This window comes from Etheostoma cragini, chromosome 1, assembly GCF_013103735.1.
Source record: "Etheostoma cragini isolate CJK2018 chromosome 1, CSU_Ecrag_1.0, whole genome shotgun sequence".
NCBI lineage: Eukaryota > Metazoa > Chordata > Actinopteri > Perciformes > Percidae > Etheostoma > Etheostoma cragini.
This window is the reverse complement of record NC_048407.1, coordinates 16,840,224-16,902,941: the sequence shown is the minus strand read 5'-3', so window position 1 is coordinate 16,902,941 and position 62,718 is coordinate 16,840,224. Positions and strand designations below refer to the sequence as shown.

Below are 62,718 nucleotides of genomic sequence, written 5' to 3'. Positions count from 1 at the left end.
ACAAGTGAGCTTACCAGACCTCTGTAGACTGCTCCCAATCTCTGCTGGGGGCTAGCAACGGTAGGAAGTAAAAACACAGTACCTCTTACTCTGCTGCATCAATTATTCAATTTTTCAAACTGTCCAATGTCATACAGTAATTTGTTCACATGCAGGGCATCTGATTTGATCTAATTTGAGAAGTAAAACAGAGGGGGAAATAAAAAGATGACTTAGTAATATCTTTAGAAATACACAAAGAGATCCATTGGATGTTATCATGACAAAGGATCTTATTACTGTAAAAAGACAATAAAAAAGCAAAGACATTTTCAGGCTGGAGTGATGAAATTTTTGACAAACAAACATCTCAGTGAGGTTGGACTCAGATCCCTCTGAGAAGAAAGCAATAAAATCAATAAAATTATTCAAATCCAAAACATTATTCTTGTGTTTTAAACCTTTTTCAATGTTGAAAGGTGTAGGTGATATTTGTGTGCCTCGGTATCTGTGTGTAAGCTGTGTGTGCATGTTCCATTGATTAATGTGTGTCTAATTGTATTACTTGTGTATGTCCTTGCCTGTTTTTCTTCTTTTTTCCCCATGTCTTTTGTTCATGTTTCTAATACTGAGATCGGTTGCTATGGAAACTGGAATACTTGTGTAAAAAGGAAGAGGCAAAAGAGAGAAATGTGGTTGTCAGAAGACATTCTGGGACCACGAGGTCAGGCGTGTCGCACTCACGTAAGTTACAGGTGTTGCAACACCCGCACTTTCACAGAAGCATGATTCCACCCCCTGACTCTTTTGACAAGGTTGATGCTAAAATACTGAGCCTGTGCAGTGTGTGTGTGTGTGTGTGTGTGTGTGTGTGTGTGTGTGTGTGTGTGTGTGTGTGTGTGTGTGTGAACTCAAGGTTTAGGTTTCTCCACAGTGAAGTACAATCATGTTTCTTTTTCCATTCATTATGTTATACAAACCCACAAAGATGTAGACACAAAGACAGACATCCACCCATCCACTTTTCTTCTCTCTGTATTTTCAAATTAATGAAAATGTTAACCCACAATAATGCTCATATTCACTGATAAACCTTTGTTCGTCATCAGACAGGGAGTGAGGGTGTGATCCTTGACATGTTGACAGGGGTTAACCGACTGGCCAGTGATAATACAGCAGTTTCAGGCACTCCATCACTTGATAATTACATTACGCTGGTACTCCATTGCTTCCACTCGCTCCCAGTAATCTTGTTAAAATCCCAGTGATTGGAATCGCAGTGACAGAGAGACGAATGACAGCCGCCTGGAGCCAAGCCCTCTCCACGTCTGACTGAGGATTTTTTAAGTGCATTAAGCTTTTGTCTGGTAACCATGGAACTGCATAGGCATACAGGTACTAAAAATGCACTTTTAATGCAGATGTTCCCTTTTTGGTTCCCATCAAAGATCTGTCCATTTGCTGTTTGCAGTTTTAGGTTGATTGAAGGCCCTGCACAATGTTGGATCAATTTTTCATTTTATTTTTATTTTTTTAAACTTAAATGCAGATGCATGAAAACACAGTGGTTCCGCCTCACTCTAAAGATGGCTTCCCTTTTTCCTTTTTCAGTCCGGCATCAAGGGCGTTTGAACAGAATAAGTTGCTATGCTACCCTCTGGTGGCCATTTTATAACACTCCCAAGAAACACATTTCCTGTATCAATACTGTATATTGCATGTTGATTTGTTTTATATAGAGAACTGCAAAAACATGCCAAACATTTGCATAAACATACTGTTTTCATGTGTCTTTATTCCCACATTCCTGCTATGGACTCAAAGGTAAAGTGCAGTCATTCCCCTGGAGTCCTGGAGTCCAGACTGGCTCCACATTTAGACGTCTTAGTGTGACAGGTAGTTTAATTAAAGTAAAGGTGTGCCCTGCAGCTACTGACCCCCTGGCCTGCCAGCCTGAGCCGAGGTATCCAGCATTCATTTGTCATGTGCATGACTGGCTGACATATTATTTATTAGTCTATTATATGAATGCCTCTAAGCCATCCAGCCAACGACAGGCAGTGACAGTAAAACAGGATTTTAATGCTTTGTAGGGATAATAAGTGGTAATTAAGACAATGCCAGGACATAATATAAATCACAATAAATTCCTTTGAGATGAAAAAGGCAGAGTGGACCATTTTCCTACAATATATAGAATGGTGATGAGAGCACATTTTGTGAGATGCAAAGTACAGAGATAAATAATAACAATTTTGTTTAAAAAGTTAATGTGGTTTGTGGTGTAGTTCCAGACTCCTTAATTGCCACCCACATTTCTAATTTGTTCAGCAATTCAAATAGAAGTGGTGTTTAAATAATCGAGTGAATAAAGGGTTAAAAAATGGCAAATGTCTGATTATCAACTAATGTAAAACTGGCTGTTGTCTTACGTTCAGTATTGCGCTTTAAAGGTGGTGTATTCCAAAGAAACATGTCTAAAAAGGAAATGACGAAACTTGATGCAGCAAAAGGCAAGATATCCTGAATCTTGGTCCCTTAGCTCATTATACATCATATCCTACATTTCCCATAATGCAACTGACACAACCAATCACAGCATTTTGTTACACCCTCCCTGCATAATAAATGCTCACATCGTTTAAACTCAATGCCCTTTGTTTGTAACACAGCCACTCTATTTTAAATGAGCCTGTGCTGGAGACAATTCCTCTACAATAGTTTCATACAACTGTTTTCACAGGTTGAATAGTTCTCCGTGACAAATAACCTGATCTTTTTTCCATTGTTACGTTGGGTTGAAATGTGTAGTGTTTACATGTGGGAAAATAAAAAGGCCAATTTTGCACTAAAACGTTCTGAGTCCACATGAAGAACTCTTAATGTGTGAAACTCGACATGTGCTTGGGGTTTTCACAGGGGACATTTTTTCTAAAAGGCAATAAAAAGTATTTGAAACCTGAACAAAAAATTGAAATGCATGCACATATCTGGCTAACAGTAGCACATGTGCACAAATAATCAATTACATGAACCCAGCTCATTCCACCTGCTTTTATCTGACAGAATGATAAAACACTTGTGAGTCTCTAATAAGTGTGTCCCCATCTGATGGGCCTCAGGTCCTTTTGACCCAAGGGACCAATTTGAGTGGTACACAGCACATGGTGCCCTGTGCTGAATTATCGACCCCCACATCCACCACTGCAGTGCTGAAATGGAAGGCGGATTAGGGTTCAGTTGTCTTGGCAACCTGCAATGCCATCTGTCATGTGTGTGCTGATCCACATCGTGTAGCTGAGACATTGTTTTAATTCAATCATTTTCTTACTGCCTGACAGACCTCCGGTTAAGATACAAGAACTCATCTTAGCATGTCAGGCCCGAGTTATAAGCATACAACCACACAACTCAAAGACTATAATTGGATCCTCAAACCAAAGAATTGACGTTAACTTGAGTTAGGTAAGACGTTTGACACTGTCATGACTGTATGTTCAATATAAGACTACATCCAGTAGCTAATTAGCTCAGCCTAGTGTAAATTACTGGAAACAGGGAGAAGCTAGTTTTTATACTGATAAAACAATCTATTTTACCTTCAGACTGAGCAGGCAAGCTGTTTCCCCATGTTTCCAGTACCCTGTGGTACTCTGCCTAAAGCCTACTAGATGTAAATCTTTTTAGCAAATGCTACTTAAACAAGAGTAACTAGACCATCTTGTGATGGGATCACACCAGCCGCGACTCCACATTGGGCTAGTTGGGTAATGTTGGGGGGCTGATGGCCCCTCCATGCTCAATATCTCCCTACTTTCGGCGCCCTTGCTCAGATTGCACCAATCTTTAAACTCTGCCTTTATTTTGATCTCAACTACACATCTGTAAATTTCGAGACTGCATTTTGCTCGGTTGTGGCGCTATCACAGTGACAAAATCTATCCGGCTTTGTCTGCACAAAAAAGACTTGTTAGGAGGATCAATTCATTGTTGGTTATGTTCTATGTGTGATATTTATTGACAATAAGAAAACAAATAAGAAAAAACTAAACATAGGCTATACAACTGAACATCAACACCTTGTGAAAAGAAAATGAATAAACTGTGTACCTGACTGTGTTGTCTGGCTTTCCTTTACAATCCAGGCTCCAGATGCTGAGGGACTATTTATTAACTCTGTGGGTGCTTCTGAGTCATAAATTGGTTTAACAGGTCTTTAAAACATCATCAGTATGTCCGCTATACCCTACCTGCTCAAAGGCACATTTTTGCCTCTACAACAGAGACTGATCCACACTCAGTTTAGCACTCACTGTTTCAGAAGCTTCTCTTAAGCAACAATTCACTCAAATGGTTCTGTGTGTTTGGTATTTTAGGGGGGTTGGGTGCAAAAATGAGAAAACATTTTGATGATATTTAATCTTAAATGCATGCAGCATGAAGTGAAACACACACACACACACACACACACAGACACACACATTAATATTCACAATAGCATCAGATGAATGCTAAGCAGTGCAAATGAGCAGGAGGGCAGCAGTGAAGTGTACCGATGGAGGAAGAGGGGCTTGTGTCTGATAGACGTTGTGACATGAGGGACTCTTCCCCTGGGAGAGGGCTGCAAATGAACCAGCAGCCACACCTGGGACCACACCAGACACACACACATACACACACAAACACATACACACACACACGCACACACACACATGCACAAACGCACACACACAAGAAATGATTGATGCTGCTTTCTGCTGCTACTAAAAAGCAGAAAAGACAACTTATCCTTTTGAGAAAGTGTAATTTAAGCCCACACCATCCTGGCAGCAGTAATCAAAATGCAAGGACTAGCACACAAGATATTTGTCGATCTGAACAATGTTGTAACTATAACATTTTTCCCTAATAAGTTAGAAATTTGCCTGGACACCCATTGCCTATAGGACCATCTAAAGTTCAACTTCATGTTAAGTTAAAGCTTTAATGCATAACTTTTCTATATTAACAAACGTTTGTCCCATACCAGGCATACCATAGTTGCCAGATGAGTTGATACAAAGCTAATTAAGACTTTTAGCTCCACAAAACTCCCTCTGTATTTCTCAGTATGGCTATCTTCAGAAACTGGTGTCAACCGGCCACTTTCCCCCACAGAAAATCAAGTTGAGATAATTGCCTCTTCTGTTTTTTCTCTCATATTTATTTTATCCTCCAGCAGCTATGTGGAGGAGGGGTAGTTGTGGTGCGCAATCATGCAAGGCTTGTATCGTGTGGACAGTTTTGTTGTCATTACTTAGAATTCCTCATGATGGAGACAGAAACTATGCCCTATATCTTTAAACACGCAAAGAAACAATATATATGAAACATTAGGCTACTTATCACTACCAAAGAAATAATTTGATCATACAGGCTAAAAATGTAATATCCTTTGTCCGTTGACAGTATGATTTTCAGAACAATGTATCAAATTTATATGTTCCACTTTAACAGAAATGAAAACAATGTGGAGTAACATAGTCATTTTACAGCGTACATGTAGCACACCTCACGGACAGTTTCACTCAGGGAAAAGAGCTAATATATTTCAATCTGTGTGAAAGCCATTGATCACTAATACATTGTCCAGACCTCATCAGTCCCCTGATCCGGGTCTAAATCATACTGCAACAATAAATTTAGACAAACATTTAAATCAACTATACCAAACTAAAACCTAGATAACATAAATGCACAACCAAAACATTTACAGAACATTATTAAAACACACTTAACCAGGACAGAGACCATGTTCCCATGAGCCTTTGCATCGCTTCAGCACAGATCAGTTCAAAAGACCCCACCCCTCCCATACAGAAATTTAACATCCTTAAATATCTTTGATTGATCGGATCTGTCCACTGCTTACAAACCACTTAAAGGTGTCCTTCTGTATGAAGCACGCAGTTCAAACTGGCAACAGGTAACGAAGATCCAAACAAAATCAACACACTAGGAGCAATGAAAACTAAGAAAAGCAAACACCACAAGAAAGCCACTGCACGAAGAGACGACAATCCAACATCAGAGAAAGAAAGAACACTGTCGGTACAAAATCCGTCCCTCCTGCACGATCCGTTCTGCGCATGTGCAATATGTTCGCGCATGCGCAGATGATATCATGATGAGCGCTGATTTGCGACACTGCACAATCTGTTCCCATAGACAGTTAAAGAAAGTCTGTTCGCCTCTGCCGGAAAGCTAACGTTAATTTAGCTAACAGCTAATTCGGCTAACCACTAGCTGAGACAGCATGTAAAAGACCCTCAAAACTTAAAATAACCGTTCAAATATATGACAGCTGTTGTGTCAGTTCTACTTTACTTGTGCTCATTTAAAATACAATCACTCAATACTTGTCTTTCTTATTACTTTAAAGTCTTAATTTAGCTGTAGCCTGCTTTTCCCACTGTTTCGTTTAAGTAAAGTTATTTTAGACTGAATCAAGCTGTCAGCTAGCGGTTAGCCAAATTAGCTGTTAGCTAAACTAACGTTGATTATCATCTACGTGTGTGTGAACATATATTGAAGAAATTAGGAATTATTTAGACTAAAATTAAAAGAAAGTATGTTTATGGATATTCACAGACCGGAATATGTCTACTTTTACTCTTTACTAATTCAAAACCACTTCACTTGTTTTTTGCAAATGAAAATAAATGAAAGTAGAGATTTGTACTAATGTACCTGTATATACCAAGGACAACATGAGGGTTGAGGGACAAGTAATATTAAACCAAAAGTTCAAAGGCCACTGGTCATAGAGCAGGACCGTGACACTATGTTCACTTATATTTTATATATTTGCTATTGATTTAAAAGTGATATGGCCGTGTCCCTTTTTTGAAGATAAGACAGCCAGGTGCACATCATTAAGAGTGCTTGTATTGTCTAAACATTGAATCTCTGTTATATTAAGCTTTTTTCCTCTTTTATGTCACTGCTCCATTCATAAAAAAATTAGCCGATCCGCAGTTGGTGGAAATTAGGTGTTAGATCTAGCAAACATTCAGACTTCAGTGCGTCCTCGCTGCCACTGAGGCCTCTGGTCAGCAGGTGTCACGGATTGATATCATGGAAATATGGCTCTTAGGTCAGAGTTTGCCTGGGGGTGGGTGTACTGTAGGTGGCTAACTTTATAGGATTAAAGTAACAATTTCAAGGATTTTCATTAATGAAAATATTTGTTAAGTCACTACTACGAAAGCCCTTGTAATTGCACTATAAGGAACTGGGTGTGTGTTGCAACATTCCTGGTGAAAATGACAGCCGGCGCGCAGTCAGTGATGAGTTTTCCATCACACAGCCGTGGTTGGTCTGCCAGAGCTGGTGCTAACACAACTTAATCGCTCTTCAACTTTTGTGTGTGAAGCAGCTTACTGTACTGGCCCATTTACCAAATGCAAACTGACTGACAACACTGTTTCGATCTTTGGGAAGTGAGATCCAAAAATCACACCTACATTTAGAGGCAGCAGAGCTCCGTCAGGGCTCCGTGGTATTACCGGTAGCTGGTAGATGTGTTTACTTACAGACAGGTGACTCTGAGTCGGGTACAGATGAGGGCCCTTTCAGGGGTAATGTAGTGGAGTTCAGACAAAAGAAAGTGAGCGACATGCGGCCACGATAGTTAAGTTTAGGAAGTATTTTGTTTTTGCCCGGTGGTGAACTCCGCTTCAGGGCTTGAAAACATTCTGTGTTTTATGTTGATATCCCGTTGTGCATTGCGTTTTGAGATTATATTCGATTTAATATTGAAGTTCATAACTGTTTGGTGTTTAGGCATGCCTTGCCAAATGGCACTTTCCATGGTATTAAAATGGGGATTTATGTATTGCATATTTTTTTGTTTTGTTGTGCATGATCAAAACCCCCCCCCTCAGTTTTGTTTTCACAAACCGCCCCCTGTTTATCTTTGTAAAACTGGCCCATGGTTGTACAGGTCAGTACAGAATTCATTGAGTAGGCTAGAGAACATGTTTGATAAATGGTCACCTCAAATTACAAATCATTTCTGAAATTAATTTCTGAAAGTAAATGTGTGTATTTTGTAAACATATTCAAACACATTTACAACAGCTATAGGTACATGCAATCAGAACAAAACAAAAAAATCAAATAAAAAAAGCTAAATATTGCTTTCATGTCTTCATACTCCGTTTCATTGGAACTGTGTTTCTATGGAAACCAAATTTACTTCCTGTTAGCTGTCGAGATCAGCAAAAATCAACCAGACACCACACCAATAAATTCAGCCTGCGCCGAATTTGAATGCTTTTATTAGAAACTGACACATAGTTTGCTTACACAATGTCGAATAAAGTTTTCTAATAAAGTTTTCTAATAAAACTTTTCTCGCGTAGTTAAATCGTGTCAAAGAAAGCAAAACAAACTATGTGTTCACTAGCTAGCTAACATGTTGTAAGTTGACACCACATGTTTGCAGGCGTGGACAGGAGAGACCTTTTTAAAAGTGAGGGCAGCCTCCAGCCTCCTTGTTACAGTGTAGTTTACATTTGGCCAACCTGAGGGCGATGAACATCTGGCTCAGAGTGACGTGCGCATGTCTGTGAGAGGAAAACTGCGGGCGAGAAGATACTGAGAGGAAACTTTGATGAAAAGGGAAATCTGCTGTTTCTGTTAGCGTTAAGTAAGTGTATTTTTGCATGATAATGCTACTGTGTATTTTTAATATTGATAAAAGTTAAGACTGTAATGTTGCTCATGTTGACGATTAGGATGTTGATGATAAGACCAACTGTAATTATGAAATTATATCTCTTATTTCACTGTTTCTACACACGTTTCTTCGTAATGTCGCCAGTGTTTGTATCACTCGTTAACTTTAACTTATTGTTTTTGTTTATGACATGGATAACGCAGAAGTTTTGAATTTAAACATAATTCTAATTGGTTTAAAACTATTTAAAAAAATGATGACTGAAGTGAGTTGTCACATGCATTTTGAATGTGTGTTTTTCCACAATTTAACATCAGAACTATACAATTTAAAGCGTAATGAACGTTTTAATTTTTCTTTGTTTTTAAAAGTTTTTTGTTCAGTTAATATTTTCCAGAAAAAGCTGTTAAATGGCCTTGTAGTCAGAAGACAACAATACTGTATGTTTGAATGTGAGTTCTGAAAATGAGTTTAACTTAAGGTTAAAGTTTAAGTTTAAGCACTCAGTATACCAACACAGAAATAAATCCTCCACCATGTTCATGATGTCTGACCATTGCCTGGGTAGGAAAAAGAGAAAGTTGAGTTAGAACTCCCTCAATGAACAGACTGTTCAGGGGGGCTCACTGTTTATTTAAGATTACCTCACACTAAAACAATCAATCAAAAGTATATATGTGGCCTGTATTTTAAACTCTTGGTGCCAAAATTGTATTTTTTTGTGTTTTACTGGAGCACGAGCACAGTAAGTTTCCACTGTTCAGGGTGCAGCAGGCAACAGACCTTTCCATCCTGCGTTGATATGAGGTTTATTTAGTCTAGAAGCAGCGTAAGGAAAGCCACTGGGTGAGAGCATTGCTGAAACCTATACCTTAACCATGCTGTTCATTTAATGCCTTTTATTCATTCACTTCTTTTACATTATCTCTTTTAAACTGTGACATTTACACCTGAGGCACCAGATCATTGACTCAAAACTGACAGAGATAGCTTTAGCTGCCAGCAGTGCTGTTGGACATCCACTTGAAGTTATTACCGTAATGATGTATTATGAATTGTTTTTTTCAAACAGTTGCCACAGAGAGTGAATATTGGACAGGATTTGAAAGACAAAAGCAGAATGCATAAGCCTGCAGGTGATACAGTAACAGTAACAGCATTTTTACTGAAATTACTTTGTAGAAACATCGACACATGTTCCTGAATAAAGAGAGGATTCTTTCAGTGACAGATTAGCTATTTCCTTTCCTAAGTAACATGAGAGTGGTGCCTGTCATGTAAGGAAACACAATTGCGTAATCTAGTTGTGAAGTTAGTTGTTTACCAGGCATATGCTTTTGGTTTCCTTCTCCAAAGACCCCAGTGTCTAGTGCCCCAGTGCCACTTTGACTGTAAAGATGTTTGCTCTTATTACAAAAACACAATTAAAGGTTGTGAAATATCACTGAAGGAAATCTTTCTGAAAGTTATGTAAAGTTAATGAGGTGGAATAGAAACACTGATACGTGCATGGGCCTGTGTGTGTGTGTGTGTGTGTGTGTGTGTGTGTGTGCGTGCATGTATGTATGTGTGTAGTGTGTTTACAGACATGGACCCTCAGCTCTCCAGGAATATAAAGGCTGCTAGTGTCTGAGAGCTAGGCCAGTAGCTGACCTTTGCCTTCCCTTTCCCACCGAGCCATCCTGTAGCTGAGGTGTGAATATTGCACCTGGATGTTTTGTTAGAGACAGACGCTCTCATGCCCTGCTGATCAACCTGTAAACCAGCGTCAAACTTGGCAGGCAGCCCCCTCTACCTTATACCTTGTCTCTGTCCCACGTCTGCATGTTTACAAAAGACCCTTTTCACTATGTCCAGTAAGAACCGTGTGTCTACAACATCCTCACATTTATCTCACACAAGCTCTGCTCAGAATTCACTTACATACATTGCTGCATGTACATCTTTGCCCTTTCCTCTGTGATCACGTGCAAGGGATTTGTCATCTCCCTTTTGCTGGTATACTGTACGGCAACTTTACAACAAACTACATTTGAACTTGTAATAAGGATCAACAACAGTGAGTTACAGGTGCTTCAATGCAAAAACACACAGGTGGTGTAGAACTAAATGAGCTCAAAATGCCAGCTATGATGCTGCCTTTCTGAGTCTTAAACATCTGCCCTCCAGGTGTGGCTCTATTTGAAGATTCTGCTAAGGAATAAAGTCTTTGTTAGAGATCAGATTTATATCAGACATTAGGTGCTGTAGTGATGGCAGCCAATCTATCCACCTCTTTGGTCAGACTTAAATATTTCAACGTTTGAATTAACTGCCATGACATTTTTAATAAGATACTCTTGTTCCCTTTAGGATGAATTGTCATCTCTATGATTTTTTCACTTTCCATTTACTGTCATCAAAATTTCAATATGTCTAATACTTTGATTTATGACCAATTACCTGCAGAAGTGATTGCATTAGCCTAGGCTGTACATCTAAGTTAGTACTAATTAGTACAGTTAGCATTCTTACACATTAACTAAACTACAATGTGGACATTGGCATGTTAGCATTGTTACTCATCTTGGCATTTAGCTCAAAGCACTTGGGCTTTTGGCATCTGAGAAGCCTTACAATTCACAAATCTTTGTATATACTCAAACTGGACTTCCCAGATCGTATTCCATGTCTCACCAATACATTACGTAAACAACACAGCAACCATCATCGCAGCCCCTTGTTTAAATGCCGGGGATGTTCTCAGTCTGAATGTTTGCTTAGTTTTGTTACTTTACAGTGAAACTTTAAAGTCAGTCATCTGGAACAAATCAAGCTTATCCCAAGTCTCTACTGTAGATTATTTAGCAGACCCAGTGACCCACTGAATGTGTTGTTGCCTTGAATCTAGCTGATTAGAGTAAGTGTTACTGGCAGTTTCAGCATGTCTCTGCATGGGGCTGAGCTTTATGATGGAGGCTGCTCTGGGAACAGGACAAATGAGCCATATAGCCGCACCAGGAGACTGGCTCTGGGCTGCAGCTGTACATATTATTAAACCTTTAGTCAGTCAGTTTAATCCCTTTGATTAATGACTGTGTGTTGTGTGGTTGTGAGTGTAAGGTCTGTACAGGGACGCCAGTGTATGTGTTGTTTCAACATGTATTGTTGCTTTTTTTATTTGTGTGGACAAAATGTCACATTGATATATCCCAAAAATTATTTAATTGCAATGCTATTTGGATTTAAAACATGGAATTGTAGTTTTATTGTGATAACAGTGGTTAAATTCTTAATTTGAAACCAAATCTAAAACCACACGTTTCAAATTGTGACAAAAACTTTGGTAAATTAGACTATACTGAGTTTAGGCAAAATGTCCTAATAAAACCTAAGAGCCTTAACAAGCATCTAACATTTGGTCCACCAGGGTCTGTCAAAGACGGATCTTAGCTGAAGCATGGACAGCGAAGTGGAAGCGATGAACACCAGTCATGACGGTCCTCTGAGCCCGAGGCTTCTGACCGGGTTGGGGATGAACTGTCTTCTTGACCAAAAGTACCGACATTCTGGGCCCGGCCTCGCCAGTCCTCAGGAGTACAACCAGTGGCTGCCTTATCGCCATGATGCCAGCCTGCTGCCCATGAAAGAAGACCTGGCCTTCTGGTTCAACACACTAATGGGTGAGACGGTTTTCCTCCATTGATCCTCATGCCAAACTTATTTTCACTTGGGGTTTTAAAATGTATCATTGCATTGATGCATCGCGACCTGCAGACCTGGACAATTCTGCATTGATGCAGTGACAGACTATAATCGATTATTGCCTACTTATGTTGCATGTTGATTTTTCGCTCGCTACTTTATTGTTTTTGCCTTTTGTCTGTGGTCTGCTGTGTTCAGACTCCGCTACATTCAGGAAGTGTCTTTTTTTAGGGCAGATACAAACAATTTATTGATGAAAACCATGTGTAGCAATGTACAATAATAATTAGGAGGTGATGCATTGTGATGGATCGTGATATCAAATTGATTTGAATAGTTGACAGGATAATCACAATCAAATCAAATTGTGAGACCAGTGAAGATTCACACCCCTAACGTTCACAACGCTGTCTGGACATCAGTTACAGTAAAAAAAATAGCTAGAGATTAAAAACTCTTGAAAGTTTAGAACCTGGATTTTTATTTTGAAGAACATTTGTAAAAGTTGCACTAGCATTAAACACACAGGCAAATTAACCTACTTATTATCCCAAATCCTTGAAATACCTCTTCATAAGGCCGTGACTCCAGGGTAAGAGATGATCCTTCACACTTTACTACATTGTGAGGTGAAACATAAAGGATCTGCACATGCCGCAACCTGTTGGAAGGTGTTTGGAAAGTAACAAGACTCCAACAGGATACATTGTTGATTTACAGTATGCAACTACAGAAGGTACAAAATAGCTTGTGAGCCAAAACGTTATATTTGGAATCAGAATAGAGCTTTTGAAACCTGATTTCCTCCTTGTTTACAACCTCACATCTTTTCTTAGACAAAACATTTCTGTGGCTACAGTTGGTATTTGGTAAATCCATAAATCAGAAAAATAGTTAAACAGATGTCTTCCCCTTTAGGTTTTCTATGCAACAGGATATTGTAACGCATATGTGAGTACTGCAAAATGCATGTACAGTAGAGTGTACCATGTGTATTTGTAAGAGAGAAACAAAAATGTAGGTTTACCAGCTTATCAATCACGATCAGAACATTTCTGGGAATTTTCTTTTTCATATTGAAATTCCGCAGATAACTCAAACACCTGGGTTAAGATTCATTTTCACCTTCACTTAACGAATAACGGAGACACCCGGCAGCATAATCAGCTAATCCTTTGCATTTTACCTTGTTTTCTTTGCATTTCTTCAACATTGTTCTGCCATTATGTCAGCTTTAGAAGACCCAGCTGACAAAAAAATTGTAGTCGACACTTTTATCTGTTGCTGCAAAAAATACATCAAACCTTTTTGAGCTGTATGTTATTATGATGAGATTTGTATCATTTTGCATTGGAAAAGACTATATTGTTTAAACTCCTCTTTTGGAAAGATCTCAGTATTTGTATGTGATAATTGGCAAAAAACAAGATGACGAGCCTAAGTATTAACTATGAATGTCTGAACATAATTCAGTGTTCGTGTGTGTATCCTCAGGTGTGGACCTCGAAGCAGACAGTCTGATGGAGAAGTTGGATAACGGCGTTATCCTCTGTGAGCTTGCACAGCTGCTCCAGGACAAGATGATGCGCACCAACAATGGCAAGGTGCTGCAATGACAAAGTAACGCACACATTCACACACAGTCACACACATACACATATATGTACAGAAGGGAAGACTCAAGCAAATCACAGAAACACAAAACCAGTTCTCAGAAATTAGATATACACTCTAAAAAGCTTGAAAATTTGTCATGGAAAACATTCACACTATGTCTGAGGATGTACGGCATGTCAGGATCTGGTGGTGCATTCAGTAATCACTTAGCCTCACCTTGCTATGTAGATTATGTTTTGATAAGATTGTGTTCCTGATTGGTCCGCCACACACAAATACAATATGAATTGATTTTTTTCGGAGAACATGTTTCCACTTCCTGTGTGTGTGTGTGTGTGTGTGTGTGTGTGTGTGTGTGTTGAAAACAATCACAGCCTTTAATCAGAAGAGTGATCCACTGGCGAGCTGATGCAACTTCTGGATCATTCTTCGCCCGAGACAACACTGCCAACTTCCTCTACTGGTGTCGAAAGATAGGCGTCGATGAGGCTTACCTTTTTGAGTCAGAGGATTTGGGTGAGTTAAGACCAGAGATTGTACCTAACATTATGGACTTGAGCAGCTCTAAAGGGAATCATGTCTTGCAACACTTGTAGTATTAATTAAACTAAAATCTTTAGACGTTAAGTTTCATCTCACTGAGGCAGAATTACACAACAAATCACAAGAGCTGTTTCTAGACGTTTTTTTGTGTATTTGTGTTCGTCTCTCTACTGTAGTCCATTTGTTTGGTGAGAACATCATGTCCTTTATATTTCTCCTTAAATATTTCCATTTCATCCTCAATCCCTCAGGTGCTGTTTAATTAGTGTGTTTAGTGACAAATCTTTTTCCCACCTCCGAGCCTTTGTCTGAATACATTTGAATGACTCAGCATAATGTGTCTTATTTGTCAAAAGATATCACATTGCACATAATTTGTTGCTTGAACAGAATAACATGCATGCTTGAAAAATAAATGCATTCATTTTTACTTGTTTGTTTGTGAGAATGATAATGTGCAGGTTAATCCCCACCAATAATAGATCCCCCCCCCCTCCCCTGCAGGCAGACTATCCTACTTCACTTGAGTAATTGAGTGACGGCGAGAATAAACTTACTGTACTTTGACAGGCTTCAGTTTACTGCCTCAGAGACACAAAGAACAGATGATTACTCTTCTTCTTTTCTCTCATCTTCATTTCTTGCTGCAGCCATGATGATGGTAATGGTGGATGTCAAACACAGGTGAATGAAAATAAAATACCAGTGAAAGTGACATATTTTCTGTTCATTACAATTGTATTTTGTTATTGTATTGTACAAAGTTTCATGCATGCTCAATCAAATCATCCTAACAGATTAACTAACTGGGACTTTTTCTGGTCCAAACTGAGTGCACAGAGCCATGTACAGGTAGTGGATTGGATGCAGGAGAGGCTGACTTGTCTATGGAGCTTTCATGCCCTCATGCCCTCAGCTGCACATCCACAGGATTTCCTGCACAGCTTCAAAGATGGAGATGCACAATAGAGACAGATTACCTGCTGAAATGGGCCCTCTCTGTTCAGACTGCAGCTGCTGTTTTCTTTTGACACAGACAAAAGTTTATCACCGGAGACATCTTTTCTTTCAGATGAATGACTTTTTTTTATTTCTACCCCTCCAACCCCTTTGTTTGTACTTCCTGCGCGGGCTGTGTGAAGTGCTCCACAAGCAACCTAGGGAGGTGTGCCTGTGCCTGATGGAGCTGGGACGGATTGCAGCCAGGTAACTGCCCTACCTGTGTTACAGCTCAAGTTGATCACAACTGAATCACACTGAGCAGAAAACATCAACTCTCTGGGTTGACATTTTCTTAATGTCAAAGAAAGTGTCCTTCATCTGCTGACAAAGTGTAAATGCTAAAAGATGCAACATGCTTAAACAATGCTAGGCATTTCATCAATTTATCCTTTACTCTTAATTTCTTTTTTTGGTCATCTGGTTAACTGGTCATCTAACACTTTTACCTGTTTTACCATGTTTATCCATTTCTGTTATCTAACACTTTAAGCATTTTATTTGCAAAAGTTTTGCTCACACTTGCAACAAGTTACAGATGAATCAATATGTGATTATAGTTTTTAAATTAAATTAGTTTAAATTAGTCGAGCTACTCCATTTTCAGTCTTTCTACATCCCCTGGTGACGGCAGAAGAATCCCCTCGGGTTCAAGTGTTCACTGGTGGTGAATCCTCTCCTGTGTGTTGATTTATCCTCAAGATTGCTGAAATAGATTTGTTAAAACTCTCTCTTAGGTACGGAGTGGAGCCTCCGGGGCTGGTGAAGTTGGAGAGAGAGATTGAGAGGGAGGAGGCGGGGTGCTTATCTCCATCATCCCCTCTGCCCCTCTCCTTTTTTCCTGCATCATTGTATTCACCGTCACATTCATCCCTACCCCCAGCCCCCTCTCCTGCTCCTGCGCCCCTCACTCCAAGCACAACCTGTCTGTCTGAACCCTTCGCTGCCTCCCTTGCCTCTGATCTTCCATCAGCCACAACAAACCCAGTGCCTACATATTTATCCCCTCCTCAGCCCTCCCTCTCAGCCTCTAACCCTTATACAACCACAGCCTCAACACAAACACCTTTGTTCTCTTCATCCTGCACCACTAACACATCTGCTTCAGCTTCACTGTCAGCACCCTCGCCAGGCCGAACACTGGTATCCACTCCCAAAGTCTCCTCTACCTCAATAACCAGACACACTCCCACAGCTACAGCGCCCATCACCTCCCCACCTGCAGCTCCTCGTTCCTCTAGCACATCCAAAAGCAGGAGGAGCACAGGCACCAACAACATTTTGGATGAAATTGTAAGTCATTTTAATTCCAGTGAAAGTTATCTTATTTGAGCTTACAGATACTTACAGATACATATCTTGTATGATTTGCCCTCTCTTTTTCTAACCTTTTCTAGGTGAGAAACATCATCGAAAACCCCCCCTGCCGCTGTCCTACCACGTTTCTTGTTGAGAAGCAACCTAAAGGCTGCTACCGTGTTGGGGATAAAGTTCTATATATACGGGTAAATATGTTCACGCTAATCCTGTCTCCAAGATATTATGTTTATATTCGAGAGACACATTATAAAAACTTAAAAAAAAAAAAAAAGAAATCTTTGAGTATATCATCTGTTTCATTCTTAGCAACTAAAGCAGGATTAAACCTTCTTATGGTTATGTTTTGGCACTTGCAGTAGGTTAAAGTTAGGGAAATATGGTGGTTTTGACCTCTTCTCAATACCTTGAATGCAGTGCAAACAATTTGGCACTTTCTACAACTGAGGAAAGATTGACACTTAACATAATTACTTCTGCAATTATGTTTCACATCAAAACACAACAGTTAAAACAATTTAGTTGTAAATGAATTTATTTTAGAAGACAAGGTTTGTTGACGCACACCTTTTCCACTAGATTGACAATAGTGCTATGTTGTTTTATAAGCTATTAAGGAAGTAACATGAATACATTATGTGAAATTAGAGACATTCATGTAAAATCTGTTGTGTGGAATAATAACTTGTTAAATGCAAACCAAATCTAATGGTTGGCCAAATGAAGATGCGTCATAGATGCTACACCACATAATGAGATGTGAGGTGCGAAGGCCCTCAGGTTATTAATCAACAGCTGAGTCAGCAACAAGTGCAGTGTGTCAGAGTGACTGATAAGCAATGGTTTGGGATGGAGACGTAGATGCCTTTCAGCCTGCCTGAGTCGTGCACAACCCGTGTGCGTCTGTACAAAGGCTTGAGGAATGGCCTTCGGGGAGGCAGGGTTGCTTGGCAACCAATGGTCAGGATAAGACTGAGCTGACAATGATTTTATTCAGCACATAGACCTTCAGCAAAGAGTTCCAACCCGAAGGAAAAACAAACACGTCTCTTTCAGGATGATTTGGCAAAGATATGACCGTGGTGTGCGGTTCAAATGCCAGCCCACTTGGGAGTCCAAGTCCATTGAGGTGTGGAGGGTTTTGAATATAAGAAGGTTTTACTTCACTGGCTGCATACAACCATCCATCTATACAAAAAGAAAGGACATAACAGCTTCAGTGTATATTTATTTTACACTGTGTAGAGTGTATTGTCTGTAAGGCATTATCCATGAATCCATTAACAATTACTGTACATGCTTTACATTAAACAATAGTTTATTTTTAACAGGATATAATCTTACAATATATAACATTCAGAAGCAAAGTCCCTCCCCTTCCGATGGACCTGATGGGACTTTAATTTGGAAAAACGACAGTGAACAGGGAGAGACTAATTCTTTTTTTTTTTATCCCGTTTGAATTGAGCCATGAATTACACATTTGATGTTTGTAAATTTAAAAGATAATTTTGCAAGTCAACAAAGTTGCTTGTTTGTTGTTGTAGTATCATTGAGTTTTGTGTAAAACCGCTCAGTGAACTACAGCTCTCGTCTCCCACAATATACATCACCTTGCTTGATGCTCGGTTTACTTGTTAGCTAGCTAGCTTAGCTACGTTCCACAACACACGTAACCTTATCTTACCGGATGTAATCTATCCAGCAAAGATTATTCAGTCGAGAAGCGAAAAAACAAGCAAGATCCGTTACTTGTGTGACTAACTTTACATCTTGGTACGAAATACACAGACACCGAAGCTTCAGAGAGACGTCACCCTTGTGTCTTCGAAGTTTGTAGTCTAACAGTACGTATTTTCACATTCCTATACCTAACAGTTTTATGAAAAACTGAGACTTAAATTGACAAAAATCATATGTTTAATTCATGGCTTAATTCAAAAGGGATCAAACAATAAGTTGTCTTCCTCCTTTCTACCTTAAATATTTCTTCTAAATAATGGTCCCACGGTGATCCACCGGAAGGGGAGGGACATCGCCTCACACATTAAACAGTCACGCAGAGGTTAATCTCGCTTCCTCCAAAGCGCTGTGGAGGAGGGTCTGGCTAATTCACGCAACATTCCGGGATGGGTAAAACACGTGCTCTGGTTAATTGGCATTTCTTTAAACCAATCACAATCGTCATGGGCGGCGCCAAGTGCCATACAGTGCAACGGTGCCACTGCAAAATAGTCTCGGGATGGAACTTGTTTTGGTGGAACGTGTACATTCAAAGGTTGTTTTTCAGAAAACTCAGATTGGACAAATGGATTGACCCTGCAGAAATCTGAGGAGCAGTTAACCACAGTCCTCATAAATCAACCAGAGATTAAAATTCACAAACAAAGAAAGCAAAGGAAACAGACATCCATATAAAAAGAATGAAATCCGGCGGAATTTCCTGCAGGAACGGAGCAATCTCAGAACATCGTGGATATAGACTACACAGAGGTGTATCACAGCTTTGGTGGCAAATTGGTCACTAGTTGATACCGATTTAATTGTTTTTATTGACCTAACACCCTGCTAACTGGGGATCAATACTAGTGTCAGCGTCTGCTTACGTACAACATAGTTTCAGCTACATTTTGGTCTGGCTGACAGACAATATATTCTCACTGCCCCTTAGACTAATGTCTCCCTTCAAGGCACAGAACACCTGTTTCTTCACAGCAGACCTGTCAATGTTAAAACGGCAGCACGTGTTAGAACACCACATCAAAGAAATGCAATAAAGATGTGATGATAAAATCATGTTATGACTTTATGTCAGGTACAGCAGAAGACAAGAAAAACAACTTTTATTTCTTTCATATATTAATATCTCAAGGATTGTTTTTCTAAACTCTCTCAACTGCTGACCTTTTGTGTTCACCTTTTCCATGCAGCCTACAAGCAGAAACAATGTTCTGTCATAACTCTGTCGCCGTCTGTCAATTTCAAGGTATAATTATTAGTTTGTAGATGCTACTTGCACTGCTCCATTCCCTTTTCTGAAACACACCTTGGCTGTGTGAATAGAGCGATACAGCCCATCGACCCTGACTCCATCCATTACCTCGAGCTGCCTACGTGTGTGCAGAGAAAAAACGCCATGAACCTCAATTACCATACCACGATAACCTCTGTGCAACTCCTAGGAGAGCGTGCCATTCAGTGTGTACGGATCTTTTTAAAGAGCAGATACTATTGATTACCGAGACAAAGTCATTAGTGAGGGGTTTAATCAGACACCGTGTTAATGAGCAGCTGAGCGTGACCGCCCCTCCTCACATGTAAACTTTCTACCCCACCTCTTCCCCCCTTCTCTATTCCCTCTGGAGTCTATTCAGTCCTGCTGGCCCTGGAGTGCTCCGCCATTCTTTGGTGTTGAAAAAGAGGGAGGCTTTTCTTTCTTCTCTGTGCCCAATTAGGCTCTCCTTCAGCTTTGTAGCAGCGACACTGTCTGCCTGTGTCAATGGAAGGAAAACACATTCAAACACCTTACAATATCATGCAACATCAGTTCTTTGTTCATCATGTTATCTAGATAAGAGATAAACCTAATAAGTAAAATGAAGACATCTCGTTGTGAAGACGAAGGCAAAATCAGGACCAAAATGAGGATGATGAAAAGAAATTTCTTGCCTTTAGCTTAGCATTTTGGTAGAAGAGCCCTTCACCATCCTCTGTTCTCAAGTGTCCTTGAGCAAGGCATTGACTCCATAGAAGCACCAGGGTCTTTGTTGTGTAGGTGACCCTGACCTTTGACCTTACATTGGAATGAGACTGCAGTTAGGCCCATTGGTGTTTTGATCTAAATGCTAACGGCAGCATGCAAACATGGTCACTGTGGTAATGCTAACATGTCAATTCTAAGCAGGTATGATGTTTACCTTGTTCACCATCTTAGTTTCGCTAAAACACAAAAGTACAGCTGATGCTGATGTCATTTGTTTAGCAGGTATCGTCTCATTGGATTAAAGATTTACCTACTTGAATCCATCCTGAGGGGAAGATGAAACTCAAATGTGTATCGTATGGTGATGCTAGAGTAAAACTTAGGCATTCAACGCTCCACGTCTGTACAAAATTCCAATTCATGCAGTAGATGTTGAGATATTTCAGTCTGGATAAAAGGTGGTGCACCGACCGACTGACATTGCCATCCCCAGAGCCATGATGCTAGCATCTTTCTCCTCACCCTTTAAAATAAGTCAACTCTATATATTTTATATGGCCGAATATCAAAAACCTGCCTCAAAGGGCTTCAAAAACTGTACAACATACAACACCTTTTGTTCTTCGTAAAGAAAAGGTCAAAAATCTTTAATAAATAATCAGAAAGGGCAAAGGTCCCCCCCCCCTTCTCTCTACCCTTTCTCACGTAGCTGTAAGAAAAATAAATTTAATAAATTGCAAATGCTAGTCTACAAAAAAAATCCATATGCTGTCCCAGGGGCTCTCAAACATGCAATATATATTCATATATACACTTTAATTTATCTCAGGTAGTCTCAGTCCTGAGTACAGCAAAAACAATAGAAATATAGAAAAGAGATAAGACACATGTGTCTGCATCAGCTCTATTCTTTAATGCTGCTTAGTTTGTCTCTTTAGTGTACATTGTAAAAAGGACTAGCTGTACTAAAAAAAAAAACCGCATCAAAAGCAGTGGATGTGGCTAAAGCGTGCCTCCTACTGGCAGGTGTTTAAACAACTCCTCGCTGAGTACACTCATGTATCTTTCAGCAGAAAATAGAGAGAGAGAGAGAGAGAGAGAGAGAGAGAGAGAGAGAGAGAGAGAGAGAGAGCGAGAGAGAGAGAGAGAGAGAGAGAGAGAGAATGAATGCATGTGCCAGGGAGGACACAGGGGAATCCAGGCGGTAGTTTATGGGCTGCAGACGTAGAACACTTTGTACGGAGACCTGAAGGGGGGGAGTCTGCCTCACAAAGAGGGCTTGTGTTGACTATTACAGTGCAGAGAGAGGCTGACTTTGTTTTTCATTAAATGTTCAATTTGATAGATTAATTGGAAGCATATGTCCCTGATTTGCAATAGTTATTATGCATAAAACACTGTTAAATGTAGCTATATCATTATACAAATAATATACTATAATAAAAGACCAATTTATTTAATCAGGTAACAGAACAAGAAACTGAGATAGTCAAACAGCCACACAACCAGTACATATAAAGCCAGATAACCAACAATTAAGTGACACATATGGATTTCTAAAAACAATTATATGATTAATTTAATTTTCTTTCTTTTTTTTAAACATCAGAGAAAAGCATTGATATCTCCATTATTCTAAGCTGGTTTAATAGAAACTTAATAGCAACTTTATTCAAACAAGTTTTTACCACATTGGATGAAAAAGAGATAAAAGGTGAGCATAAATACTGAAAAAAATAACATTTAGTCGGAGCTGACAATTGGATTAATTAATATTTGATTTCGTAACAATGAACTTTAGTTAATGAATGAACTTTTGAGAATGAAGACCCGTCAGATTTACAATCGCTCCATGTCTGACAGGTAAGTGGTTTATTCAGGATGTCGGACTTGACCCCTGTCAACCTCGACATTTTAATATGCAGGATGACAGCTGAGACAGACTACGTCTGGGCTTTCCTTTCTGTGTTGCGTTGTGTGTCCATGCTTGTACCATTGACTTTTCATCCCATACATGTGACACGCACCTCCCAAAGTAGAGTATATCTGCTTGGATTATCACATTCTTAATGGCTCCGTAATGAAGGGTTTATTGGCGATAAGGCAAGAAGGGGGTGGGCCACTGCTGACATGACAACGGATGGATTTGCAAGGCCTCCTGGGAATGATATTTCCTCCTGGGAGTTGAGGGTCTGCACTAAACTCATCTCAATTTCTCCTTTCATTTTCCCTCCCAGGCTTCATATTGTGGCTGTAGTTGCCATGGCAGCGGTTAGTTTTCCGCTGTAAGGACGTCTGTCTTTAAAGGATGTGTTGATTCAAACACAACTGACCTCTCTACTGCTAAAAGATAGATTGGCTATACAATAGTCATTCTATTTAAAAAACTGTGTTGCAGGTCCATGTGGGTGTGCCTTTGTGCGTCACTGCATGTGTGTGTATTCATGTTCATATGTGGATTAGTCCTGCGTGTGTGCTCAGCTGGTGCCATGAGATGTTGTTTCATTTGGTTTAATGAGATTTTGACAAAGCTATTTGAGAGATCATTTGCCTTTCATAGCCAGAGCTACACACGCTTGCAAATATTAGATTGGTGTATGTGTGTGTTGGGGGAGGACTGCTTTCCATATAATTGAGAATTCTATTCATAAACACATCCTGGAAGAAAATATATGCACATTTTCCCCCCAGCATTCCCCTCCTTGACTGTGCTTCCATGTGTCACCTTTGCAGATGCTGAATGAGCGTCATGTAATGGTACGTGTAGGCGGAGGCTGGGAGACCTTCTTAAGTTACCTGCAGAAACACGACCCCTGCAAGGGAGGAGGGCCGTCGGGCAGATCCGAGGTCAGGGTCTGCAGGGACAAAGCGAAGCAACCTACTTTAAACATGTCACCTGACGGCTACATGGTGGTTGGTGCCCATTACCGAGGCAAGAAGTAGACTCTCAAACTGCTCGCTTTTGCTTCTATTTCTGAAAATTTGACCCAATCAGACCAACTTGTACAAGGCCAATGATTTAACATATAGTTTTAATAATCGATCAATCTCCTCAGTCACGTTTCAAAAACCAATGCCGTTCCTCTCTTTTTTGGGGGACATATATGATTATCAAACTAAATATATTTGCATTTTGGACTGAGCGGTGAATTAAACAAGCAACCTGAAGACATCGCTGTGGGCTGTGAGACATTTTCACCATAGACGAAATATGAGATAGAGAAATAATCAGCATTGATTAGTAATGAAAATAATTGTTAGTTGCAGCACAGGTTCTTACTGTATATAATAACTTTCATTTACTCAGAATCATCAAATATTCTATCAAGAACGGTTTTATGTGGCACTGTATGCGATAATGTCACTATGAGTTAAACTATACATTTGTACTGAGAGTTTAGTTTGTAAACATGAAGCTATGTGTTTATGTATCATGATACTGTAGTTTGTATATTTGAGCTTTTGTACTTTGTTCCAGCAGCAGTTTGTGTAGTACACGTGGTATTGTGACTTTTAACATATGGAATTATTTTTCTGTATTTTACTAGATAAAGCCTGTGTTAGTTTCTGTTAAAAAATAAACTTGCTGTGTTAAAGATAGACAATCTAGCACACCCTAAATTACAGTACAATTTAAGAAGTATGCATCATAATTTGTCATTTATATAATATACTGGACTATTATGGACCTGTAGCAGAGACTGTATCACCTCAGTCCAGAGGCAAAGACGGGACACATCAGGTCCTACCTCTAGATGGCACCATGTCCTTAGTGAAAAAAAGGCCAAGCCTTGTCGCTTATCCGCAGGAGGCGCAGTCAACACTGCTGTTACGATCGTGTCTTAAGTCTCCATTTAGCTCTTAGTTGGACAGACAATCTCTTTTCAGTTAAATAAATTAAAATATCACGTTTCTTACTGTAATGTTGTACAGAAAAATACTGTAAAGGGCTATCCCTTATGAGAGAAAATAATATTACAGCACTAACTGCAAATGTTACCAAATATAGGTATTTGCTGTTAAAACCAATGCATCTTGGGAAAATAAACTGCTGCCAGTATACTGCTGCCAGTATATTATTGTAAATTCAATTAATACAGTAAGAAACTGTATGTCTAATTACAGTGAAATACCATAACATTTAAAAACAGTATGCGTACTGTAAATAAACAGCAGTCCAGTGGCCAAGCTGCTGCCAGTGTATTAGTGTAATTGTAAGGTGAAAGGTTTTACAGTGTACCTCATGCCCGGAGGAGAGTAAAAAAACACACTGCCGCCTCATCAGCAAGATTTGAAGAGTCACATAATCATTTTTTCTAGTGTGCAAACTGCAGAATACAAACATAAAAAGTCAAAACAAGTAATTACATGTTTTATTTCAGTAAAATAAATAAATTAAAAATGGACACACGTTTTATTATATTAAAAGAAACTAAGTGTAATGAGATCATGCAAGACTGTAATGTCTTTTTAGTCCCCACACAACATCTTCTGTGGATTGAACCAGTATAAATGACTTGTAGAAAATAATAGCTGTGCTACTGAAACAAGTACCACTCTAAACGGTGGCGTTTTCACAGGGCATTTTTCACTGCACATTGAGTACATTTCTAAGATCCTCATGAAACACAGGAAATTGCCACTTCATAAGGATTTTACAACTATTTCAAATGTATTGTTACACTGTGTTGACCTCATTCCTTTTCTAAAGCACATACTGTAATTCTTAATGTTTTGTCAATCTTGCTACTTTGTGCTACTTTTTTTCTGTGTTAAAACGCAATCATTTTAAAATACAGACATTGTTCTGTTGTTGGGTTCCTTGGGATTTACTATTGGAGATAAGGGGCATAAATATGTGCTTTAAATTTGTTGCTTGTAATACTCTTTTGATAAAGTCCTGCACATGTGCAGTGGTGGCACATCAGTTTTGGAAAAGTCAGATTTCCTAACTATAATACACAAAAAACATGTAAGAATGATGTGCAATTGTGTTTCAGTCCTAACAACACATTATACTTGCACCATGTTATACATTACAGTTTACTGCTCACAGTAATACATATTTTACTGCGCATCAGTTGGGGTGTGAACTTAACACTTTATAAAACCAAAACACCAAACAGCATTGCATTCTGTGAGTCGCAGGATGTCAGAAAATACACTGACTCAGTTGTTAGTGTAATGACCGTAGTTATAAAAAGTTTTATATTTATGGTATGTCCTTGTTTCTGGCACACATATTTTAACAATAAGAGCCAAGACTGACTGACCCTAAACACACAACATGGTATAAACCCAAACTCTTTGTAAAAGACACAACAGGGTGCTTATTACATGCTCTGATCCTCCACCTGTTCAAAACCAGCCGAGTGCAAAGATTCAACAAGACACTGAAGATTTGAAAAAACTGAAGACAGTTTTCAATCATGCCTCAGGTGATATCCTCGACTTCTGAAAAGTGGTAGCCTCATGGGGCGGTTAATGGTGATGGTGAAAGGACTGAACATCACACACAGTGTTGTCAACACACATTATAACACCTTTTTTTTTTTAGAAAGTTATTTGACATAGCTGATAGAATATCTTATGACTCATTTCCAGCAATTCATAAAAATGCCATCACACATGGCTGTAATATTCTTGTTTCATGAACGTGTGACAATTTCAAAATAAATGAGTTCTAATGACTGTGTGTGTGTGTGTTTGGGGGGGGGAGGGAATCATATCTGCATCACAGAAATCTAACAGCTGCAAGTTATCCAAAAGTGTCACCAAGAGCACCGCTTCTACCTTTATCAATGAGCAAACTAAACTTTTCTTGTGGCCCCATCCCATACTACATACTATAAAGTTAGTACACAAAAACTGGTGTATCTTACGGATTTGTACTAATAACACACAATTCAAAATGGGCACCACAGAATAATCCAACTGTCAATTTTAAAATGGCACTTCCGATTTTAAATAAAAAATATTTTTCCAAGAATGTTTTACTTTATTTTGTTGTATTCCAAATGTTGTCCATTAACACAACACTTAAAAATCAAACCATTTTATACCTGTGATTTTAAGAACACTTCATTTGGTCATTTTCCATGTGTGAGCTAAATACACAAAAAATTGTAGACAGAATTACAGCTTTAACATACATTACTGCATGCTGTCATTCTTAAATTACTATTTGTGCTTTTTTTATTCCAGATTTGGAGGTATTTTTAATTTAAACCATTGAATCATATTCAGACTAGGTAACACACATTGTGCTATTATGTAACTTAGTACAGAGTGAATACATGTTTTACTGCTCAAGAAATGATACAAGATGTGTTCAACACATCAATCAAACTGGGAATTTGGAATGCCTTGTCCATCTTGAACTTTTAAATCAAACTTGTTTTATGGAATTTTACTTCCAAGTGTATATATAACAAGCTTCTTCATTTCCTGTGTGCACTGCATTGTGGGAACAATGATGTCCATCTCATAAATGATCTTCCATATTCTGCTTGTTTCAGCCGTGCTGAGACAATAGTCAAGACAAGATGACACTTTGGCCCTCTAATGTGGGATGTTACCGTGTTACTGTACTTAGTGCAGATTATGATTTGTGCTTTTGTTTTTAACGGAACACAGAAGTTGCATCTTTTTTCCTTTAAAATGTGCGTAACTTGCTTGTATTACACAAAAAGGCTGACCAATATTGAAGGTAAACAATGGAGCAATCAAATACTTCCTCCACAGTTTGGTTTCTTGTTTTGCTCTCGTCAGCAAACAACAGGTTGTGTCTGTCAGTTTGGAACCGCAAAATATCTTTACGTTGCTGAATCCAATAATGGGGTCATGCTCTTATAGATCCCTGTAACTCTTTATCCTATCCTACTGTCAGCCATCATCTCTTTAAAACAAACTGAAAAACAAACATTCGTATTCAAAATCTACTTTACACAAACAATGATATGGATCTACATAGAGTTGCATTTGTACATATAGAATCTTTAAAGAAGAATCAAATGATTTTCTTTTCAATGCAAATTTACTCCACTAGTGTATTTTATCGTACTGACCACGCTAATCGATCCATGTTGTGCTCTGCAGAGGGTGCAGGTGTTACCCTGGGGCTCATGGTTGATATCAGTTAGTGTGCTACACTAAAGATAAGCTATGGGCAGTCAGTGCCAGATTTTTTTTTTCTTTAGGTAGAATAACACCTAACTGAATGAGGAATGCTGACAAGACGCTCTGGTATGATGTCTGTGTTTTCATTTCCTTTTGGAGGACGTCTCCCATAATTCATCCCGAGTAATTGAGCATGTGTGGAAAAGCATGTGCTGGTGTGTGTGTGTGTGTGTGTGTGCTGCATGGAAGTGTGTGTGGCTTTATGTATTTAAGAGAGCACCATTTTAAGACAAATTCTCTTCAGAGAAAACAGTCACCTTTAGATCGCCATAAAATCAGCATGTCAAACTGTCAACAGTGTCTTTTTTGTGCTATGAGAGCCATATCCCAGTCGTACATTACTCTAGGTGTTAGTCTTGGTTTTCCTGAAGCTCCCTCTGGGATTTTCGAGATTAGGTGTGTAAGTTTGTCATTACTTTTCTCCTTCTGTCACAACTCAGGCACACTGAACACTGAAGGGAGATGGCGATGTCGTGGGTGGTGTGAGATTGTGATCAGACAAAAAACTGTTTCAGAGTTAAACATCAAGGTTGGAAGGATGTGGTTTGTGCGTTCGGTGGGTCAGTCGCTTCACAACGCCTCCGTCACACGGTTCCATTCTCCTGCCTCGGCTTGTGGGTCGTTGTGCGAGCGGGTGTGCTCAGGGAGGGGGCCAAGGTGCAAAGGAAGCCAGCCAGCAATGTGAGACCGAGGCCCCCCCAGGCACAAAACATGGACCAGCCATAGCCATGGCTAATGTCCTCAGGGAGGCCGTACATGTAGCGGGGGTAGCGGGATAACTCAAAGTTGATTCCTGCCACGCATGTGCACAAAGAGATGATGCAGCATGTTCCTGTGTGAGTGGAAGAGACAAGCAGTGATTTGAAATGGTTCTAGTTTGATTATTAAATACCTACATGTGCTGTGCATCTTACTGCAGGATAGGAATCATGGAACTGTAGGACATTCATCTTGTGTATCATGCAAACCTAAAGATGCTCTTTGTTGTCACCAAATAAATTCAGAAATTGGATTTTGTCTGCATGTTTGTGTATGGATGTTGGCATATGTGCTCTCACAGTACCTCCCATGAGAAATAGTAGCCCAGCTACATATTGCATGAGGTCATGCTGCTGGCAGCATCCCAGCACTCCAATGATCCAGCCAAATAGAATGATGGACACGGCCATGCCCACAAACCCAGCCGTCATTCTTCTTAGATCTGCAGACAGAGGGGAAAACGTGACAACTGAAGCTGAGCAGTGAATCTGAAGACTGGTGTTTGATCCAGTGATTACTAATTTTGAGTTGTTGCAAAGCTGGAATCTGTTGCCCTCGAACTGCAGAGCTGATGGTGAAGCATCTCTTTCAATCACCATCAAAACCACACAAAAATGTTTAAAACCTAAACACATATTTGTTCTTCATTTTTTCGTTTTTTATAAACTTCACATATGTTGAGATGTACACTCTTCTGGAGATACATTTCAGGTTTCAGTTTCAGCGGACCTGCTGGTCACTTATTAAAAAAAGTATACTAAACAGTCAGAACCACTACCAACTTTTACCCAGATAAGCTACAATAGATGATAAAATTGTAATGGATGCTAATAATATAGCAGTAATAGGTACAGATAAATCTTGAGTATGGGTATACATACTGTAATACTACTAAGAATAGCAATAATAGCTTAGAAAAGGCTTTGGTAGCATGTTTAAAACATAAGATATCAGAGCACAACATTGAATTTAAAAAAAGGGTTTAAAAACTGAAAATCCTACTGATGTAATCCAAGGTCAAACAACTCCTTCACTCTTTCTATAAGAACAAGGATATGAAGTAAGAAATGCAAGCCTATCAATGATCTGTCGGACCTAATGACCGCAGATATAAGTCACACTAAAGCTATTGGCTTCCTAATAGTGATGACCTGATAACCTCTGGCCATGAGTCTAGACGTGGGGGAAAAGAGCCGTAAATAAAAATACAGTGTATATGTGTATGTACAGTGCATATATATATATATATATATATATATATATATATATATATATATATATACATATATATACATATTATATACGTATATGTATAAAAAATACAAAATAACAGGTTCCAAATCAAGTACTACATAAGCAAAAAAAAGAAAAAAAAAAGTATATATATATATATATATATATATATATATATATATATATATATATATATATATATATAAATAAGACAAAGTATTAGGTTCCAAAGCAAGTCCTACATATGCAATTACAAAAAAAGTAAAAACTGTCAAATAAATGAAAACAAACAGACAAATTACAAAATGAACAGATATGAAAGTAAAAGAATCAAGAATTAAAAGCAGCTTTGAACAGGTGAGTTTTGGGAAGTGATTTAAAATGGGGCACCGACTCAGCGTGCCTGATCTCCTCAGACAGGCAATCCAAAAGTCTGGGGGCTCTAACAGAAGCACCGTTGCCTTTCGTTTTAGGATTACTTTGGAGCGGATAACCGGGATTTACGTGAGGATCTCAGGCAGCGTGTTTGGTCAGAAGGGGAGAGGAGCTCGGAGAAGATGGTGCCAAACCAACAGGGCCACAGGTAGCAATGTAAAGAAGCTTAAACAAGTGTTACACGGTCACATTTTTTGAAACTACTTAAGAGCAGAGCTGCAACATTTTGTATGAATTAGAGGCGATGTAGAGGCTTTTGGGAGAAACACGTACAGGGAGTTGCAATAGTCGAGAAATGATAGGGCCCACAGTTGTGCCTTGAGGAACACAACATTTCATTTAGTCAACTAAACCCCTGAATGCAAAAAAAAAAAACATGTCTCAAGCTTAAAATGTTTTTTGAATGAGAAGACTTAAATATTAGTATTGTCCATAATTGGATGGTAAATTGTTGATTTTCTCAACCTTTTTTCTTTATCTATTCTTTTCTCTCATTTTATTGCTAAAATGACCAATTCAATTAATTGTTTATTGGAAACAGAGGCAGAAAGCAGAACACTAAATGTGGGTAAACAAAAAAGATAAAAGAACAGATAAGGGAGTAAGTCAACAAGTCTTACCAACTACATAACGACAGACAAACACTTTAAGACTTACGCAGTGCATGCCACTCATCCTGTCGTATGGTCTTTGTGATGTTGATGGGTAAATTTCGTGGTAGGATGGACGAAGAGTAGTGATACTTGACTGGGGTACATCTTTGAATTATTCCTGGTGAAGAGAAGATGGAAACAATTATAACTGGATACCAAACACCTTTAAATATAAGAGAGAAAATGATGTAGAAATCTCATTCTGAACCTTTGCCCATCTTGTGGGATTATGAAATAATATAAACACATGGTAGAAATTAATATTTATTTTACACCCTCACTGAGTTTTAATGAGTTGGCCCCATTAACCTCGTGTTCCCAACCACTCCTACATTGTTATTAAAGGGGGATTAGGAAACAATATGGATTATTCTAACTAAGGCTACACAAAGAACCTTCATTGTTTTGATTTAAAGTGAATATGATAAACTGCAGCGAAAATAAGCATTCAGAGTCTGGTAATTTCAGAATTTAAAGTATTTTGGAGTCCAGCTCCTACTGCATAAAGTAACAACAACAACAACAACTTTATATATTTTAGGGACTTTCTACAGTACTTTATATAATGTCACAACAGGCTAGATTGCAGACATCTTTCTTTTTTAATAAGTAGCTCAATGGTTTGATAATTCTAATTGTATAGTCAGGTTTGTGATCTTCCAGGCTTTGATGTGAACATTCTTTGTTGAGGCACCCAAGGCTGCTTTAGAAGGAAGAGGTTTGTATTGTCAGGGTGGCGTTTTAGTCCAAATATTTCAAGTTCTTTCAGACAGATCTCTCTAGAATAGAAAATCCAACATGTGATGCAAAATAGAAGCTTGCTACCTTTAGGCATATGAGGTTCATCTAAAGCTTGTAGCACACATGAAACGGATGTGTGAAATGGAAACAACTGCATGCATAACACCATTTACTGTTAAGATGAAGTCAGTACATCTAAATAATCTTGTATCAGCAATTCAGCCTCCAATACCAAGCTGCTTGCACAGTTGCAATTTTAAAACTGTCTATCTGATGTTATGGAAAAATGTAACTTCAGTCAAGACTTTCACAATTCATAGAAACCTGTTATTTTTAATTACTATAACTGACAAAATGGTGAGCAAAACTTCCAATGCCCTGCACACATGTGTTTGTGAAAGGCCTAATAAAATGACATTTAAAGATCAACACTCAATGGCGCTCTACACTCAGTGAAAATGCACTGTGTGTGGAGCATATGCTCAAAACTCTTAGTGTTAATTTGAAACCACAGCAGTGCGTAAATCTGTCCACACCAGCAGAATTTGTTATTTTCCTGACATCAAGGCTGTCACAACACTGTGATCATCAAGACTGTAATCATAATTAGACAACGCCATTATATCTGTGCCCTGTCAAAGTTCACAAGGAAACAATTGCTGAACACAGTTTTCTAATTTGCATCACTTGAAGCCAGTATATTTATTGTTGGCCTGTAAAAGCCCTGACTTAATTTAAAGTAATGTAGTCCCACACAAATCTGAATAGATGTTGACATATGATCTCTTTTATGAGTTAAAACTTGATCACCCAGCTTTCAAACAGATGCGTATGAACAACTATGTAATAAATGTATGTGCGTAATGTAAATGTCACTTTGATTTTAAATGCATCTCTAATGTGTTGAACATGGCAAATGACAGAGGAAAGCTGAGCCAACAGCTGTATTTTGCCTTTTTTTAACCTTGAGGCTGCTGTAAAAACATTGTGAAAACAGTGTTAATACATGATATTAATTGCTCAGATATTGACATTAATATTGCCCCTAAGCATGATTATTGAAAAGGAACAAATCTGATCTTAAGAATCCGACAAGGCTAAGTATGCTGATTTATATTGTGTGTTCACTTACATTAGGTTACATATAGTTTCTAGGTTTGGGTCCACTAACACAAATAGTAAATAGATTCCATTACATACTAAGCCAGAGGTGCAGCAGCTGGTTGTAGCAAGCACACTTGATGTATTTCATACTTAATGCCATCCAGTTAAAAAAAACAGTATAAGAGTACAGCCTCAAACTTTAAAACAGAACTAAATCAACATTATATCAACTACAATATTAGGATAACAATCTTCATTAAGGTAGTATGTGTTTCAGTGCTATTGCATTGGACTAAACGCCATAAAGTCTTGCCCTGTATGACAACGAGGTACAGTCAATTAAACAAAAACATAACTGTATCGCCATTGTGTACACTTTATGTATGGATAAAAATGTATTTGATGCAAAGATACAGCCCAAAGACCTTTAGTTATACATTTTTGAAACATATGAACAATTCCAGTGGTTCAACTTAATACAAAATGGCATTATTCGCAGGTAAGTAAAGAGGTGCAGGCTCAAACATAGATGGATTTTGATACAACGTGGTGTGGTTGACAAGTTTTTTCAGTAAATGCTTGGAAGAGAAAACTGTCACTGGTCTGTATTTAGGTAAACTGAGGTCTATTTGACAGCAACAACAACAAATTGTGACACCTATATTTTCTCAGCATGGTTTCCCTCTTTGTGTATCTGCTCAGTTTCAGTATGTTGGGTCTTGATCAGATACAGCAAAAAACAAGTGAGGCCTGAAATATGGCTTCTCATTGTTGTTCAGGGAGGGGGGCTGTGCATTGTTTTCTCAGCTGTAGACCAAAATTAAAACCAAATGTGTTAATAATTTAGCTTCATTAGCAGCATGAAATCCCCTGTTTAATGACATTAACCTTTACGCGACGTTTAGTCCCTCACAAAACGGGTTCAGAAAATAGAGGAGCAGCCATTATCTCCGAGAAGGGGTTCACTCAGCACCATGGACAGCGAAATATACAAATGATGAAAATAGACACAATCTTCTAATAAAAGACATCTTCATCTTGTTTTATAACCTTCAGAATGAAAACGCAGTCAGACATTAATGTGATAGGAGAGAGTGGGCCTCTGTGTCATCCTGTCTGTGTCAGGCTAGGTGTGAGCTCATCGCTGAGCACCACGGCCTGGTGCACACAACAGAAGGCAGACTGCTCGTGTTTACCTTTGTAAATAAGGTCCTCGGTCTCCAGATCGAATCCCTCCCGGTGACACTTCCTCCACAGCCCGGAGACGGTGGAGTTAAACTGCCGACTGCAATGAGACTCCATGGCAGACGCAGCGGCCAGAAAGTGCCGCTTCCCCCTGATGAGAGCTCCAGCATCTGGGCCGTTACCTTTCCTCTCCAGGCTCTTTGGAGGCATCTGGAGGGGGAGGTTGTGGTTCGAAATGTAGATGTACCCTGGATCGTTTCGCTTGTTGGCATAGTTTTTACACCTCTCTCGATGTCTCCTCGCGTCGGTCTCGTACCAATAATCGGTGCAAATCGCCATGGCGAGCAGCCCGAGCGCACAGAAAGCCAAGAAGAGCCCTGTGCCTGTTAATATTTTCATAGCGGCCATCTTCCCCCGTTCGATGGAGAGCCCAAACAATCGCAAGAAGGTTCCTCCGTGGCCGTGGTGGTGCTGGTACCGCGTGAAATGAATCACGACGGCACTCACAGCCTCATGCAGTCCTGCACTAGGAGCATGATGGTGCAAGGCCAGCGCTGTCTGGACTGGATGCTGCGGTCAAGTGTTGTGGTACCCGGCGGATGCAATGTTCCCACCATCTGTTATGGTACAGGAGGAGAGGGGATGGATGGCGACCAACGCTGTGAGGAGGAGGCAGGGGCAGAGATGTAGTTGCGTTGTCTCTCCTCCAGGTTGATGCGGGATGGAGAGGACAGGACAGGAGAGTGCTGCTCTGCTACGGGGACGCGGTCATTTGTGACGCTTGAACGGTTCCTTTTTGGATTTGATAAACATGTAAAAGACAGGTGCAGTGGAGGGAGGATTTCATCATATGCAGTTGCTTTATTTTACAACCTGAAAATGTAAACAGCAGCAAAACAAAGTGGTATCTGTAAACAATGCGTGCTAAGATTATTTTTGACTTTATTACAGTGTTGTTTTTTTTACTTACGTGGAAACCCGTGTAAGTTTTTACACAAGGTGAAACTTAACAGGTCGAGTTGTGTTATCACAGAACATTACGTTGATGCAGTAGACAAATCAAGTTGCCATTACTAAAATTCATTAGTAAAAATGATTTTCTTTCTGAAACGAGCATGATAACGTTAACATCCAAATAACCCTTACAAACATTAAATAAACCTACTTATCACTACTAAAATTATTTGTTTAGCATCTATGATAAATATTGTTTTTCCTTTATGGCAGCCTCATTTTAGGAACAATGTATTCAATACATTGATTCCAAAATAACAGAAAATACAACGCATAGGAATTTCCTAAATACTGTGTAGCATTTAAAGTTTCACTAGGAAGATAGTTACTGATTTCCAAGCTGAATGATACCTGCTCTTATTACTCTGACTCATCCATCCCCACCAGGGTGTCTGTCATTGGGCAACAATAAATGAACCAAACACGAACACTAAATCAACTGTACAAAACTACCAACACAGATAACAAAAATGCACACCCAAAATATTACCAGAACATTATTAAAACACACTTTACCTAGGACAGAAACCGTTTAGAACATTTTTTTTTCCATGAACAATTTTAAATAACCCCACCCCTCCCATACAGAAACTTAACATCCTTAGTTATCTCTGCTAATATGATCTGTGCACTGCATACTTAAGATGCGTATTACAAACAACGATTATGGTTTAGTAATGAATATGTTTTTTTAACAAAGCATGAAATAAGTAGTGACCACTAAAAAGTTGAATTACTAAATCTGGGTTTACAGTGTTGTAAGACTCAGCCAATCAGCCTAATAAAAATGAGATGAGTGCTAGCTCAGATGACCTTCCTTATGACATGTTTTCATATGTTTGAATATTAAACGTTACATTTTAGAAAATGCTAACCTAACCTACTATTCCAAGTTACAGGTCAGCATCTAAAATGACCTCTATGGCTTTCAATTCTACAAATTGTTAATTCAAACTATCTTTTTTATACAGGGTGAGCCAATGATTGCTGCACCTTTTAAAAATGTAACTAGTTATTTTTACACTGATCTTGTTTTTCTTCATCTTGCTCTTGTAAAGCGCCTTTGAAAGCGCCATATAAAATACATGTTTTATTATTAGTCTGAGAGGCAAGATGCAGTATATACATGGTTTGCCTAGAACATCGTTTTAAAAATGACTGATATGTTTTTAGTGATTAGTTTCTCTTTCATTATATTGAACTAATTATACTAATTAGTAGATCCTATCGTTGTACATTCACTTTACGATATGGTGTATACAATAATACAATGCTTCTTTTTTGCTTGTTATATTCTGCTTCTAACATTGTAAACATTGTACAAGCTACTTTGGAAATACTGTTCTTACTCATGGCAATAAAACATTTGAATTGATTAAATGCCTACATTGTCACACACACATGCACCTTTAGATCCTGATTTATAAAAAAAAAGACTCAAAAACAAAACTCAGCCACTGTAAACGACGGACCATCTGTTACAGAGCTTATCAAGACGATTCCTGCTAGCACAGGAACATGATCTGTTTGTTTTCATGTGTGCAAAATTCAAAGTTAGGGTCATGTTAGAGACCATCACAGTTTTAGTGTATGCCATGTTGACTTCAGCACAGGCATTAAATCAAAAAGTTGACAGATTATTTGAGGATTTTGTGAGCAGAGCCAAAAAACAGCTGGGCGAACGGTTATATCTGTCATCCACAAGATTGGACTTTATAATACAGACTCCAGAAATGTAACATGACTAAACAATGCAGTTTTGGGAACACAGCTGACTATCAATAAATGATTTGTCACTTGTATTTGCACTACAGTGTACATAGTGGTGGTTTGTTGTCCTCCTGTGCTGTGACCGAAGACGGCTCCCACAGTCAATAGGCTGCTCAGCACAGGCTGATGACTAAGGAAGGCAACCCATGGTGGAGTCGTTATGGCAACAGAAGCTTGCCAAACAGACTGTGTTGAAATTGGACAAGTGTGAACACACAATCAATACCCCCCTCCCTCCAATGCCATATGACATTTTAGGCATATATTTGCAGTGAAAACATATGCTCACAGTGTACAGGTTTTTGTGCCGCGAGGTCAAAACACAATGTGCTGCCGCAGCACTTTACGCGGGTCTACCAAATAATATCAAGATATCCTAAACCCACTGAGCTAGTACGTGTGGTCTTTTACATAAAGGTGATAAAGAGCAGATCCTTCAAGATGTCAGACATGTTAGTTTATTTCTTCAGGAATTTAAAATGTAACCAAATTTGTATCAACATAATGCTATCAATAATCCTGCATGGTTATATTTTCAAACAAAAGTTGATGTCATCCATGTCAATATTTTAAGTATACTGTATGTCAAAACTGAATATTAACAAACAGTAGCAATCTTTTTTGTTAATTCATCTCAACTTTATAACAATTATTTATTTATGCAAAGATCAAAAGGTGCAGACAAGATACAAAACAGGAAAGAATAACTTTGGTGTAGACCTGCCACTAGTGAAACAGACCATCCTGACTTCTTGGCACTTACTTCGCAACAACACACAATGATGAAGTGGTGGTGCATGTCTGATAAAACTATATGTTGCTTGTCTAATTCTCAATAAATATGCAGCAGCCACATCATACACAGCAACAATACATACAATGGTTTAAACATGTTATGGTTGAATACATTTTAAAGAAAAAAGGTCCTTTTAGAGTTCTAAAAATACCTCTTCTGTGGAGTTGGTACATCAGGTGTACCTGGGTAAATGCGTGTGCAAAACAATGATTGTCTGATAAACAACATAAGACAATTTGGTAACACAGATCCATACGAACCCTCTTAATTCCCTTGAGTTTTAAGTCTGGCACATTTTGTCCCCACAAATGCCCCATGAGCAGAATAAGAAGGTCCTCCTTTCAGTCATAAGTCGTAAAGTGCCGTTCTTCTGTCAGATATTTGTTTTAGTGTATTGAAATGAAAGGTTTCCTAGAAAATGAGAGGTACCAGATTTAAGAGGTTGTTGGAGAATGCTGAGTTTTAGTTTCTGGTTAAGGCGAGAGGGTGTTTTCCTCCATGTTCACTCAACAATTGCAGAAAGCACAGCCATGACAGCCACGCCACAGAAAATGAGCATGATCTGCAGTAGGGACTGCCTGGTAAAAGAAAAACAAAGGGTACAGATTCAGACAGATTTAAGGACATTAAAGAAATACGGCATCTGCCTGTTTCCACACCACAGAACAAAGATATACAAAGTTTTTATTGTAAATGGCCTTCTTACACTGTCACCATTGTATCAACTCTGACAACACAAAACAGGATAAAGATACCCTGTGAAGTTTTTACCTACTAGAGTGCTATGGAGCCATGTATTTTGTTGTTGTTTTTTTTAAATAAAAAGGGGCCCTGTTGTGTTTGTAATCCTCACAAGGATGCATACCTTAAACTGGACTCCTCTAGCAGGTCAGGCAACACATTCACCAATGATATGTAGAGAAAACCTCCAGCGGTGAAAGGCAATATCCAGGCAGTGGCATTTTCTAGAAACAGTAGGAAAGACTTATGCGTCATTCTGGCAACTGTAAAAGGGTTTCATTGTACGGTGTGCATACTAAGGCTCCTACAGTACCTGTGCCTTCTGGTGACTGAGCGCACAGAGCAAAGCAAGCTCCCAAGACACCAACTAGCGCCGTGGACAGCTGCAAGCGGGCAGCACTCCACCGGTCAAATCCAGCCCTCAGCAAAATGGCAAAGTCTCCCACCTGCAAACGATGACGGTTCCCACAGTGGAGGAATGACTAAACATTCAGCGTGTTCACAAGCACTGTGGCAGTCTGATTCACCCCATGTTCTTTCTGCTATGCACACACCTCAGATTTCTATATTCAGAAATTATATCGTACAATCTAACCAAGGACTTTGTAATCTTACCTCGTGGGGGATTTCATGGAGGAGTATGGCAAAGGTGGTGAGGAACCCAACCTGCAAGAAAAGTTACATTAACACTGCTTCGTCTTACTTAAAGAAATGTGATCTGTGGTATCAAAAGGGAACATGTATGACAAATTCATCATTAAGAGACAAGGTCTTCAACAGAGGGTCCACAACCCTTCGGGGGTCCTTAGAGTTACCCCAGGGGGGCAGCCAAATCATTTTTAAATTGTATTACGTTTTTCAAAAAATAAAAAAGGTCTGAAAACATACATTAATATGCAACTTTGTGCCTTCCACATGTATGTTTTACATTAAAACATGATGTATAAAATGGATATATCAGTCCATGCACCCAGTTTAATATGCAGCTCAGTTTTTTTACAGTATACATCACTGGTCAAAAGTTTGGGGTTACTTACAAATTTCCATACAACTCCATTTTAGACAGAATACCAGCTGATCTGAGGGGGGGACTGATATTTATTGCAAAATCTACATTGCCCATTATCACCAACCATTCATGCAATGTTCCAAAGGCACATTTTGTTTATTAATCTGATATCAGATTTTTTTTAACTAACTGAGAAAACTTGGAGAACCATTCTACAATTATGTAAGCACATACTGTAATCTGAAAACTGCTGCCCTGGTTAAAAAAAACAATTCAATTGATCTCAGTTGGTATTGTGTCTATAATAGAGTGCAACGGAAATTTTGAAGTGACCCCAAACTTTTGACCAGAAGTGTACGTAGTAGGGGGGATCCCTGCTCTGTCTCTCTCTCAGCTAAGGGGTCCTTGATCCAAACATCCTTGAGGACCCCTGCTTTAGAGCACCTGAGTTGAGTGCTGAGCTCTATGTGTTAGCCTGCAGTGCACAGTGCAAAGTACAAACTTTGAGCTGCTTTAAGCTGTCGCAGCTTTACAGCTCTTTAAGTCCTTAAAAAACTTTGTCATCCTACATGAAGAGCATGATGAGACCTATTGATTGTGTAAAGATCCTAACCATGCATAAATCTCATGTAGGGGAAAGGTTTTGGGCTGCAATTAGTTGTTAACCAATAAATTAATTGCCAACTACTTTGATGTGAATGGTTTTTTTAGGTTCTTTACTCATCTATGACAGAAAAACTGAACTGAAAATCTTTGAGCATTTAAAATAATGAAAAATGTGAACTGTACGTATTAGTATGTCAATATTAGTATTTAAAAACCTGTTAATGAAAATTGAATTAAAAACAAATGCATACTGAAGCCTTGTGCCATTATAACAGTAACCTTAGACCAGGAAGCCGGAAGATGTAAAAAGCTCAAAATCATTAAATTGAAAAGTGATTAAATCGGTAAGGTCGGGCCAAAAAAAGTGAATGTAAGTGAATGATGTAATGTGGTTTGCAGTTTAAGCCACATGAAGCTAATATGGCAGTCGCAGTGCCCAGCTCACTTTAAGATAAGTCTTTGTTGATTGTCGAGGGGAAATTCACAAATGTTAGATCCTTAAGTGGCATTTACTAATAAATTATATCAAATTTTTCTATGTTTATTGGCACATTCACAATTAAAAAAAAAACTAATCTCTGAACTCCTTCATATTAATTTAGCACTGCTTTTATGCATATTATCTTCACACAGCATTTCAATGTGGCAAAGTCCCATTGTGATAAATGTGCATGAGAAATAATAGAAAACACCAGTGAGATGTCTTGTATGTGTATGTTTGAGGAATCGAGTTAACTTCCTCTCTGGCACATTGATCCATGGTTCATGCTGCTAGCCTTATGTCTCTCCAGCTGGACGCTCTCCTTCCCACAGCTACAAATATACAGTAACCTCGTCAAGCAACGTAAATACATGTAACTGCACTTTAAAGAACACCTTTTTGATAAAGCCTGTGGGATAATGCAACAGGAGTAAGTTTTCAAGTGAAAACGTTTGTTGTATCCTGTAATGAATGTCTACTGAGTGGTCTTCTTAAGACTGTGGGACTGCTCATACAGGTCTGCTGCTCCACCAGTGACTCTGCGAACACTGCCCTCACATGGAAGGCATTTTGTATCCAAATTCCACAGATCATTTGTGCCTTTTGCATTCATTAGGTACAGTATTACAGCGCTCCTTGGGGCCATTTTGCAGCTCTCCTGCATAACACTCAACCTTTGACGTGCAACAACAAGACATATAGAAGATGTAGCCTAATATTTACATGGAATGGACATTTAAAACAATCTAAATACCTCTTATTCAGTTCCTGTGGGGGTCAGGATTTGCGTCTCATTAAGTTAATTATTAGCATCTAAAAAGGGCAACACATCTACAGGCCCCTCATTATACAATCACATTTCTCCATCATTATAAACAGAGTACATTTTGTGTTTTCTTGGCTGTTGGTCAAGAAGAAATAATAATTATGGGGTTAGTCAATGAGGACAATAACGGTTGTTTGAAGTTTCATATTTATTTGATTATCTTAATAATCCTAAAAGTTGACATGATAGACAGCCTAGTGTCAATGTATGCACTATATTTATCAGCAATGATTGTCAGTTTATAATTGTGTGCTAATTTGGTCTGCATCCCCAGGGAGCTATTTCCCCCGCAATCATCCTTAATGAAGACCAAGAGCTCATGTATAATAAATATGCACGCTGAGGACTCAATGTGAAGGTAATCAGACTCCCACGCATGAGTTATTTATCTTAAATTATCAGCACAAAACTCTGCTTTCACACGTTGATAGCTGGAGCCCCATTTCCATAACTTCACTCTTAATAATTCCCTCACTGCTAGGTAGCAGTTAAAAGGCATTTCACTGTGGAATGTACAACTGGCTGCATATAATAACTAAACATGAATTAGATAAGCTGCATTCTGAGAGTGTCAAAACATTATTGTTATTTGTTCTGGAATTTTCAGTTAATACATTAAAAAAAAATTGTTTATTTGAAGGTAATAGAGTGATATGACACTTTAAAATGTCATACACGTGTCATATGCTATGAACAAGTCAAACACTTCTGTCATTAAGTGCCATTCGGTTTTGTTATTACAATTTATGGTTATGGTTAGGGTTAAGTGTCATGTCACTCTTATGTAGACACCTCCAAGTAAAGTGTTATTAAATATTCTCTGGACTGTATTTATCCAAAAGAAAAATCAGGAAACGGAGCACCACAAAGCAAAGTAACTTCTTAATCTACATACTACATATTAATCTAAATGTAAAACAGGGAGAATGAATGTTGGTGCTCTAATTCATTTTTTTGTGTATGCGAAATATAGATATTTCAAGAGTATTTTATTTTCTTGTTGAGATTGTCACAGCCTCTTACCTTTTTGCTAACCTGGAAACTTCCTGCTACTGCCAGTCCATGGGTGAAGTTGTCAATGCAGTTGGCCAGGAGGTTTAGGTAGCCACTTATCTGTGGCACATGAAACATAATGCCATTGTTACTCACATTGTCCTTGATTGGTCAAAACTACAAGACGTTTGGTCAACAACAATGTAATTATTTAGCAGTCACAACATTTTCTTTTGATCTACAATTCTGGTTGTATAGGTTGATACTCTGGTGATTTAAATAGATCCTGTGGTGTCATCTAAAGTTACTCCCAGCCTTGTAGTCGGACCCCCTTAAAATGAGGCTAAACATGAGCCGTTCCTCTCGGGAAACAAAAGGCTGCTAGTGATGTGCCACACATTTCTAGGTCAATTTTGTTGTTGGTGCAATACATTGTTTAATTCCACAGGTGTGATGCAATGTGGGTCAGGTCTTGCTAAAAGACTAGCGTGAAAAATAAGCATTTGAAAATAGGGAAAGTAAGGATAGCAAACAATATGGTTTCATTGAGATAACTATGTTGGTGGTTATTAACTTAACAACATGAATCTGTTTAGAGGATTGAAGAAGCAAAAAATGCATTGCTTACATAAACAATCCCTATCGAGCATTTACCTACAGAAGTGTCTTTAAAGAAAAAGATCATTTTCTGTCTTTTTTTGTTAACTGGGAAATGTTTTGGTTGTCAGAATTACCTTGATTTTCTCTGATCTTTCTTGCAGACTCTGCTGCTTGGAGGATTTCCATGACTCAGCATGGTGCACATTTTTGAGTGTTGCCACTGCCTTTCCACTGAAAGCTGAATTAGACTGCGACTGTGGAGAAAAAAAAAAGGAAGAAAAATAAGACAAAAATTACTCATCTTGTCCCCCACGTACACCACAACTCCAACCTTTTTTTAAAGTTTCTTATAAATAATCTTTATGTTCCCATTACTATTAGTGTCCACCATCAGAAATATATGCTTTTAACTTGAAAAGGCTTGTCTTCCCTAAAATAAACAAACACCTTAGCCACTAGCACCAGTCTTACTAGATAAACAGTGAGTTTATGGTAGCCTGGTTACAACAGTGCAATAAACATGCATTTTATTGTTGCTCCTACTATGTGTCAAAGGCTTTCACCTCCTGCCAGTAAAACAGCTGGTGAAAAATACCCTGATTATTTTCTAGTCATAAACAGTCACTTGTACTTCTGCATCATTTTTCAGACATAGCAGATGACCTTTAAATTCCAACACTGCTTAACATGTTTATATTTTGAAGTCAAAAGAAAAGACTGATTTATTTCAGGCTGTAGCCCCCGTTTTTTCCGAGAACCGTCCAACTTCCTTGTTCCCTCAATCTGAAACCACTAAGGTTGCCATTTAGATTGATATTAAAATGAAGGGAGAGGTGATTAGCCTGCAGTGTTCTGCGGGCAAGGAAATGTTTGCCCCGTGTCTATGACTGAAGCATCAGAAAATAATAAAGCTTGTTGACTTATCAATCTCCTGCTGTGGTAAAAAAAAAGTAAGAGCTCAATTGTTGCTGCAACACAGCCATTTTACAATGTCCTAGAAATAAAAAAAGTAGCTGAATTTCTTCTTTGACATCAAGCATTGTTGCTTTTTACACATTTGATGATCAAACACACTGACCCAATTTACGTAAAAAGAAGTTCAGCTTGTTACAGTTTTTGCATTTTGGTAAGATTTGCCTAAACACAAAGTATTGTAAAAGGACAAATACTTGTAACCATCGTTCCCACACTGTCACGCTCTATTGTTGTCTGTCTATAAGCTGAGTGCTCTCCTGTGGACACCAAAATGGCTAAAGTGGCTGCTTCACCCCGGCACTATAAATAGACACTTATTGAGCTGAGCCGTGGATTCCAATCTTCTCCCTCACTGGCAATACAAAGACAAGAAGGAGAATGACACGGCCTTTACAAACATTCTGAAACCAGCCACTCACTGTCTACAACAGAACCATGTGTTAAAAAATATTGTTTGTCAATCTTAAAGGGGCAAATTTTATGTTACACTATTTATAATATCATCACTAAACAATGAATTTCAACTTTGGTGCTAATTAAGAAAGTCTCATTTTGACACTAGTCAACACAGTTATTTCATGAATAAATCTGAGCAGATGTAGTACAGAGCAGACATAATATCTCATGTGGTTTGGTATGCTCATTGATAAACATCCATTTCATAATTATTCATACTAAGATGTTAAAAATAAACTCTTTTGACGTTTTGAGGAGGAAAAAAAAAACGTATTTGCTTTCTTCCGGAGAGTTTGATGAATAGTAGGCATTTTCACACCTGAAAGTCCGAACCAAGGTTCATGTTTTTGTTACATTGTGTACACTTGATCCGTTAAGTTGTGGTTTCATACTGCAATTATGCAATCTCTCTAAAGATCTATACGTGACAAAACTCTGTCCTGCCATTATCACATGCGTGATCTGCGTATCCAGGTACGTACATTTGATTGGTTTGTAGACGGGCTTCCCCGTCCCCTTATATGCACCTCTCTGAGTTTTTTCTAGTGACTGCTGCTCTCCCCTACTGACGCTGATCATTTTGTTTTGCTGCAATGATGAGAAACAAAACCCGAGAACTTTCTTTCTGGAGCCTTTATTCAGAGACAAACAGAAACCTACACTGTGCATTAACCACTTCTGCCACTACCACTTTACAAGTTAATTGCTAAAGTCTTCTCTGCTCTGATAGCAGACAGCTGTCTACTCCGAGTACATTCACCGTCACTCACTCTCGCATGTAGCCTACACACTAAGCACCAAGCTATTCCTTAAAAGGAGCTTCCCCGGTCTTGTAAAACCTGGAGAGGCTGCCAGAGCGGTTGGTATTTGTTCCCAGGTCTTTCCCAAAAATTGGTCTTTTGATCTGGACCGTGGTCTGAGGCACCTTTCACACCTGCAATTTTGGTTCGGACAAAACTGAAAAGTACGAAAGTCTGGACCAAATGAGGTAGGTGTGAAAATGCCCTGCATCTGTCTGGTTAGCTTAGCAAAGACTGGAAACAGCTAGCCTGGCTCTCCCCAGGGGTAACAAAATCTGCATCTAGCGCCTCTAAATCTTTTTTAGTAATTTAAATGTTTATCTCTAATACAGAGACTCTGATTCTGTAGGTCGGTTGTACAGTAAGTTATCTAATGCTACAATCACCAAAACCCTGACAAATATGCAGACCAAGCACTAACAGACCAAGCATACCAGGCAAAAAAAAGATGAAGGCTTGTATTAACACGTCTGTGTGCAGTGAGACTCCTTTGGACAGCAATGAGCATATTCCTCTAAAAACATTTCAGCTGCAACTCTTACAGCAGAGTTAGAATTCAGGTCTGAATCTGAAGTGGGGTCCTCGTGGCTGACTTGATCTGGGAACATCTTCTCCAGGATGAGAAAGACCAACAGGCCAACAATTACCCACAAGCCCTGGGTCATGTTGTGGTTGTGTTTACCAGCTAGGATGGAAGCAGAGACATTAAACATAAGACTGAGTGAGCGAATGCACTAAGTGACAACCTACACAACATTGACAAAATGTATGTTTGAAAACAATGTAATGTAATACATGATTAATTTATTTCAAAATAATATATTTGAAAAAGTACTGTTCCTAACTGAGGTTCACTGACCCAGTCATTGCTGTATGTTAAAAGACAAGTAAGGCAGTACAACAAAGCAGTAATAATATAGTTTCATACCAGCCAATTTCTACTAGAAATATCTTATTCTAAAGATGGGTCAAGGAAAGAATAAATAGATAAATACAAAAGGTGGTGATGGTGTTGTTGGAGAGGCGACCCACCAGAAGAGCCAGAAAATGCCCACGCCTCAGGAAGGAGGTGAAGGAATACATCACCAAGGAGACCACCAATAGCAAAGCTCAAGAGCTGTTTCAGCTTCTGGCCACCAGCTGAGAAAACACACACACATACACGGGGAGAGAGAGTGAGAGAGAGAGAGAGAGAGAGAGAGAGAGAGAAGGTAGCAATACTGTGTTTAATAAAGAACTGTATATTGATTTCATGTAACTGTGACGTCCTGCTTCAGGAGCCAATAATAAATCATAATTGCACATTTTTAAAACAAATTTCGCTGCTCTTATTTTCCTCATTGTATATAACTTCTTATTTTTACTTTTTTTATGTTGTTCACTTGAATGTTATGTTTGTCTGTGGACCAAATTTGTTATAAATGTCTTGTCACCGTGGGATAGAGGGAAACGCAATTTCGATTTCTTTGTATGTTTTTGACATGTAAAGAAATTGACAATAAAGCAGACTTTGACTTTGACAATGGAGAGAGGTGAAGGGCATCCGGAAACTTCCTACACCTGAGTAAATTGGGCCTCAGCCTATTTACGTGGCTTTATCGCTAACCTCTCTTTTCTTGCCCCACTGACTCGCACACATTAAACTCATCCACAAGCTAGCATAATTATTTTACAAAAAAAATTATTTCCTTTTTTGTCACTGACTTTAGGCCAGATTGTGACATATTTCTCAAAGCCAAAAAAAACTTTTACTTTTTTAAAATATTTTTTTATTTGTTTAAATGGCACCTCTTCTGGTCATCAGTTCTAACAAGTAAAACACGACAAACACAGCCACCAAAATCTGAGCGTCTCTGGCTCAGGCTACTAATAAAGCGATTCAGTGATTACTTATGTGCTCCGCTAAAACATTTTTGCTGTAGGAGTTTCCTCAGTAATGACTAACCTCCATTCAGGACTGCACTTGAAAACCCCAAAGCCTAAAATACATCTGGAATGCCACATTCATGAGGGTGGAGACACTCAAGAGGCTGCAGGCCTCTGACTGACCTACAGGAACTTAGGCCTGGTTATTGAAGCCGTAGTCTATATCCTTGACGTTCCACATCCGGGACTCCTCTGTTGCATCCGCCGGATTTCACTCATTTAGGCCGGACAGCTGACGCCTTGGGCTTCCTTTGTTTTGGCATTTTAATCTCTGGTCAATTTAGGAGGACTATGGATAACCTTTTCTCTTTTTCATGTTAAAGGTTTTCTGTTGCTTTTCTCCAGTGCATAGCACCACCCTAGACGATTGTGATTGGTTTAAAGAAATGCCAATAAACAAGAGCATGTTTTCCACCCATTCCCAAATGATGTGTGGAGTAGCCAGACTCTCCTCCAGCACGTTTGGAGGATGGTCTGGCAAAGCTAGACTACTGAAGCGTTTACCCTCAGGTTTCTTTTCTAAATAGATGGATTTAAACACACGTGTGTTCAAACAAAAGTTAAGGAACAATAATCAACCAGACAAAACTGCTTTTAACATGGAGTGGTTAAAAGAGGAGATGTAGTATTTGTATTGGGTATAATCAGTGTGCTTTACTATCTGCAATGTCTTCATTTCACTATTCAATGTTTTTTAACTCTTTAGAAATTTTGTACAGAAATTCATGATCCCCAAATGAAGAAGCCAACCAACATGGTCGTATGACTTTTCATCTAGTGTGACCGGCATGTGAAGGTGTTCATCCATTTGGTAACATCTCAACATCCACCACACAGAATGTGTTAGTAGATGAGGAGAGCGGAGATTTATTAGAGAGACACTGCAGAGCTGGAATTTTAGGTATATAGTTGACGAGTTAATGAGACAAAAATGTTTTCTTCTTTTACTGCAGAAATTTGAACTCTGAACTCTTCTGCTTTCAACACTGCAGTCATATGTCAGTGTATAGCGGTTTAAAATTTATACTGCGCCATTTGTGTCCATGTTGACATATATGCATTGTAAATACTAAGGCTATTATTATTACTACAATGACTAGCTCGCCATGCAGTGCAAAACTACAGTACATGACATCCTCCTGCTTTTTCAAAAAAATATGTGACAATTTGGAGGGGATATTTTTTCTTCAGTTACAAAGATATCACTAAGTATCACTGAGGAATTTCATGCAAAATGTTGTACATTTCATAACTGTCTATGTTGTGTTATCATTATTGTCATAAGAAAAACGTGATTAGTATTGTATTGTGAGTAATTCACAGGCATGTGTAGGTTACATGTTGCCATCTCTTACCTTTCGTTTTAAGGGCTGCTCCAGCTTCAATGGGAATCACGAGAAGGGGGAAAATCCCACTGAGGCCAACAGCAACAGAGCCCACCAGGGACAAGAGCCAAACATGAGCATGTTCGCTGTACAACAAGTTTGCTACTGCCTGGAGATCTGGGAGGTAATCTGTCAAGCTGGGGCCGGGTCCTGCAGCAGTGGCTGTTGCGTGAGCCATTGCTGATTGTGTCATCTTGTGGCTGCTTGATGCCCCCCTTGAGCTCAGCATCAGCAGGGTAACTGGGATCAACAGAGCAGCTAAAGCCCAGCTGGGCTTCCTACAGCTTCCACCTTTCATCCGTCCCACAGTCCAAAAAGCCCTTGCACCCAGTAATGCTGCAAGTGGAGCACACTTTCAGAAAAACAGGCCTCTCCTGCGCCTTCTCAAACCTGTATGAACATTTTAAATAAGCATTTGATTAAGGGACAACTCACAATTATTTTCATTATTGATTAATCTGTTCTGTAGTTTGGTAAGTTAAATGCCAGCAGAGAATCCTTTCACGCTCAAGGTAATCCTTAAATATCTTATCTAGTCTGACTGCTAAATCCCAAACACACTGCATTTTATATCATGCAAGACAAAGCAAGGCAAGATTTCCAGAAATTGAAAGAAGCTGGAACCAGCTTGCCTGCACTTTTGCTTGATCTACCTAGATTGTTTGTTACTCTGATCAAAAGTGACGCCAATATTGACAGTGGCTGATGCTATGCCGATCCAAGTATCCCCTGCACCGCTTGCGTTCCACCGCCACATACCATTTCTTCACAGCAAGTGCAGCTGAAATGTTATGTTTTGTACTTTTTAGTTTTGAAGTTAAAATAATAACTCAAATCTGAAAGTATATCACGGTCTTGATTGACCCTGTCCACGATTTAATTTTTTAATGACTACAACTTTCTTCTGTGAGTTTTAAAGAGACTGTTTAAAAAGGGCTCCAAATACTGCAATGCTCTCCCTTCCCTTCATTGAGGCATCCATGTTTACAGGCTTGCAGTGATGCGCAATGTGCTATATGTGCCAAAAAATCTGTTTGGTTAAAATTAAATTATTGAGTAAATGTTCCTAGTTTAAGTCTTTGTCGATGTCTTTCATAGAGCAAATAACGTTACGCGTAGACCTGCAAGCAAGAGCAAGAGCCTTGCAGTGGAAGGTGGTAAAATATGTGGCCAGTTTATTACAGAGAAACATCCCTCGAATTTGAAAGTAGCCTACATTTGAGAAACAAACACAAGGAGGCTAACCTTGCTTACCTTAACATGGTAAAGTAGAACGCCAAAGTTCAAAACACCTGTTGATGTGTGTCTTATTTAGTCTGTTGGCTATTTACGTAGGTTTTTCTTCTGGAACACGTCAAACACATTCTGCACTCAATGCGTCTTGTGTCGAATGTTTACAGATCTGTGCTCATCATCATATGTACATTCTATGTACTGGTACATTCTATAATTGTATGATGTTTTTGTTGAGTTATTATTACAAAATACTTTTTCTGACCTTTTCGAAATTTTTAGAGAGAGATTAGCAAGAATGTATGCTGTCTTGAAGGCACACCAAATATTGATTTGATTTAGATTCCTCATCTGTTCATTCACTGCAATTTGTTAATTGATCAAAAAAACTATTAACAATTAACGCTTTCATTTTTTGAAAGTATTCTTTAGTTTACAGCATGTTTTCAACACCTGCCTAAAATTACTGTATTTACCAAACCAAGTACCACTTCAAGGACTGGTTTATAACAACTAATGGCATACCATCAAAGTGCTTGGCATTAGGGCTTATTTGCTTGCCCCACCAGAGAAGTTAAAAGTCACAACAACAAAAATACTTACAGTAAAAACATATCGTACATCATATGAAATCTATAGTGTAAGTATCCTAAAATTTGAATTTATTCTACTGTACTATTTTATATTTTAAAAAAGGGAACTCCAAAGTTAAAATATCATCTTTGACAGGTCAAAAAAAACTTCCAATGAAATCTCCAATGAATTCCTTCCTGTTCATAATGACCCCTGACAATAACCATAAGAAACGTTCATATGGTTTTACTCATTTTTTGAGACATTAAAAAAAGGGAAAGTCAGTTTTTTTTATCTAGGTTAGGGTTATTATGACAGGTGAAAGATGGTTGGATAATGATTTGTATTTCAGTTGACACTGTGTGGATGCTTCCAACTGTTTTTCCTCAATTCTGCATAAACAAGCAAAAAAGTTAAATATTGTCCTATTTTTTATAAGTTCTTTTTTTGCCTGGAAAAGTGAAAGGTGTAAAATGTACTTGTCTGAAGAAGGAAGTGCAACAAAAAGTCAACTAGCACTTTATTAGCCACTTTTCAATCACAGCGCTACTGCTGTTTGCATAAATTGGGTTAAAAGTAAAGCTGTGTTAGTTAAATAAAAGTCCAGGAACCCCAGATTCCAGTGAGTGTTTGCTTCCCTTCAGCAGCAGCCTTTAGATATCCCCACCAACACAGAACGTTTAGGGAACGTTAATTAATGGTTCTCTAAAGGTTAGTTCGAGCCATACAATAAAAACTAACAACTAAGGAACGTTCCCTACGGGTTTTAGCATTACCTAAACATTAAGGGAACCAACCACCTGTAACGTTCTGCTGCGGTTGCACTGTACTTCCGCACAACGTTCCCGTTTGGTTGTTTTTGGTTGTTCCGAGTTTTTGAAGTAGCATAAATGGTTTGCACTCACTTGATTTTGATTCACTCAAAAATGAATTAGTTTTATTGTACAGTACATAAATAAAGCCAGCACAATCAAAGTCCTTTTAGGCAAGTCACTCCACGGCCATCTTGTAAACGCACTTCAAGCAGTTATTGGCAAGTTAAGTGGAGGGGAAAGCATACAGGAAGGGACGTAATATGTGTAGGCTACACTGCTGCAGTACTGGCTTTACAAACTAACCCCATGCATTACTATGGATGCTGTGTCTCCCCATTAGAAAGTCTCTGGATTACAATGTAGAAATCCAGTCACATACAATGTTTACACTGAATGTATACATTCAAATAGTATTTCTGTAATCAGTACAAATTGTGTGATCTTTTATTTCAGATGAATCCATTCCACAAACAAGAAAGCATTCCAGGACGGAGCGTGTGTCTGGAATCCCTGTCCGTAACTTAACATTTATGCATGCATTAACAAACAATCATGTTTCCTACCATGGAACTACTGACGTTCAACCTGCTGCATACTATTCTGATGTGTGTGTGTGTGTGTGTGTGTGTGTGTGTGTGTGTGTGTGTGTGTGTGTGTGTGTGTCTTCCTTTTCAGGTCGGCAGAAGAAAACTTTCTTGTGCTGGGCAAGCGCTGAAGTTTGCCTCACAAAGACGGTAAATTGAAATTCTTCTATGTGATGTTAATGTGTTAATGTTAATAATCAAACTATCAATATTTGTGATCAGAAATTTGTCTTGCTTTTGTCAACATGTTCATTCTTAGTATGACATATCAAACTATTGTTTCTTTCTTTTTAGGCCAGCTGAGAAGGACTGAGCCTTCAAAACCATGGAGCTCAATTTTTTTGTGCAGGAAGCATGGCCTTTCACAAAAGCTGTTGGCCATCTTCTACACTGCTGCCATCCTCCTGCCTCCTCCCCTCACAGGCGCTTCAGATCCCTGCACACAAAAAACCACCAGACACAAGAACCGCTTCGTTCCCACTGCAATCACACTCCTGAACTGCTGATAAGTTGGGTCAACCCCACATTACATACTGTATTTCCAGTTTATAAGTCAAGTTTTTTGTTTCTTCAGTTTGACTTTCATAGTTTTTTGAAGAAAACAAAGGAAGCAAATCGTGGGCCAAAAGAAAGATGGCTGAAGGAACCAGAGCTGGAGGAACAGGTCCACAGAACGAGCTGATGGGAAAGGCTTGTCAACGGTATAGTTACTTTTCCACGCCCTGGTAGCTGTTCTGTGTGCCATTGTATAGCTGAATAACTTATTGTGTTACCGTAACGTAACAGGCACCTGCCATATTCAGCTTGTTGTTCTGTGTGCTAAATGTCTGTTCTTGGTCTTTGATTTTGTGAAATACATTTGTAATTAAATTAAACTATAGTCCAGTGTGACTTTTAAAATACGGTACTTTGTCATTCCAATATGCATCTTGCACACTACATTTGCACTATTATTTGTCTAGATAGCCAATAAAACTTATTATGATTCTTTCATAAACATTTTTTATATTGTATATTAAAGTTTTAAAACCCATCACGTTTGCTTGTTCATTCCTGCTAATGCACAGACAGCTTAAAGTAATAATAAAATTGGTATCATGGTTGTTAAAGTTTTTAAAGGTTAGGGGAATGGAAAACAGAACGTTAGGGGAACGTTCTCTAAAGGTTGCAACGTTAGGAGAACGTGAGGGGAACGTTCGCTGTAACCAAAAACTACCGTTACCAGAACGTACCAGAAAGAAGAAAAAAAACTTAACTATGCAACCAAAACACAACCAAACCTAACATTTAGGGAACGTTCTGGTAACCAAAAATTGTTAGCTGGGATCTGGTCATGCTTACGGGGTAACGTTAGGGTTAAAGGTTCGTTAATCTTATTGCAAATGCTTATTCATCTTTTCCAGAAAGGTTGCAAGAGAGTTATTAGCTAGCTACTGTTTGCAAGCGTCTGCTGCTCATCATTTTACTGTCTGGCATTTAGCAGTATAGTCAATCGGATGAAGTGGTATATGCACAGCTATTACATATAAAATATACAGAAAATGAAAAAGACACAGTCCTACACTGACATACAATGCAGCATTAACGTTACACTGAACCCGGTGCTTTTTACAACGGAATTCTGAACTAGTTTGCTAACTCTGTGAATAAAAGTTAGCAAGCTAACGTTAGCTGGTAAACATCCATCCAGAGCCATGTTGACGCTCACAGCTTGCTAGAGATTAGCTCCTACAGCAGCAATCACTGCAAATCAACGATACCTGCTAAAACTAGCATCAGTTTGGAGTAAGTTAGTGCTAACGTTACGGGCCAGAAACCCTCGAGCACATTTAATAACGACATGAATGTGATATTTTACGTTTTAAATACCTTGTGGTTTCGGCAGTTATTGCACCAGTGTGTCCCTGCCATCCAGGACTGCTTGATGAGGGCAGACTTGCAGTGCAACGCTGACTTTCACAGCAGACTCAAGCCGCGCAGGGCAGGGATCCGCTAGCTGCAGCACAGGAGGTCCCTACGGCTCTCCCAAACAGCCACGTATCAGGATCCTGGAGGAGGGAAAAAACTATAAACAGAAGGGGAGCCAGGACCTGGATCCCGCCCCACCAAAGATTTCAGGAAGTAACTTCTTTTTTTGCCCCAAGACTCTTTTTTTTCCACAGCCAGAAGTAGCCTGAGGGGAGTTTTGTAATCAATAATAATGATTACAACATGTAATCAAGTAGTTGCTGGCCACATATAACACACAAAGTCACAAAAAAGGTCCAATATCAATCAACCTGCAAGTTGTAAGCCTAGTCTAGTTGAATTTGAAATCAGCATTAAAACTTAAATTGACATGTACTTAAGAAGATTAGGGCCATTAGTGAAAAATGTATTTGAGGTCTGAGTTTAAGTCACTATTGTAAGATTGACTTCAGAATTTTAAGAATAAACTCAAATACATTTTAGTGGAATTTAAAAGAAAGTTGACACATTTCTTTTAGTTATAAGACCCACATGAGTTTTATTTCAAGACATGGATTGGAACATTTTCATACACCCCAGTCCTATCGGAGCTGTTTCAAATATGTCAGTGATGCACTATGCTCACAGTTTACTCCATATGTGTATGCTTGTCATTTGTAATACAATGACACTGATTCACATTTCACTACAATCTTATTATTCTTATAATTCCCAACATGTATCCTGCATACCGGACAACAGTGCACTCAAATGAGGCTCTTGAGAACAACATTGATGGTATGGCTTGCACCATTATTTGTAATATGCTACTCCCTTTGTTCTACACTGCTGCTCGTTCAAATGTGCCTGTTGGAAATGGGCAGATTACTTTGCCTCCTGTATTGCTGCTTGCAGCATTCTCCAGAACCATTGTACCCCGAAGTAACTCATAAAAAGTCCCCAAAGCACTTAATATGCGTAATCAACCATACACAACTGACTTACGGTGTAATTTTACTTCAGAGGAAAACATTGAACTACTATATTTTCCTGCATTGCAGATTCAGATTTTACTCTCAAAATACCAATATTAAAATAAATGCATTATTGTTCATTAAACTATTCAGCATTATAGTTGAAAGCGCAACCTTGAGCAGATGTTAAGTACATTTAAGTGCATTGTGCTGGTAATGCCTTTCTTTTCATTTTAAGTAAACATTTGAATATGTTAGTTTGAACTTAAAAATAAATGAAAGCAAGACACTTTTTGCCTGTATTATATCATATTGACCATTTCAGTTAATCTAGTCTTGCCAAAACCGTTAATTTTGTTATTTTATTTCCCTGTTTTCATTCAATCTTTATTGTGCATTTGCTTGCATGTGGGTCACCACATTTGTGAGATGGACAGCCGGACTGTATTAGTTAGATGTACTGTATATACTAGCTGTTTTCCCCAATTTTACTATTTATGTATATATAGTACAATTGAATATGCACACTGAGCATCTTGGGCACAAAGATGTCCTTTCAGATTCATAACATCCTATGTAATTAAATGGGCTCTTTTCCCAGAAGACATTTTAACATGTCACGGTAGGAAAAGCACATGTGTAGGAAAAGCACATTTGTAAATATCAAAGGCATGTCACACTATCATGGCTTACTGTGACACTTGATTAAAACAGAGCCATCATGTGTGTAATTAGTAGCCTAACAATGGTTTTCCTACTACAACAAAATATATCATTACATTTCATTCATATGAATGAATAGAACTGTCTTGGAAAGACAAAAAAAAGTGTGCTCAAGAAGGTCAGTCAAATGTTTGAAGGTACTCTTCACAGACAGCATTCTGTGCCTCTACGTGTGTTTTTTTTCCCCTATGTCTAAATTAAAAAAATTCTACTATGAAATAGCCAGTACATAAAGGCTTTTTAATTTTAAGACTTTTTTTATTTTCGTTTCTCTAAAAAGAAGAAAATACCTTTTTCATATTTGGAGTTGCTCCAGTATTGGATGCCATCACACCCTGACAGTTTTTACTAAGATGTATAATGTTGTTAGAAAAAAAAAGTGATATAAGTATGTCTAACATTTTCCCTCAAAGTCTTATGCCCAATAACACATAAGGTTCCCCATTTGAGCAGTTTGGGTTTCACTACCTTATGTACATAGTCACAGCACTCAAAGGACCGAGGAACTGACCTATTCAACACATCATCAGCCAAAGTGGATGCAGTCAGTGCCAAATCTAGGTTGCAACCTTTTGTGTATCAATGACCTCGGACAATGAAGCTGTGTTAGACTTCATTATAGACCTCTTCTATGCAGGTCTATAATGAGTATATCACATTTCATGTGATATACACAACTGTCTCAATGTGGAATTGTCTTTGGCTCAGAGCATTGTTGACTGGGAATAATTACAAAACATCACATGTAAAGCTTCATAAGTCACAAGACCAACCTACCACCAAGTGAAAGTGCATATATAAGAAAGAAGATACTTTAAACAATAGATTTATATGAAGGTACAGTATAACTGGTATAACCCACACCAACCTCACACCAATGTTCTATTTGGTATAGATAGAAACCCAAGATCAGTTGAGATGGAGAAAATTGTGTATTAATAAACTGAACAAGTCACAGGAGATATCTGGAGAAAATGAAAACTAGGAATTTGTGTTGTAAAGAAATTACAGAGCCTGTTTCTATCAATACATGTGCTTTCACCACTCATCCACAGTTCATTTGGTTGTTGACTGCACAGGAAAATTTTTGATATTATAAGTGGTGGAAAGTTCCATTAATTCAAGAACTGTTATGCATTTTCCCTTTTGAAGGGAATATAATTTCAGTAGTTTTTAAGTCATTTACTGGAAGTTTTACTTTAACAAAGCGTCTGTATACTTCTTCCTCTCTTCTTCCCATCTTTCGAACAAAATCAGTTTTGAAATAGTAAATCAGTAACAGTATTCACAACCCACAACAAGCATCTTGCTCCCAGGGTAGGGTCCCTAGGTGGTCGGCACTCGCATCCCCAATTCACTTTAATTAGAGCTATAAGGGTTCTTAATAAACTGTCTGACCAGCAGGTGGTGTATATGACAGTAATATGCTACATAAATTATCAAATGAAATTTGCCCTGACAGCCAAGAAAACAAATGTTATTGTATTGTCACAGCAATTACATTTTGTCTGCTTCTTAAACTTGTTTTGTACTTGTTGCTAAACACAGCAGTCTCTGCTGAGTTTAAGTAGGCTTACCAGTCCAGGTATATTTCCTTTTTTGGGTAAAAATAAAAAATAAAAAAATAAAACAAACAATAATAATAATAATAATAATAATAATAATAATAATAATAATAATTATAATAATAATAATAATAACTAAAAAGAGCCTTTTTTTAACATTTAAGATTTATTAAAATAGACCAGCTAGTTGCGACAGGCGGACTTAGCAGAGTGAGATGTAAAGATAGCAAAAAACATGATTAATATCCGCACTGAGTCATCCTTGTCTGACTTGAGCAATACATAAAGAAAGAGGAACTTGGTTGTTTGGTGGGATAGAGGCCCAAAGCCATATACGAGTATATAGGGTTAGTGTGAATGTTTGTGTGTGTGTGTGTGTGTGTGTGTGTGTGTGTGTGTTTTTTCAAAAACTAAAATGTTACTTCAGAGATTGATACAGCATATCAGAAAGTACCAAAAAATAGTATTATAAAGTGTGTGTGTTGTGGGGGGCGCGTGCGTGTGTGTGTTTGTGTGTGTGTGTGTGTGTGTGTGTGTGTCAACGAGCAAGCAAGCATGCAAGCTTGTCCATGTGCCTTGTGATTCACCCTTGCTAATAATACCCATAGTCTTGGCTGATAGTTGAATCTTGTGGAGTCCAGAGAAAATGAGGAATCAGGAATAAGAAGTGAGAGGGCTGGATGTCCCCTTGCATGCATGTCGAGCGACTGTTCCATGTCATTGTGAAACACATGATGGCCACTGAAACCTCTGGTGACTATCAGCCAGGAAGCATGGGCCCTCTCCTGTCCTACTACGTAATATTCAATGTGATTTTCTCTTGTAATAATAAATAATAAAATAATAAATAATTTTGTTAAAAGCCCACTTGTTACTCTAACTTTAGGCAGTAGCATGGTTGCTTGATTGCTTGTCAGGCTCACTGACGATGTTGTGCCTGTTGAAAGCTCAGATCGTGCGGCACAAAATTGCATTGCATGTCAGAGTGACAATTTCTTCTGTTGGCTGGTGATTTGTGGTTCACACTGTTATAAGGCATGCAGATATACTAAATCATCTGACAAATGTATTTCTCCTTTTAAAAGAGATTACATGTGCGTTCCTTTCTGCACTGGAATTCTGCATATTTTCATTTTTAAATCGGCAATATTATATGCATAGTTACATCAGTAAGATGTTTACCGAGCTCTCTTGTTAAATTTAGTTTAATTAAGGCTGCAACTACGGATTATTTTCATAGTCGATTAATCTGTTGATTATTTTCTCTATTAATCGATTATTTGTTTGGTCTATGCAATGAAAGAAATGGTGAAAAATGGGGATTAGTGTTTCCCAAAAGCCCAAGATGATGATCCTCTTGTTTTGTCCACAACTCAAATATAATCAGTTTACTGTCACAGAGGAGAGAAGGAACTAGAAAATATTCACATTTAAGAAACTGGAATGAAAGAATGAGACTTGAAAAAAAAACACTTGTCTTAAAAAAGTTACTCAAACCGACGATCGATTATCAAAATAGTGGGTGATTAATTTGAAAGTTAATTGTTGCAGCTCTATGTAAATATTTGCTTATTTATTTATGTATTTGTATGTTATAGTGTCTTCTAAAAACTATTTGCAATGTATTATGTGTGTTCAAACCTTTCAGTATCTTTGAAAACAAATAACTGTGCTTTGTTATTCTGCACCTTCTGCAGATGAAAGGTGGTATTATTTCGATAAAAGGCCACAAAACACCATGGAACTGTAGTGGCTTCTCTGTTTTAAGAAATGAGCTTCTCTTATTCAGGCAGTGTGATCTAGTAAAAAACATGAATGAGCTGATTTGAATGCTTTTTAATTATTCCAGCTTTAACACATGGGTACCACAGTTTCTGTCAAAACTCCTGAAGTCTGTTAGTCACACCCAAATGCATGCCTCATTTTACTAAAACAGCTCTGTAAATACATGCATTATTTAAAATTCTATCACTTTGCTTTTTTGAAACAGTTGCTTTCATTGTATCATGAAAGTTTAGTCATTAATATACAACAAATTTGAAAATGAAAATAGATCTTATTTAGGCCACAGACTGTCGACTAAGGATATTCAAGATGAGACTAAATGAAGTTAACTCATCCTCATCAGGAGTTCACACAGTATTTACAGCTTTAAAAACTGGTTTTGTAGGAAGAGTTTGTCACCTTCTGGTTTTAATAAGGAAGAAGAAGAAGGAGAAGAAGAACAAGAAGAAGAAGAAGCTTTATAGGACCAACCTAAATTGGTAAAATTAAGGAAGTTTTTAGTTCCCCTGCTAATTCAGAGATATACAGAAAGCCTGCATTTTTCAACCACCTTTGGCTATATGCTTCCAGTAGATCAACAACTCTCCTGTGGACACCTTTACAGTTCATCAATGGATGTTGTACAGAGGGCAACGGTAAGACCCAGACATTTGTTCTCCGAGTCTGACTGTGGGCGTTCCCTGACTATCCTTGTACGAGCACGCTGAGATGATGTTTTATTATTACTTTGTGTATTGAATGTAGTGTCGAGTTTATGACATGAAACTTTTGGTAAACCGTACTTTAGTTGCAGAATACTTTTATTTTATTAATTACAGAACTGTGTTTTTTGTTGGTCATGCCATTTTTGTAAAAATTCATTAAAGAAACTTTTAAACTAGTTTACTTTATTACTAATAGCCTACTTTGAAAGCCTGGCCTGATAGATGGCAATTTAAATGCTTTGTATTGTTTTCCTGTGCAAGGCTTGGATTTACTAAAACTGCCGAACTTAACAAGAAATGTAGTTTGTTTCAATTCTTATTTTTTTTGGGGGGGGGTTAGCAATGTATTTCTGTTTTTATAAAAGCCTACTAACTATGAACTTTTTACTGTTTTGGATAATTAAATGTTTTTGTTATTATTTGCATTCATCTAGTATAAAGAATGGAACACTGTGCCTGAGGGATTTGTATGTTTCGTTTTTTCGGACAAAACCTTTCATTATTTTAACTGAATTACTCAACTAGCTCTAAAGCAATGGTGAGCAAAGACGATTACGAAATTCGAATACTGCCACAGGAGTTACAGAGTGTGGACATCAACCTGCAGTCATTCTGGTCAAACTGATGTTCTGCAGAGGAGGAGTGCAACACTTCCTGTTGCGACGTTGCCTGTATCCTGTTTTCCACAGTCAGTGGTCATGCGTGTCATTCCCCTCTGCGAGACTGTGTTGGCACCATCTCGTGACCTTGTGGTGTGAATCTTATGAGACTGAATTGAGGGAGACTCCACAAGTCTGTAAAAAAACTAAATGTCAGCAAAAAAATATCTAAGAGCACAATAAATGTACCCAGAACTGTTGCGAAATAGCTATGATTTTGGTCTGTGTATCTAAAAGTTGGTGAGGAAGACTTAACAGTTTTTTTTTTAAATTATTATTGTATAATCCCTTTGTTAAGTAAGCTGTAGCAGTACTTCCTTCAAAAAATGTTTGCCTCTTAAAATAAATGCATACAGAGATAGTCATGAGGACATTGACATCACACAAACCGAAAGACTTGAGGGGCCAATGTAACCATTTGTGTACTTGGGAGGGCTTCAACCATCGAAGATATGTATCTTGTGACTGCATTCAGACAGAAAACTGTGAAGTGCTCAGTTACACCCCGTTGTGGGACAAAACCAGCACAAAAAAAAGCAGCACTTGGTCAGAGCTACTGCAAGTCACAAATATGTAACTTCACATTATTTCACTGACACTTAAAAATATAGAAACGCTGGCATTTTTATTTCATACAGTATATCTTGTCGGGTGTGTTGTTTGTAAAGAGATTCAGTTGTTGCAGGTGAACACAATAACATATACACCTATAGTCAATCCAATACATTAGCCCTTTAATAATTTTTTTGCCAGCCATTGTTAGCATTTGCTTGCTATAATTTGCACAAAGACTGGACCTAGGAGAAACAACAAGCCTGGTTCTGTTTAAAGGCCTACCAGCACCCCTAAAACTCACAAACACGATGTACCTCGCTTGGGCCTGGCCAAGAAAATGTCTGTCATCACATAACCACAGAATGCCGTTATAAGATGTTGATAAATGAGCTTTAGAGTTGCTGGTAGGCCTTTGTTACCTTTGTTACCTTTTTTACCGTGAACAGAGCCAGGCTGGCTATTTCCCCCATTTTCCAGTATTTGGGCTAAGCTACAGTAAGCTAATTATCTGCTGACTGCAGCTTCATATTTACTGTACAGAAATGAAAGTTATTGATTGATCTTCTCACCTAACTCTTGGCAAGAAAGGAAATAATTGTGTTATCCAAAATGTCAAACTGCTCCTTTAAGTAGCAATACCACACTGTAAAAGAAATCATGCAAAAGTTCAGATTTTAAAAGGTTACTTTGAATGGACTATATCAAATTTCAAATAAGAAATTCTGCACATTACAAATTAAATTATTGAATTCATAAGCAGTACAACTTAGCTCATTTCAACACACTCAGAGGTTTTGCTGCTAGTCTGGCATGAAAAGTATGGTGGCTAATGGTCAAAGTAGAGCTAATTCTAAGTATTTTTTGTATTGTTGGGTAGTTTAATATATAACCATGCATCATTACATTATATTATAAGGCTTTCTGTTATTTTGTCCATGACCCAGTGTAGGGGTTAAAATAACACATATTTAGCAAAAATTGGATGTTGTGAGTGTCACGGTTTGCTGGGCTATTGTATTGGATTCACTATGTTTAGCAAGTTTTCATGTAACTGTGTCCACCACTGTATTATAAGTAGGCCTTCATGTGGTAAATATAGGTCTCTGTCTCTATAATATTCCTAGTATTCATATACTATTTCATGCAATCCAACAGATCTGTCAGAAATTCTTCATTTATGAAGTTCAAAATGTACACTTTTTGTTGACACTGTCAGAAAAGGTGTACAGTAGTCAGTGGTGTAGTAGCTTTGTACTAACTTTACCCCCAGTGTTTGTTTCAACACCAAACTACAGCATTAAAATTAAGCATATAGTTACAGAACTAATTCTCTGACAGTGTCAATCAAAACTGAGCTATCATTATTATCTTTGGAAAGGAGGAATTTATGGCTGAGCTTTGTGGATTGTGATCTATATTATAGAAGTGCCTAATAAAGTGGTCATTTCGTGTTCACAATGTCAAAATCGCTGAGCATTAAAATGGATACCATCACTGTAAAATCACATGCACATGACCAATGGAAACATTTTGGAAAAACACAATGGATGGCATGTGATCTGTCAGGCTTTACAGTGTTTTTAGGATGTTGCAATCAGCCTGCAGAAAGTGAAAAAAGACAAGACTAAAAGGCTTAACTAAACACACTAAGCTTAAATAAGTTAATTACATGTATTTGACTGATGTGGTAATAAATACAAATCATGATGTTTGTGACAGTACTTGTAGTTGATTTGTGGATTGATTTGGATATAATAACGTCAAAGTGTTATTTGACTTCACATGTTTACTGTAGTTTATGTTATTTTATCTTACACACTTATGTAAATTATCTTCATTTGTCATTATATGTCAAATATAGACAGATACACACTGACAGTAATATTATTTAGCAATGCTCTTTAACTTTTTCTTACTTAAACTTTCTTTCAAGTACAAATTTTAAAAGTTTGGTTGCTCTTTCTTACAGAGGATGACCTCAAGGTAACCAACTCTTATAGAAGTCTGGGTAATCCTGACCATATGACACGTAAATGGATTCATTTAAAGGCAACCTTCAAGGAACTGAATCTGAAAGACAAATTCCCAGTTCCTGATTTAACAATATGTCAATGCATGTCCTGTATTCTACATATACTTCATATCTCAGGCCACATTTCACAAACAGACTGAAACTACTGTGGTTCTGTGTATAAAAGTCCTCAAAAGGCAGTCCAGAAACAAAGAAAAGGTAGAAACCAGAGATATCATTTTTTTAACAATAGTTAATTTAGTTTCAAATGTTAAGGTATAATATATAGGTCATCACTTATGGCCCACTAGTAGTGTGGGGTGTCTGTATCTGCGGAGACTCTGCCCTCTGCCTGGAAT

At 38.3% G+C, this 62,718-nt stretch overlaps 3 protein-coding genes across 4 annotated transcripts; 1 reads left to right on the top strand and 2 right to left on the bottom strand.

Moving 5' to 3' along the window:
- The first annotated feature begins 8,235 nt into the window (after nt 1-8,235).
- Nucleotides 8,236-24,845, top strand: gas2b (growth arrest-specific 2b). Its single transcript, XM_034869304.1, has 8 exons — nt 8,236-8,671; nt 12,111-12,363; nt 13,880-13,989; nt 14,377-14,518; nt 15,688-15,751; nt 16,282-16,837; nt 16,942-17,049; nt 23,298-24,845. The coding sequence occupies exons 2-8, from the start codon at nt 12,141-12,143 to the stop codon at nt 23,505-23,507; spliced, it is 1,413 nt and encodes a 470-aa protein (XP_034725195.1). The 5' UTR covers nt 8,236-8,671; nt 12,111-12,140; the 3' UTR covers nt 23,508-24,845.
- A 1,570-nt stretch (nt 24,846-26,415) lies between these two features.
- On the bottom strand, nt 26,416-34,556 carry si:ch211-150g13.3 (transmembrane protein 178B). Its single transcript, XM_034869337.1, has 4 exons — nt 33,865-34,556; nt 30,828-30,941; nt 28,807-28,944; nt 26,416-28,575 (listed from the first exon to the last, which is right to left on the bottom strand). The coding sequence occupies exons 1-4, from the start codon at nt 34,259-34,261 to the stop codon at nt 28,328-28,330; spliced, it is 897 nt and encodes a 298-aa protein (XP_034725228.1). The 5' UTR covers nt 34,262-34,556; the 3' UTR covers nt 26,416-28,327.
- A 2,520-nt stretch (nt 34,557-37,076) lies between these two features.
- slc39a13 (solute carrier family 39 member 13) lies at nt 37,077-53,566 on the bottom strand. 2 transcript variants are annotated; one of them, XM_034869316.1, is made up of 10 exons: nt 53,306-53,566; nt 48,202-48,567; nt 45,953-46,060; nt 45,463-45,605; nt 42,824-42,943; nt 42,120-42,209; nt 38,790-38,840; nt 38,488-38,620; nt 38,299-38,398; nt 37,077-38,011 (listed from the first exon to the last, which is right to left on the bottom strand). In XM_034869316.1, the coding sequence occupies exons 2-10, from the start codon at nt 48,527-48,529 to the stop codon at nt 37,936-37,938; spliced, it is 1,149 nt and encodes a 382-aa protein (XP_034725207.1). In that variant the 5' UTR covers nt 48,530-48,567; nt 53,306-53,566; the 3' UTR covers nt 37,077-37,935. The 2 variants fall into 2 exon arrangements, with proteins under 2 accessions (XP_034725207.1, XP_034725215.1); XM_034869324.1 differs by having other exon boundaries at nt 48,202-48,621; nt 53,306-53,511.
- Between the last annotated feature and the right edge of the window lie 9,152 nt (nt 53,567-62,718).

Excerpts from the sequence above, each read along its gene's own strand:
- gas2b (XM_034869304.1), top strand. The coding sequence starts at position 12,141 with ATGGACAGCGAAGTGGAAGCGATGAACACCAGTCATGACGGTCCTCTG. Across the intron at positions 15,752-16,281 it reads CTGGGACGGATTGCAGCCAG|GTACGGAGTGGAGCCTCCGG; the intron begins GTAACTGCCCTA and ends ACTCTCTCTTAG. Across the intron at positions 17,050-23,297 it reads ATAAAGTTCTATATATACGG|ATGCTGAATGAGCGTCATGT; the intron begins GTAAATATGTTC and ends TCACCTTTGCAG.
- si:ch211-150g13.3 (XM_034869337.1), bottom strand. The coding sequence starts at position 34,261 with ATGGCCGCTATGAAAATATTAACAGGCACAGGGCTCTTCTTGGCTTTC. Across the intron at positions 30,942-33,864 it reads CGAGGACCTTATTTACAAAG|GAATAATTCAAAGATGTACC; the intron begins GTAAACACGAGC and ends TCTCTTCACCAG. Across the intron at positions 28,945-30,827 it reads GGATGAGTGGCATGCACTGC|ATCTAAGAAGAATGACGGCT; the intron begins GTAAGTCTTAAA and ends CTCTGTCTGCAG.
- slc39a13 (XM_034869316.1), bottom strand. The coding sequence starts at position 48,529 with ATGAAAGGTGGAAGCTGTAGGAAGCCCAGCTGGGCTTTAGCTGCTCTG. Across the intron at positions 42,944-45,462 it reads ACCTGAATTCTAACTCTGCT|TCGCAGTCTAATTCAGCTTT; the intron begins GTAAGAGTTGCA and ends TTTTCTCCACAG. Across the intron at positions 38,012-38,298 it reads CTAGAGGAGTCCAGTTTAAG|GCAGTCCCTACTGCAGATCA; the intron begins GTATGCATCCTT and ends TTCTTTTACCAG.